This window comes from Ascidiella aspersa, chromosome 7 (genome assembly GCF_963924565.1).
Source record: "Ascidiella aspersa chromosome 7, kaAscAspe10.2, whole genome shotgun sequence".
Lineage (NCBI taxonomy): Eukaryota > Metazoa > Chordata > Ascidiacea > Phlebobranchia > Ascidiidae > Ascidiella > Ascidiella aspersa.
This window is the reverse complement of record NC_139453.1, coordinates 24,297,538-24,369,626: the sequence shown is the minus strand read 5'-3', so window position 1 is coordinate 24,369,626 and position 72,089 is coordinate 24,297,538. Positions and strand designations below refer to the sequence as shown.

Sequence of the window (72,089 nt, the reverse complement as noted above, 5' to 3'; positions counted from 1 at the left end):
TATTTTGCGGGAGTGTGTTGTCTTTTGAGTTTCAACAAAACCTCGAAAGTTTAACAGCGCTATTCGAATTACAATTTTGGTCAACTTAAACTTGATAAACGATAAAATAATTTATTGTTCCAATTGCACATTTCTTTATAACTGAAAGCTAGAGCGCCACTCCATTCTCACCAAAATGTATTTTCTGCCAATTTAGCTTTGTTCGGGGGGTACTGAAACTTTTAAGGCCGCGCCCCTCCTTGACAGAATTTTAAGAAACGCAAAATATGTTTGATACTTGTGTTTTTCTTTAGCCAATTATTTTTGGAATTAAAATTTTTCTACATTTTTTTCCGTTTGCCAAGTCATTTCGTTTCGGTTGGCTGATTGGCAAGTGTACATGAGACACATCACCGATTAGAATAGCGTATTACGCACGCAGATAGAACTTTGCAATGAAACAAGGGTTCATGTACACAGAATAAGGACAGTCCACAATTGACAACGCTAACTAATAATAATGCTTTATTTTTTCTCGCTAAAAACGTCGAGTTAGGCGCATTTGTTGCTCCTGGCTATTCGCTGTCTGCGCTAGTATGAAGTGAAGGGTATTTTTACCTGAAGCAGATTATCTTAAAAAGTGGCCTAACCGTGGCTGTCGTGCGGGTTTTGAAGTCGCTATTTTTGGGTAATGATAGTTACGACAAAAATATTCTCTATAAGCATATGCCACTACAGAAGTGCGTAAAGTTGTGATAATCGTGCCATAATACCACTCGGAGAAAAAATATATTTTGGTATGGGTGGCTAAACGCGTGCTCCTGATTTAGCTTTGGTACATGTATCGTAGGAAACTGCGCTACTGACATTGGAATTATGAATGCAACAAAATCAATCACATTTATCGCGGTCTTGGTTTAGGTTTCCAACCAAAGTTAACAATTGCACACTTTAGGGCTGTAGGCGATTTGCAGCTGGCGCCTGGCAGGAGTGTCGACGACGCACGTGTTCGCTTTCGCAGGACGTTAATTGGGACTCTTGCCGTAAGACCGAGATAAGAACAACACCAACTTCAGAATAAAACACAACTCGGAATAAGGTCAAAATAGGACAAAATTATAAAACCATAGTATTAAGACCAACGACATAATGCATAAGATCAAAATCGTCTAAATAAGACTTAAATCCGTCGAAATAAGACCAAAAAGGGTCAGAATCAAGCCTAAAGAGCACTGTAACTAACCCCAAACCCCACACCTAAGTACATCACTAACACTAACCCATTTTCTAACCCAACCCATTAACCACCAATAACCCCAAGCAGGAACAAAAATCCAGTGCCAAAACAGGGGCGCCCTGACGGCGCCGGTCAGACAAGGAAGTTCAAACGTAGTCACCAAAACGGCTGATGCCAGACCGATGGGCCCGGATCGTCTTATACCCTTTACCCCAGTGGTTCTCAACCTTTTTTCTTTCGTGGCCTATTTACGTTACCAAAAAAATTCTGTGGCCCAATAGTTTTATGAAAGAAAAAAACAAAAAAAAAGGTTTAGAAAAAAACACAGCAGAACATATTTCAAAACAGATCATTTATTCAACCGTGCGTTAATGTGATACTTGAGACTGAACATTAAATTTGCATTCGTTTTTTATTCCTCCCCAAGCCATTTTTATTCCTCCCCAAGCGTAATTAAATATAGTGACACAAATGAAACCAAATCTAGCTTTTTTAAATAGGTCTGTGGCCCACTTTAAATGTTCTTATGGCCCACCAGTGAGCCATGGCCCCTGGTTGAGAACCGCTGCTCTACCCAAACGTTCCGGCGTTATTTTGACCATTTAGGTTTTCTTCCGATGAATTTAAGACTAATTCCGATGAATTTAGACCTTATTCCGACAGATTAGAATTAGATCTTATTTAGACGATTTTGATCTTATGCATTTTGTCGTTGGTTTTAATATATGGTATTAAAATTTTTTCTGCTTTAATTGTTGTTGCTTTTTAGGTCTTATTGTGTTTAACCGTTAATTGGCTGCTACTGATTAGAATTTTTCCTATTTATGAAATTTTTAAAATCACAATTTTATGACGTCATTACTCATTAACTTTAGACGGAAATGGAGTAATTGTCTTACTTTAAAATTCGGAAACCCGCCTTTTTGGATTTCTGGATACGCCCCCCTGTGTAGATCCCGAATTTTTGTTTGGGGGCACAAGAAAGTATCACAAAAATAGGGGAGCACAAAAAGTGTCACAAAGCTACGTAAAAACGTGTTTTTATATTATAAAGACAAAAATACTCGCGTACAGCCTGAAAAAATGCACTTGTATGTATATAGGTTAGTCAGGTAAACTTTTATTTAAAAGAGTGCGATAAGACGCATTCGGGTTAAACTTCGTTCAGCAAAATAGGCCGAGGCACATTTGAAATACAATTTTGATTCGCGCAAAGAGCGAAAAATGTTGAAATTCCGTAGTTAAAGTAGGTAATAATTAGGGCGAATATTTTTTGACCTAATAAATAGAAAATTTTGACCTGAAAAATTAAAATTTTAACCTAAATATAATTTATTTTGACAAAATTTTGACCTGTTAGAAATACATTGATTTGAATGAGCTAGGCGTCGTTATTCACACGTTTTTTTATACCGTATATTGCTCTAATAAAGATATAATACGGTTAAAATGACTTTGAACACAAATCAAAACTAAATTTTTTTTGATAAAATTGAACGCGAATGTCAAAAAGCTGACTATATATTTTTTTAATTTTGTAAACGATTTATGTGCATTTTTATTTGATTTTAACTTTACAAATTTTTGACAAATTTCGACCTAACGTGTAAATTTTGACAAAATTTTGATTTTTTGTCAAAAAACATTCGCCCTATAGTAATAATACATTTAGAGGGAGGGGCAAGGCTACGTGTCCCGTGTGCCCCGTTGTTGTGAATATAGTCATTTAAGTCCTTATTATCGTCGCTATAAAATACAGGAGCTTAGGCTGGTTAGGACCAAAAGGGCCGCCAAACCACAGAAGTAATCAATACACAATTTTTTCGGTGAACCATACTATAGAATACCGGATTAAAACTAAAATGTAATTAACTTTAAAGTCGGAATAAAACACAGTTCGTAATATGACAAAATAGGATTTCTACGAAATGTATGGAATGAGGACTACATCTAATAAGACCTAAGCGTGTTACACTAAGATCTAAACCTTGCGCAAAAAGTTCTATATCTTTTGGAATAACATCTAATTGACCTAAGTCAGGGGTTTCCAACATGCGGTATGCAAGCCTTAATTGTGACCGTTCCGCTCAACCTTAAAGCCTAGTGTAAATGAAGGTGTTTCAGTTAAATGATTGTGCACCCAAAAGCCCGTGAATTCCCAACACATCCATAATCGCCTTGACGTAAATGTATTTAACACTAATACCGCGTGTTATTGCCAATTAACAAATTAAACCTAAATAAATATTATATGTTTGGCGAGTTGTTTATTTAAAATTGAGAACATCGGCCAAAAGTGTATAATATGTTTAACACCCTTTACACTTACACACGCGTGCATACCACATTTCAATGTTGTAATGCTGCATGTTTTAATATTATGGTCCTCACTTATGTTGGTGCGGCTCACTGACGTACTCAAATTTCTAAGATTTCTCGTGCGTTCTCTATATAGGACTTAATTTCGAGAAACCCTTGCCTTAATCTCTTAATATATTTGACTTGTTTTTTCCGCCGGTCGGACGCCGGTCGCGCAACAGGGGACGTAGCTTTATTTTGCACAATGTGCGCAAAAATGTGCACGCCAAAGTGTGCAAAAAATGTACGCACATTTTAAATTGCCTTCAAAATGTGCGCACATTTTTAAGTTAGAGTTAGAGTAAGAGTTTTAGAAGTTAGAGTTAGAGTTAGAGTTAGAGTTAGAGTTAGAGTTAGAGTTAGAGTTAGAGTTAGAGTTAGAGTTAGAGTTAGAGTTAGAGTTAGAGTTAGAGTTAGAGTTAGAGTTAGAGTTAGAGTTAGAGTTAGAGTTAGAGTTAGAGTTAGAGTTAGAGTTAGAGTTAGAGTTAGAGTTAGAGTTAGAGTTAGAGTTAGAGTTAGAGTTAGAGTTAGAGTTAGAGTTAGAGTTAGAGTTAGAGTTAGAGTTAGAGTTAGAGTTAGAGTTAGAGTTAGAGTTAGAGTTAGAGTTAGAGTTAGAGTTAGAGTTAGAGTTAGAGTTAGAGTTAGAGTTAGCTAAACTCTATACTCTAAGTCTAACCATAACTAACATTAACTCTAACTCTAACCTAAAAATGTGCGCACATTGTTGAAAAAGTGCGCACAAGCCGCACATGTTTGAAGTCAGTTAAAAATAAACGCACATTGTTGAAGGAATGTGCTCACTTTTCTAAAGGTAGTTTAAAATGTGCGCACATTGTGAAAAAAAGTGCGCACTTTTTGAAGCTATTTTAAAATGTGCGAACATTTTTTGCACATTTTGGCCTGCACATTTTTTGCGCACATTGTGCAAAATAAAGCCACGACCCCTGTTGCGCGACCGGCGTCCGACCGGCGTTTGCGCACATTGTGCAAAAAATCTTCACATCCCCGTCTCCGGTCGCGGGTTGCCGGACGGTTGTTCGTTGCATTCATTAAATACTCTTAGATAGAAAAACGACATTTTCTTCAAGACAGAAAAAATGGCTGTTTCTATTTCAGTATTGCGCACGCTTAACACGCGACTTTACTCGGCAATAAATTGTAGCGCGCTGTAGTCGTCCAATCAGCATTTTTTAAGAGTATTGACTTCTTACATTGTCACTCGGAAAACGTGCTATACTTCCCCAATGATTGTTTTAAATCGTCGGCTATAAAGGGTTGGTAAAACCGCAGCTCTCGAGTGGCATGCGACTCTTTCAATTAGATTTCATTTTTTAGATTGTTTTCTGTCAATTCTCGTATGCATAGCCCTGTATTGTTAATCACAAATTGTCTAAATGTAGCCTACGCAATATTGTTTGTGTGCAGTTTTTTATAGTAAGTCTGCTGAACAAAGGGATGTGTCTGAGTGCGAAAAAAACATGATATTTATTTCTGTCAATGTATAATGTTTGACTCTTTTGCGGTTAACCAATATGTCTATTGGTCTTTAACTTTTTGGGCACCAATAAATCTACCCTAGTTATAATGACATAAACTAAGGCTGGACACAACGCAAAACACCGCTTACGAAGTTATATAATAACTTTAAATTCTACACTGTTTTGGCAAAACGCAAAATTAACAAAAAATGTTTTAAGACAAAGAAATTAATTTTAATTTTTACAGTCAATTAATTATAGCACGACGGTGGATTAAATGTGGCTTTTCCATAGGCCGTATCCTAATAACGTGTTATCTTATTGTGGGGAGAGGGCGGATCCAGAATTTTAATTTGGCGGCATAAAAAGTTATAGGAATGGCGTTAAAAAGTTACGTCATATCGTGACGTCTCAAAACGAATAATCTCAAAAAACCTGTTGTTCTCAAACGAACAGTGCATAAAATACAACTCTGTAATCGCGTAATGCGCAAAAAAAATTAGCACAACAGTTATTTAAAAAGAGACGTGACGCCTTAGGCACATTAAAAAAACACTCCAATTTTGCTCGAAATAATCATTTATAGTCTAATTTAACAGAAATTGCGCTTTGTAAATCTAAGGCAAACTTCGCATTACCAAAGTATGCATAGCATCTTGGGCTGAATTGTATTCTTAAAACGGACAAATAGATTTTCGCGCAAATGGCAGATTTGTTTTGTATATAGATATGTAAAAGTAGCAAATAACATAGTAGTTTTATTTTTTGCATCATGCAAAAAATTAACTTTTTCGCGAACGCTTTACCACCGCATCCTTTAATGTATTATATACGGAAACACAATAATACCTACATGGCAATAATATTTAAAGCAGAATCATCTATAATACCATAAGATTAAAACCAACGACATAATAAAGCCAAATACATAGTAACATTCAAGACATAATAAGAGTTTAATAGCCTGAATACGACCTAAATCTGATAAAATACGTCACAAATTGATCGGAATAGGGCCTATGGCTAAAATAACGCCTTGAACTGCAAAGCGTATGCGACGCGGAGGCCGTCGGTCTTTCATCAGCCGTTTTGGTGTGGGCATTTTTCGATGTGGATGCCGTCAGGGCGCGCTATTGTTGAAACTAATTTTTCTTGCTTGGGGTTATTGGGGCGAAGGGTAGGGGTTAGAAATTGGTTTAGGGTTCAAATTAGTAGGGAAGATAGTGATGTACTTGGGACTGGGTAAAAGGTTGTATAGGCCTGATTCTGACCATTTAGGTCTTGTTCCGACGGATTTAGAACTTATTGTGATTTAGACGTTATTACCACTATCGTTATTACCACTATTTTGGTCTAATTCCGAATTGTGTTTTATTCCGACATTGATGTTGTTCTTATATACGTTTTATGGCTGAAGTCTTTCCATACTTTTTAGTTAAACAATTGCACAGAACTTCGACGAAAATATATGTTGTTGTGCCAAGATCAGTGCTTTTTCTCAGATCAGTGCTTTTTCTCAGTTATAAACCTTTAACAACTTATTAATAACCTTGTACACCTCGCAAATTAAAATGTACAAAAACCTATATATATAAAATGACGTCTCAAATTTACGTCATGACCTGACGCCATAACACGAGTAACCCTACGAGCTTGATGTTCTCGCAACAAAAGAAGAATGAGTTCAAATACTTTTAAAGAGGAAAAGCATTCGCGCAAAGCACGGACAAGTTTTGCATTTACTAGACCTGAGTTGCCAAACAATTTTTTAGAGGAGTGATGACATATTTATCACAAACAAAAAATTGCTGTTTCACAAAAATCATCGTGTAAGTTTGCATCAAAGGCAATAGTTTATATACCGTAATGCATTTATCTTAAAAAAACATTTTAGAGGTACATGATATGAACAGCGCATTCGCACTTAAAAGGCTTCCTTAATAATTGTGCCAACATATACATATGGATATCAGGTTAACGCGCAAAAAAAAATAAAATATTAAAATAAAAACGAATTGCATTTACGTAGTTAAAATAGGAAACTATTTTGGCTTATAGCCTTCAGGTGCATTCGGTCACTGTTGTGGCATGCATTAATAGTGACCTAATTATCTGGTATACACTTGGTTTACCTGGTTGAAGATCACTGGCTTCGAAAGTCGCTTTGATATTAATATATTGAGCAAAAACTAAATCCCCCAGGCAAGATAAAATATACGGTAGTTAAATGTCACGGAAAATACATTGGCATTCATGTACAGTAAGTAAAATTGGCAAAACAATATCCAGGTCTAACTTTAGACTAGATTAATGCACTTTGTACGCCTAAAAGTTGCAAATTATTTCAAAGAAAGCAGTTAACTTGATCGTATGCCCAAAATAAATAAATTGTTTTGTAAGCTAAATTTGTGAACCGCCCCTTATAATCCTGAAGCACTTTATTCGAGCAAAACCAGAATAAAATCAATTTAAAAGGGATTAGGTTGGCATATAAAATGAATTAAAAAATCCAAGTCGTATGCTCGTACCACAAATAAATGGGAATTCTTCACAAACAGGGAAAGATACACAGACATACATGCACAACAACTGTGATCTAGCCTTTGAATAGCTGCTTTTTGATCAACGATCACGGGCCAGGTATTATAGTAGGCCTACACCGAAGCCATAGTAGACCAAACAGTTTCTTATAAACAATTTGCAATTTAGACGTACCAAGTGAAATAGTTGACGTTAACTGTCTTTTAAGCCAAAGTTTTTGTCGTTTTTTGTCGAAAAAGCCTAACTGCGCCAACTTTTAATGAATTATTATACCGTAAGGTCAACAAGATACACACAAGGCAAATATAGTTTAAGGAAACAACATCTGTTTACAAAGCCACTGTTTTCCGAGCCAAGTGTAGTTAATTATTTAAAGTGACCTGAATTTCGTATTAAATCAGCCTTAAATATAAAAGTCGTAAGTTCAATGTTTGTACGATTCTTTGCATTAAAATAATACAGTAATATTGAATTAAGTTTTAGCTATGAGGTAACAATGGCTTCATAAAGTGCGAAAAATCAATTGATAATGGAAGTTAACAAACCTGTTACCAAATCATTTCAAATAAGATTAGTTAAAACAGTGAATTAATTTCACACAGTTATCTAATGTTTTAGTTAATTTTACATGTAATTATTTCTATTTATTTAAGCAGACCTGTGATATTTTTAATTATTATTTATTATATTCCTAAACCGAAAAATGTTGTGAAAACTAATTTCAGGCATTTGTCAGAGCTTACCTTAGATCGTTGCATTTTTTCAATGAGGTTCGGAATAAAAATAACTCTTAAATATTTCAAAATTTGCTTTAAATTGTAGCAATTTATATTCGTATATATTTTTGCAAATAAAATGCGAATACCATGTCAAAAATATGTACATAGATATCAAATCATCTAGTCTTACATAACAATGCACATTGATGACGAATTTACGTGAACTTAGTTAACAAAATTGTGCGTATAGTTTTCCGTTTAATTTTCTTTCTAGAAATGAATTTGTCACGAAATTTATTCAGATTGTGCAAATTGCAAAACATAAGGTTGGGGATAGATGGAAAATTTTACAAAAACAAAACATAAATTTGAAATTACTTGTTTACAATGCTATCAAACACATAAATAAGTCAGGAATCAGGATAAATAAATACATAGTTTATTTATATTTTTATCTCGTTGGTGACCTGCACTAACACCGACTATAGTTTATATAGGGTATACCCTTCGTGATTATCTGGTCGTTTTATATGCTTGCTTTGGATACATATACACTTGGGTATTCATTTGGCATTTTATTTACTAGTTTTAGCCTTTCTAAAGCTGCTTTTTGATCAACGATCACGGGCCAGGTATTATAGTAGGCCTACGTCGAAACCATCGTAGACCAAACAGTTTCTTTTGAACAATTTGCAATTTAGACGTACCAAGTGAAATAGTTGACGTTAACTGTCTTTTAAGCTAAAGTTTTTTCATCGAAAAAGCGTAACTGCGCCAACATTTAATTATTATACTGTGAGGTCAACAAGATGCACACAAGGCAAATATAGATTAAAGAAACAATTCATCCGTTTACAAAGTTTGCAAAGCAAACCAAGTTTAGTTAAGTACCTAAAATGAATTTCGTGATTAAATCAGCCGTATATATAAAAGTTATAAGTTCCATGCTTGTACGCCTTTTTTCGACAAATATACCGCAATATAATATGTATTCTAAGCATTAAAATATTAATTAATATTCACTTATGTTTTATCTATGAGGTAACAAAGGCTTTATTAACGTGCAAAAAATTAACTGATATAGTAAAAGTTAAAAAAAATCTTATTTCCCTTGAACAGTGAATTAATATCACACAGTTATCTAAGTTTTACTTAATTTTCCGTGTACAGTAATTATTTATATAGAATAAAATATACCATTGATATTTTAGGTTAAGTATTTTTTAACAAACCAAAATTTTCGAAGAAAACTAGTGACAAAGGCATTTGCCAGAGCTTACCTTGGATCGTTGCATTTTTTCGATGATGTTCGGAAAGAAAATAACTCTTGAATGTTTAAAAATTTGTTGAATATTTGAAAAATCGTAGCAATTTATATTCGTATATATTTTTGCAAATAAAGTGCGAATACCATGTCAAAAATGTGTACATAGATATCAAACCATCTATTGTTACATAACAATACACATTGATGACATAATATTTTTTTAACTTGAATTACAGTTAATAAAATTCTGCATATATTTTTCCGTTTAATTGTCTTCCTTGAAATAAATTTGTCACCAAATTTAGTTTAGTCAGATTATGCAAGTTGTAAAACATATGGTTTGGAATAGATTAGAAATTTTAAAATAACAAAACATAAATTCAAAATTACTTTTTTACAATGCTGTTAAACACATAAAATATGTCAGGAATCAAGCTAAATCAGTACATATTTTATTTATATTTTATCACGTTGGTGACCTGAACTAACACGACTAATTCCGTGTAGCCTGCCTCGTTCTATGCGCTTGTTTGGTTCGATATATACTTCGGTATTCACAGCATAGGCCTACCAGGTTGAAGAGCTATTATAAAAGGTTCAAATTGCAATTACTTAACAAATTGCAATATTCCAGATAAAAAAACACGTTTTGATTTGTGACTCTTGTTGTAAACGTTTTGTAACAACAAAAAAAGTGTTTTGAAAAACAAACTACGCGGCAGCATATTACGACGCACCTTGTTAATTGCGCATGCCGCTGCCTTGATTGTTAGCTTAACTGCGCGTAATCACCTTAATCAACGCGCCACGAAATGCTACAATTTTGCCTTTCACGGTTTAATTTTATTTTAGAACAACGTTAGATTTTAACGATGGAAGTTTGTGTGTGAACGATTGTACTGTTTCGAAAAGACTCTTAACCAAAGCCGCACTTGCTTCAAGAAAGTTTGTTTTCAGTGTAGTGTGTTTATTAACATTACAAATAATGCCTCTATTGCATGGCCTATATAAATAGTTTAGCTCTCGTTCTAGTGTTTGCAAAGTAAATATATCAATATATAGACACTGGTACTGGTCTGACCCTGTCCTTTTAAAAAAATATCATCTGAACAATATTTATTCATACTTTACAAGCTATATAGAACTATAGAGTAACGTGCGAATGGAAAAGTTTGCATGCTGAAGCAACTGGTGTTAGAAGAAGAGAAAAGACACAGCAGCTATGCACTTGTTGCTATCGGTCAATTTACACAAGGACAACACAATTTAATGTAAGTACTTATAGTATAATCTAACAACTAATGTTAAGAATAATTTTTTTTTTTTATTTAGACCGCTCTGTTTTTTTGCATTGCAATTCGTTTCTTTAATGAACTTCTCCTCTGACCAGATTTGCTGTAAGGCGGTATGGTAGCTTTTTTATAGTCATTTTGCTGCTGTTTAATTAAGATGGAAGAAACTAAATAATTACGTGAGCAAGATTGTTCCAATCCTCGACTATTTATAATGCGTGCAGTTTTGTTATGCTATATAGGCGTGTTTATCGTTGAGATGTGTATCACACAAATTTAACAAAATGTACAAGCTGATATTTGCTTCTGAAATGTAAATTAAAAACAAAAAAGGAAGGCATATAATCGCGATCATTTTTTAATTTTTGTTGCTGTAACCTAAGTCAGACTTCCGTTAATAAAGGTCTGTTAAAACAAATTGTTGCCATACAAATTAGAACAATAAAATGTTTTACTGGTACTTGACTGATGACCAAAGGGTTTTTAATTGCAACTATATTTTATTTATCTTATGGCGACCTAGATACTAAGTTAAAAAAAACGATCTTAGTACACATACATTTTTCAACAAAAAAACATTATTTTATACCTACAAAAAGTTTTCGGAAATGCCTTTGTATTTATATAATACGTAGTCTATGCGTCAATAATTGTACAAGTCTGGGTAACACAAAAGAAGAGATGTAAAATATTCGATAAATTAAAACAGAACACAAATTTGCATAGTACATACAAAACTAAACATTTATTTATATGATATAGAGAAATTATGCGATACAAGCCTTTTCTTTGGCGAGTTTTTTCTGTATTTCTAAGCCGCTTTCTGGTGAAACTGGCCGTGGATGGAAAACGATATTTGCGACAAAACCTACAAATGAAATAAGTCAGTGTAAAGGCTCTTTAGCGTCCAATAAAGTAAAATATTTCTGTAGAAGGCTGTTTATAGATATGTGTTAAAATCGCAGTCGTACAGTGGTGAAAGTATGCCGGAATGGCTTTCCGATAAAAAATTGTTTTGGAGGTACGCCGTACCGATGTAAAAGTCTTGTTTTTTTATATGTTGTTTTTACTAGACCATCCCACCTTCCCTGAATATATTTAAACTATAGGATGTTAGTTGCATATTTGAACACGGCATCGAACAACAACCCCAGGTCTACTTTTACTCGCGCTTGTGCTTTTACGTGATTTTAATTGTCTCCATTTATATTTTGACCTGATGAACCACGATTATGCGAAAGCTTGTCGATAACTCAATACAATCTGTCTTTCTACAGTGCCAACTGATTCCTCTATTTAGAATTAGACAAATACGGCCATTAACAAAGAGATCTACTTTCGTGCTTGACGTCATGTTATGACGTGAAGTTTTGTTTGTTCCGGTATGAAAATTATTCTACTTTTTACCCCAGCAGTTGTCAATACCTGGGCTCTGGCAATCTCCTTGAAAGACTTTGCGTCTAGAATAAGCAAAAACGCCGGTTTGTTTTTCTGCAGCGCCACGACCGTCGACAAAACGATGCCGTCATCTTCTTCAATCGAATTCGGTCTTGCAACAAAAATTGGTTCCGATGGAACGCAATCCTAAAACATATTGCGTATAGTAGAACCTTTTGGTCACTTAAATATTCAGGGACCTGATGAGCTTACAGAAATATATATTTCGCTATGAATAAGCATCATCAGTTTTTAATTCGAATGAAGCAGGGATATTTCTTTTAGATGTTATTGTCTGCGGGAGATTCCTTACTTCGGAAAGCATTTCACCTTCAGAAGTGTAACTCCTAAAGAATCGAATTTCAAAATGTAAAATTTGGTCATTTAGATATTTACTTCTCACCGAATGTGTATATATCTATATATATATAAAAGATCGTATATACCGGTTCAAACCAAAGCTGGACTTGTTTAGTATCCACATACGTCTTTACCAAGCATTCCAGTTTACTTTTGCGTGATCGGCCGGTCGAATAGATGTATCTAAAGTTATAACAGACATTCTAAAGAGTGCCGTTAAAAAGATAATAATGTATGACTCTTTTTGCATTTGGGCTGAATACTTCAAAAATCAAACCATAGAGGTTCGAGTGGGTGTAATATAGCGTGCCCCTTCATTCGAATTGCGCAAAGATAGGCATAAATAAATCTTAGCTGCAAACTTGTTATCACGGGATCAAATAAAAAATAATTGGAATCACATTTCAAGCTTTTCAATATCGAATATAAGTTTTAGTTGATTTAAAACCTACAATCAAATACCTCAGTAAATTTTCAACTTTTTATAATTTTTAAAACCGGCAAATAGAGTGTATATATCACACATAAACCTGGGTAAAAACAGTCACACAACGAAGTATGAATTAGAAATTTAACTGATGTAATCCACGTGACACGGGTATATGCTGTTTCCAGCCCTGCTTCAAGTATAGTGCCGACCAATACTATACACTTGTAATGATATATCGCGTACCTTCGAAATAATATTACCGAAAATAATCTTAGTCATGCCGTGAGTTGTTATTCTAGGCTGGCTTTGCTTACACTAAGATCCTTATTATAGGCTAAATGATTTCGGTAACAGCATTTCCCCACAGGGACACGGTATGCAGGAAAAGGGTATTGGGTTTCCCCGAGGATTTTGTTTGACCTCATTTTACCTGTGCTTTTTACCGTTGTAGTTGTAATTAATTCGTGGCAGCTCAACTTGCACATCTGACCTCAACTCTTCATCGAATAATTCGTCAGGCGTTAAGAACACTGAGCCGTCTTTTCTAAACACAGCCTTGGCCGAACAGCCTTCTATCCCCACTAGATTGACGCCTATGCAAATACACATCGTAAAATTTTGTACAAAACACATAAAATTTGACAAAGATGACTTTATTTTGGTATGCGTACTATGCTTGGCAATTCGATACATGGCGTAGCAAAATTTGGGTTGGACAGCCGTTGATGACAATTGAATTAAATTCAGTATACGGTAATTAAGAAGAGTGAGATTTCCTACATCCATTTAAACTTAAAATTGACGTTACTGAGATAATGTCTTGGTCATCTCATGGATGGCGAACCTTTTCATCGCACGAGTCACAAACACGACCTCAATCTTTACAAAATGCACAATTGGGTCGAATGTTTAATTATATGCTAATTTCATGCGAACTTTGCTGCTGCGTCGAGTGTAATCGTCTGGGTTGGTAATTCAAGGTTTATGTACGATTTCCAAATTCGAATTCTCACAGATATTAAAACCTAAATAGTTAACAACTGCTAGGGATTGTAGCAGAAAGCTTTTCAGTATGGTTTAACCAGGATTTTCAGAATGCTTTAGTCGGGTCAGTGGTTCGTGATCTCTGGTCTATCTTATTTTATTACAATTGTTCGATTAAAAATGTAATGCCTTTTAACCGACTTCACTTTCATGATTATAAGGGTCAATTAAATAAACTAGATACCTTAGTTTGAATGACGCTTAATTTGCTATTATTTGGATTAAATGTTGTTTTTTTATTGAGAAACTATTTGTTTTCAAGGGTTTTTGCTATAAAAATACGTGAAGCGAAATTTTAGTTAATCAGCCGTTTCGATGGTCAATTATGATCCTATAGCTTGACGTATTGGGGACTTTGTTTAATAGGTTTCAACTCTAGGTTTAATGGGCTTTAACATAACGCGATTTTAATATAACATGCTTAAAATACCCTTTTTGGTCGATTCATCAATGTTTAAAGGCAGAACGAATCGTTTGAAGGCAGCAATGTTGTCGTCGGTCTGCCAACTGTCGTGCTGTTCTAGGAGTCTAAATGCAAAGGCAATAATTGCAGATAATTCTGCTCAGGCAAGGCTGTCGTTTAAATCGACAATCCACTGGCCCTATATAGATAAACATTTATTGATATACAATATTTTAAGTCTATAGCGCCGCAAGATAGACCGCAGCATTCATGACATCACATTACTTAAATATTTTTTCATCGTCAATCAACATTTGCGCAAATTTGGCCTCTCCATGTTTTGCTGATACCCGAATAATCACTAATAAGTTGTAATATACAATGACAAAACGGTCGGCGACCTACGGCACGCCAATGTAATTCATCCGGCCCACCGCCTCTTTGATAAACTAAACACAAGTCCATTTCTTATACTTTTTGTCAATTTTAACTACGAAAGTGTACAAAAAATTTTGGCGTTCTCGCGAATTATCTTTCTACATCCGATTTGTTTACGTTTTGATGCTGTTTTGTGAACTAGATCAGCGTTTTGTAACCGGTTCGCCGTGCAAGGCTGCCAAGCATTGAACAAATATTTGACAGATATTCCTTTTACATTTATTTTTGGCTATGTAATAGGCCCGCCTGATTCACAGTTGTTCTAACAATTTAATAACACAATTCTTAGTTAACCTTCTGTGCGGCCCGCAGATACCTTTCTGAGTTTGGTTTTGGTCCGCTTTGGTTTTACTAGAAAACGTTTACCGACCCATGCATAAGAAGATCATTAAAATTTAAATGCTTAGATCTAACAGGACACGTAACGAAAACTATTTGAGTTTCCTTAAATCTTAACTTAAACAAAATACTTGTGTAAAACGACCGCCTGGACAGAAAATATAATAAAGTACCGTATATCTTGGTAAAGGGCCAAATGCCAACAAAAGTGCAATGTACTTGACTTACAGTTTAGGATCGGCCAGTGACTGAAATTTCGAATGACAGCACATGTCGACCACGAGGTATTTCATGTCGCCAGATGACACCTCGTAACTGTTTATGAAATGGAAGCAGAACTGCGGATCGATGACGTATTTTGTCGGCAGTTGAATGCCGGAAGCCTTGTCAATGACGTGAAACTGAAAAATGTGTATGTTATTTTAGTCGCAATAAAAAATGTAATCTACTGATAGAAAAGAAAATACTGCTGCAACATACAACATATGAATCAAAAATCGTACTGCGACATATTCCATCTGCATTTAAGGTTACCTCGTAACAGGTCAGAATTTTGAGCGGAAATTTTAGTCTTAAAATCTAAAATATAACAGTTGTGCACATTTTACTTGTATAAAAAACATATTTAACGTCTTTGCACTAAGGCTATCAAACGGTAAATAACGGTCCTCGTATTTTAACAATATGAAATCACTCCCTAAGTTTGAATGTGTTTTGCACTAACTTTTATTATTTTTGAATTGGCCATTTGTTATAGGCTGAATATTTAGAAGTAAAGTCATTCCTCTCTCGTATAGTACATCTAGCAAAATATTAAATTTATAAGGATATGGTGGTAAAATATGAAATGCTGGAATTTATAACGTGAATTAAATACACACTTATATAGGCTAAGATTTCAATTGACTATATGCGGTTTAAAAGCAAATTTATAGGGTTCTATAATAATGGCATCCATTTTGTGCTGAGTAAGGCTTTTGTCTAATTTGTTATCCTTAGGTGATGTATATCTATTAAGCTTGCCTATAGTCGCAAAAAGGCTCAAATATGTATTTTTTCGAAAAGGTGCGTATAGTTTCTTACATGTGGTAACACTTTCTTGTTTTCTTCAAATGCACCAGCGATTGGCCCCCAAGTGGCAGTTGCCCACATCAGTTTGGTTAAGTTCATTCTGACCGGCTGATCATAGAATACGATGTAGTTTTCGGTTAGTCCAAAGCTAAATAAATATGTTGGTGGTTTAAACGAAAGCTAATATAACAACAGCTCTTAGATTTTGATTTAAGTAATTTTAACGATAAAATGGAGATTAAACATTTTTTACGTTTATCGAAAATACGTTTTACGTTTATCGAAAACATGTTAGGTAATAATTTTACTTCGACCATTACTATTAAAACAATCTTGCGCATTTGTTGCTGTATAATAGAAACGATTATTATAACTGGACATAAACACCTTAATTGCTTTGGTTAAACTGTTTGAAGAGCAGTGTTTCTCATCTTTACATAGATAAAAATATTAAATAGATTGCGGCAATCGTTTTTTCTGCAGGTAAATTCACTAAAATAACAAACCATAAACTTAGATGGAACAGCACAGATCAACTCTGCACAACGTACGAAGTTATAATTGGATTTATTCCACTTTAATCTTACACAAGGAGGTATAAGAGTTAAGCAAAAATCAGATTAATAAAAATTCCCAAATATCTCTCGGCACCACCTATCGATCTCCTTTTTTCATTAACAAGTTACCTGTGATAATAAGAAGGCGACAATGGTGTGTCGATCTGTATTTTTGAGTGTAGTTGAATATTGGAAAGGGGGTCTTCTCCTTGCATATCGGCAACAGGTATCTTTACCACTTCGTAAAATGACTTGCGACCAAAGCTGATTCCGACGTTGTAATAATCTCCATTCGTATCTAAACGAGTAGCCTTATAATTTTAAAGTTTGCAACAAAATAAAAGCAAATTGCTTCTATGTGAAGTTATCCTGTATTTAACAAAAAATTAAAAGAGAATAAGAAATCTGTTTTAATCCTTTAGTTTATTATCACCATATTCATATGTCGTTTTGGATAAATATGCCATTAAGTCAGGGCTGCGGAGTCGGGACTCGGGACTCGATGGAGTCAATTTGTTTTGCTGGAGTCGGAATCGGTACTCGGGTAGATCGCGTAAAATTACCCGATTTCCGAGTCCGACGTGCGCATGCGCAGTGTCAAATTTCAAAACTGTTAAGGCGACAAAATGTAAGTTGTAAAAGTGTAATAGCAAATGTGAAATATTTTTAAACCATGTCTTGCGGGTGGATCAATTATGACACCAATATGAGTGGATTACAGAATATCCACCTTAATTTAGTTGCGTAAATGGGTAAAATACAGGCTGTAGAGTCATAGCTGGACTCGGGACTCGATAAATTCTTACATTTGGCCGGAGTCGGACTCGGGATTCGGGCGTCGGACTCGGGTGTATTTTTTTGGCCGGAGTCGGACTCGGGTTGTTTTTAACCGACTCCACAGACCTGCTATAAGTTACCAAAAATTTGATTAATATACATTTTCACTACACTTGCAAAAACGGGTTATTCGACTGTTGCAATACGTCCTAGAGTATAGGCTACATAACCTACTGGTAAATCACCCTAAAACCACAAATACTATACTATCATCTCGGCCGACAACCTTGCTTACCGTAATGCGGATGAGCAGTTGCAACAGGTAGATTGAGAATTCGCCCGAATTCTTCAAATTTTATCGTGTCCAGAGTTTCCGGGTTAAATCGATACGCAATGGCAGCATCAGTGATGGCGTAATGTGTGTTGCCCACTTTAATAACGTTCACGTTAATGTTGTCCAAGTCTGGCTTTGTGGTGAGCACTGTGAATATCCTAAAATGTCAAACAATTTTTGAAGGAAGGACAACTTAACACATAGTGTCGCCTCGTAATGCATCTAAAATAGTTCGCTGATAAGATTTTAAGATATTTTATTTTCTCGACTTCATACCTTTCATACCTGCTGCTTTATTGACCGCTATAGAAAAGCTAGCATGCAGTGGGATTCGAACTACTGACCTTGACATTTCTTGAATTTCGATCGACTGAGGTGCGTTACGCAGGACAGGAGGAAACAAAGCCGAGGAACGACATTGCAACGCTGCCTGCTGCATTATAATTTTACCGTGACAATTAAAAACACACATGCCTATTATGCATCTAGGACTATCTCCTTTAAAGTTGTCATAGCTATTGGCTAGTAGACAATGTTAACTGCTAATCTTTAGAACCACAGGTTACATCATTAGGAACCAAAATCAGTCGACCAAAACTTTCTTTAAATCTAAATCATAATCTGCTTTACGTTTAGGGTAACTCAGAGTAGGGGTGGGCAACCTACGGCCCACGGACCAGATTCAGCCCGCAAATCAATAACATCTGGCAGGTTACCTCTTAAAAATAATTTGTTATTAGACAGTTCTCATTTGCAATTGTAAACCACCAAAATATTCTTTAAATTTCTACCGAATATTTAGCTCGTAAAAATTCATTAGTATTTCCACCTTGAAAATATGTTCTTGCACGGATCCACAAAGGAAGCAGTTCCGAAGCTACCATAGAGCAAACGCTGATGTTGGTGGTTGTGTTTAAACTGCTTCGACTTTATGAACTTGCCGGTGTAATGTACTTTTCCCTGTTCAATGCTGAACCTGAAAACGGAAAATTGAACTTGATAAGAATTTTTTCTTTATATTTATATGCGGCGATTTAGGAACCTTTGCTCTTCCAGCAGTATATATAATTAAGTAGATCGACGTTTCGACGTGCTATGAGCAACACTCCGTTATATATTATGCCTGGCAGCAATAGCTTATTTTAGGAACCTTTCTTTAGATTACGTATAGCCGACGTAACATTTCGATTAGGTTGGTAGTAGAAAAGTATCATTAAAAACTGCATTCTTTTTTTTTATTTAACCCTACATCTGTTGTCAATTAAACTACTACGTATAGAAAGAATTTTCAATAACTCTGTAAGAGCGTGACGAAAACTCCATATATCTTGTTACTAATAATTTTCACCATACAAAATAGAGATCGACCGATATCCATTTTTTGGACCGATACTCGATTTTTTAATATACCTGGTAAATGGTCAAAACTGGAATTAATTGAAAATAAAATCATAATAATGTTTTAGTTTATATAACTTTATTCATTATTAAACTATAATTTTGCATATTAACTTGGCGTGATGCTACAACCAAATTTTTTTGGATAATAAAATTTGATAAGTTGTTTGTTGTACAGGAAAAATTATATTATATTTTTGCACTAAAATGTCGCCAAAAGTATCGGCCTGCATTTACCGATACCGATATATCGGTAGAAGCCAAATATCAGCCGATATTATCGGTAAACCGATATATCGGTCTATCTCTCATACAAAATATCCTATAGGTAAAAAACAACTAATGTTTTTCCGTAAAAGTTGTTTTAACCATCGCTTTTAGGTTAAAGGTGCTTCAACTATTGGTTTAGATCAGGGGTCGGAAACCTTTTCACCTAAGGGAGCCATAAAAGCGGAGTACTTTTGGTTGAATTTCGATGAAAGTCATATAACATGTTTTACCATCTAGTTTGAATAGTGCTGTTTGTCCAGCGCGAAAAAGTGCATTGGCTAAGTTTACAAAACTTTACATTACAGAATGCCATGTTACTAAGATAACCTCTGGTGGAACAGTAAGAGATTCCTTCAAAGGGACTAACAGCCACCAATAAACAAATAAGATTCGCTCGAAGCGCTAATAAAATTACTACTCGTCTTGTTTAGAAAACTGAAAAGTACAGTTTGGAAAGGGGTCATGGCCGCGTGCAGTTTTATTCACATCATAGTAGAATGATAGCTTTCATTTATCTGCGGGCGAAATACTCTCATTTAAAGAGCCACTTTATGAAAATGTTTTGGTGACTACTGCGTTGAGCATAGAAAAAGAACAATATACTTGTGAAGAAAGGCGTGACCGTCGAAAAGATGATTGAACTTATCTGGCCCCAACTCAAATTCGCCAGGCCCGTTCCTTATTACTTCTCCTTGCAACCAATCAGGAATTTCACCTGAAAAGAACTCGTCATAAGATTATACACTGTATAAAGTAGGGCTGCTCAACTGGCGGAATAGGGACTTTTTTAGTGTATTATACCTTATCTGTAAAAGCTTTTTTATGTTGAAAAATGGAAAAATGAATTAAGAGTTGTTCACTGGCAATGCGATTTAATGGTTTTTTTCTTGGCAAACAATTGCTGCTGTTCATTGAAAACCCCTTTCTAGTAACGGACATCACAGAATTTTTCTTAGTTGAAGCGAAGGACATATGTAAATTAGACCGTATTACATTTTGTATGACTGTAAATTATTTCATGTGAGGTATAACGGACCTAAGCAAATTCTAAATTTTTCTAACTAGACCTTTGCCAATAATATAGTTGAGTAGCCCTGGTATAAACTATCAAAATGGTCCTAAGTTTGACGTTTAAGTGTACATTATAATGTATTAAAGACAAACTGATAAGTAATATCGGCATAGGCTACTTCTTTGTAGTTTTGACAAGAAATTATAATTTCTATGATTAAACACACCGTTTAACATTGATAACTTACCGATGACGTGGCATTCCTTGTTTTCAGCCTCGTCACAGGTTACAAATAGGCCTTGTTTCTCGGAGGAGTCTGATAGCTCAGTAGTATCCATCAGAAACGATGTGTTTTGTAAAATAAATGTTTAGCACAGACTCGATTGTGATTTAAAAAATCCAAAACTCATTAAAAGGCTAAGAACTACTGAGCCTAAAAACACTTCAACTATGTTGAAACACGACGTGTTCGCGCTCTGCACACATTTTATTTGCCTTTACTTTCCTACTTCATTAAAATAACATCGGGAATACAAAGCCCCGATCTGATAAACTACATTTTTTGTCGACTCAAACGAAATAGAGATAAAATCTATCCTATTTTCCAATGTAGGGGGTTGATCTTTTCTGTGCTACTGTAGAGTGCGTGAATTATTAACGACTAAGAGCTTTTGTATTTACGAGAAGTTTTATGATGTATTTGCTTATGTGAGAGAATTCTTTATGCGAAGCATCGTTAACTCACGCCCAAGTGTTAAATGCTAAATCGCCTGTTCTGCCGTTATCTCTGCAGTCAGCAGTTGGATTGTCTGTAGCTATTTAAGACCGCTATCCACTTGTAAAACTAACTTCTTCTCAGTTATCGACTGTGCTGTTTACAGCTTTGATATTTGCAAGTACCGGTAGCATCTCCTATATGCTAACTTGTTCCGCCGACTATAGTTCTATGGTTGTTTGCTTCTCAACTAATAAAATTATAATCAACAGAAGTATTGTGGTTGGCTAACGAGTTAACGCACGCAACTTAAAATTGGAGTCAGGAGTTCAACAAACCAAACTCGTGCGCCACACTACCATAGCAAGTGCCTTACTGACTCTTTTTTCGACTCTTCAATTTGACAAAATAAATTTCGCCTTGTAGTGAACCTACCGATGTGCATCCACGTTCACCAAAGCGTGCAGATCGCCTTTTTCCAATTTTGCAATTGTACATTTATAAACGAGTGTTTGTGCTTGTGCTAGCTCTTTACCTTAACTTTACCATGTCAAAGCTAAGCAATAAAGCACCAACCGCTTTACTGGTGACCGCACGTCTTCAAAACGTTTTTTGAAGGTCAGAAGAAGAAATTGAACAACTGGAGTCTAAGCAAAGTTAGTTGAATGACTATATCTTCTGTTCTACAGAGCTTCCCACGCTTTGGGAAACACAGCTAGGATTTTGGCTTCTCGGCTCGACACAACGCAATCGAAGATCGCTTGCTTTCGGCATCTGCGCTTTCCTGATAGGAACGCGCAACGCAGCAGCTAATCAGCATGCCATCAATTTGGGACAACCAAGACACAATACTTTCCGCTTTAGCTGTTTATCCCTTCCCGGCAGGAACGGCAGCGCAACTATTCAACTTCAAGAGGCAGCGTTCATTTCTTCAATTTTCTACCAGTTCCCTGTATGAACTTGAAGCCCGACTTTTTGTTTATAAACACGTATTCTCCGGCGAAGAGAAACACCTGTTTCACGAGAGTAGATGCCCGCTCTACTCGAGACGTTTTCTCGTTGGCACACTCGTCCCTGGTGGCTTCAACACATGCCGGAGGATATTCGATTGGCAAGGCCGCTGAAGAAAGCTGCTGCTTTCACGCTCGTCTTGAAAGTCGCACCAATCCACAGGGTTCCGTTCTTACGACCGCTTGTGGAAGCTAGCCTACCTGCGTTTGGGACTAGCTCTTCCTCGCTCGTCTCGAACGTCGCACAAACCCTTCAAAGGATCCGTTCCCAAGACAGCTTATGCAAGCTCGCCAACTATTTTCGCCGTCGATGCAACCCGCATTATTCACTACGTCACCGACGTGGCGTACTTGAGAGCGAATTGAACTTGCCCACATGCAAATAATCGCTTGACCATGGCCACTGTTTCTCAAAAGTGACTAACTTCCCTGCAACCTACGCAACTTCACACATGCCCGCTTCTGGAGGGGGGTTCTGTAGCGATGTGCATCCACGTTCATCGAAGCGTGCAGATCGCCTTTTTTCCTATTTCGCAATTGTACATTTATAAACGAGTGTTTGTGCTTGTGCTAGCTCTTTACCTTAACTTTACCGTGTCGAAGCTAAGCAATAAAGCACCAACCGCTTTAGCCTAATCAATTTCACAGGTTTCTAAACGGTAACTGTTTTATAACGTAAAGCTATAGTGAATTTTTCTCAGGTCAACAAACATATTTTCATCGTTTTGAGACAAACAAAAAGCATGGTCGGCCCCTGCTAACAAATAGCACGAACCTCTCAGTATAAAGTTCCGTTCATACCAAATTAAAAAATAACAGGTTTCAACAATCCTTTGTTGTAAATTGCCACTCTCTGTTGAAATCAACGTGGAACATAATGCTGTGACATATAGTTTCACCACTTAAAGTAGTGGTACCTTTGCAAACCTGTCGACGTTCGAACCCCAATGTTATTCTGCAAGCTTTCGTTAATTGAACACCAAATGTTGACATTAAAATGGCTCGGATCCTTGATTTGTGTTCGGAGGGAGCAAAAGTTTTCGGGGGAGATGTTGCACAGTAATGTTAAACATGACGTCATAAAATAGTTAACCGTAAAAACACCTGTTACTCTCAAGCGAACCTAAAATGCCGGTATAATAAAATTTAAACAAAATTGGTTAAATTGGCAAGATTTTCAATTTAAAAGGATAAATAAAAGCTTCGGCAAATTAAAGAGATTCGAATTTATCTTTAAATAGCGACAATTATATACAATACAGGGTTGGGCTTAAGCACTCGCACGCTCGCTAATGCGAGTGCAAATCGCTTCGGCGAGAAATTTTTAACTTGTGTTAAGCAACACTACAAAGCGAAATGTTAATCAGCGCCAGGGCTGCCACTCTCAAAATTAAAAAAACACTAGATTGGACAATAAAAAACCACTAGATCCAGAAAAAAAAACACTAGATTGTTATCGCGACAACAAATGGCCATTTTTATGTCGGTTTAATATCGCCAGGCGTTTAATCAACGTAAAAAAATAGATTATTTTTAAGTCTGTGTATCATAATTGCATTATTAAAGCAATTATTTTCTAAATATAATATTTTTCTAAATATAGATTGGGTTAATTATAACCTAGCCAGAGATTGCCAGAAATTCCTCCCTAAGAGGCCGACTTTTTGAAAGGTAAGTTTTCATTTTACGGGATAATTCGCCAGCACTATCTATACCCTAGTCCAGTGGTTCTCAACCTTTCGTGCCTCGTGGCCCCCTTTTGAAAGGCTTTTATAAAAAAAAATGACTAAAATTGTGTTTAACGTGTTTTCACTTATTTTATTTCACAACGTTGTTAAAAAACACTTCAATTGGACGAAAGCCAACAAATGAATAAATTAATTAAAATTCAAAATCAGGTGACGTCGCTTCCTGATCAAATCGTACTTTTTTAGCAGAAATAAAATCTTTTTTGGGGGATGCTTTTTATCGCCGTGATTTTCAAGTTTGAAGGGTCGTATTGACGCATTTGACATCACCACCGAGCAGTGCAGACACTGTGCACAATCATGGCTGTCTTGTCTAACTTTTGTGAAGCCAAAAAAACGTAACTCTCGCACCTTATGCAAATTTTCGACATTTTTAAACGTTCCAAAGGGAAACTGAGTAAACTAGAAAAACACAAATGTTGGTTGTATGTGACGTAAAAATGTTTGGCAATTAGGTGAGCATATAAAGAATTACAACCTTGACGTCGACTGTTGCACCTCTCACGAAAAGCAAGTAGTAATGTGTAAGGAAAAATGCGTTACAATTGGTCAAAGAAAGTTTAACTAATACAAATTAAAAATAGTGACACGGGTTTTGCAATACCACAACATTGCTACAGACTTATGCTCGTGGCCCCCCAGGGGGGCCGAGGGCCACGGTTGAGAAACCCTGCCCTAGGCCAAGAACGTGGAGCACGGCAGCTGTAGGAATTTCTAGACAAAGCCTGCTGCCTGACCCTGACAGTAATCAGTATAACAACTTGTTATTAACAAGCATCAAGCCATAGACGATCACAAAACATGATCAGGCTTTTCACATTTGGTTTAAAAAGAGAATTTTTCATTCAGCTATCAATTTTAACAATGGTAGGCGGGAAATAACATAAAGTATATTACTCGATTTCAAGGTGATAAAAAACCACTAGATTCTCCAAGAAAACCACTAGACCACTAGATTGTTTAAAAAAACCACTAGATCTAGTGGAAAACGGGAACACACAATAAGACCTAAAACGCAACAATACATAAAGCCCAAAAAACTATAAAACCATAGTATTAAAACAAACGACATAATAAAGCCAAATACGCAGTAATATCCAGCACAGCATACGATCAAAATCGTCTGACTAAGACCTAAATCTGTCGGAATAAGGCCTAAATTCATCAGAATTAGTTTTAAATTCATCGGAATAAGGCCTAAATTCTACGAAATAAGGCCTAAATTCAGCGGAACAAGGCCTAAATTCTTTGGAATAAGTTCTAAATTCATCGGAATAAGGCCTAAATTCAACGGAATAAGGCCTAAATTCATCGGTAGAAGGCCTAAATGGCCAGAATAACGCCCGAACCTGTAGGTAGAGGGTATGGGACGATCGGGGGCCATCGGTCTGGCATCGGCCGTTTTGGTGACTACGTTTGGACGCCCTAGTCTGACCGGCGCCGTCAGGGCGCCGCTGTTTCGGCACCGGATTTTTTGTCCTGTTTGGGGTTATTGGTGGGTAATGGGTGGGGTTAGAAAATGGGTTAGTGTTGAAACTTTTAGGGGAGTTAGTGATGTACTTAGGGGTGGGGTTTGGGGTTAGTTAAAGTGTTGTTTAGGCCTGATTTTGACCTTTTAGGTCTTATTTCGACGGATTTAGGACTTATTACGATTTAGACGGTACTAATGCCATAGGTATTAGTCCTATTTTGGTCTTATTCCGAATTGTGTTTTATTCTGACGTTGGTGTTGTTCTTATCTTGGTCTTATGGCTGGAGTCCGTGGAAAACCACTAGGAGTGGCAGCCCTGATCAGCGCCAGTTATTTCTTTAAACACTAAGGCGCAAATACATTCAACACTACACAAACAATAAGGTTAATCGAAGTCACGTTCGAAACTCGTAATAAAGATTCTTTGTCCCGTTGTAAATAGCAATAAAGACTCTTTGTCCCGTTTTAAAAAAAACTCGTTTACCGGCAAACAACAAAAGACGTCATTGCTGCAGAAGTTTATTCTGCAGAAGTTTATTCAGAAGTTTATTGTTTACGAAGTTTATTGTTTAACTTAAACGTTGTTAATTTTAAATGTGTAACCCGAGCGTTGACCCCTTTGGAAAAGTTTACTAAACTTGCGAGCCAAATGTCTTATATTATTTGTAAGCAGTGTTTTTTAAGAGACCGAAACGGCCCACTGCACACTACGGTATTTTAAATCTACAGCTGAGAATTAGCAATTAGTTTACGTAAGTATGTTGTTGCGATCTCTAAAGTTCACAGCGTAGCACAAAACCTCTGGTGCATATGGTTGTTAACTGTGCGAAAGAATGGTTTAGTTGTAAATTTACAATTATTTTATGATTATCTGCTGTTCAACCAGTAACTATACTGTTAGGCGAAGTTTTGCGTTTTGTTTCCAGCGCGAAGCAACCTGCGGTGAAACGTCCTTCAAGCACAGAATAACCAAAACACGAAAAAACGCGAGCATTTAAAAATAAATGGAAAACAGACAGGCCGTGGCTACTAAATTGTCAGTGTTATTTTTTTCACTAAATACTGTAAAATATATTTCGGCTAAAAAACATTGTTTTAGGCGTAAACTGCTTTATGGGTCATTAATTTGTTCATCGATGCATGGAAATAAACGACCAGTATTTTGTAAAAACTTATAGAAACAAACCATAAGACAGGTTAACGATAACCCAAGAAATGACCGCGCTATAGGACGGCAATTTGCAGACGACGTGCCATCAACTTTGGCGAGTGTTATTTCGGCCGGGCGATTGCTGATTGATAGCAAATTTTTTTTAGGAACAACCCCGCAATGGAAGTTGCATTTTATAGTGTTTTTAAGTCACAACTCTCAATGTGCTATATGATATGCAAAGCTCTCATAGGATCATTAGATTTTTTGTTTAAACGGATAAAAGCATAGTAATAAGGGATCAAAGTTTGCGCGGACCGCAACATAATTGCATTTTTGCATAGTTAAAGAGGGCAGAAACATAGTTAGATAGGGGCCATGACCCACTTTAAAAAAACAATCGTTGATATAGCTTTAAGTAGGCCGTGTGAAAATGTTTCGGAGGACGTTCTCACCAAACCCCTCAAACATCTTTTTCGAACCCAAGGGTTCGACTTAACCCTGGTTAAGAACCACTTACTTAAAGCCAACCAAGTAAACAAATACAGAATACAGTATCTGTTGGTATTTGCGAGGTCCAAACTACAACTTGTACAAAGGGCTTAATACACTGATAACACTAGCAGAAAGTTCGACATATCGAACACGATCTTTGTCAAGTGAAATAAGAAAACGGTAAAAACTTTGACAAATAAAACACACAACAGTTCTTGAAGGTGGCGAATTGCGCTGCAAACGTTAACAACTATCGTCAAGCAAACACGGATGTTAGTGCCCAAGCTGCGAAGAAGGGTGAAGCACAACTTATACGAGGCGCATTATTAACACGGTACAGTTGCTGTCCGATTGAATACCATTCAAGTAAACACGCAGAGGACACAATATAGAACAGGCGCGTAAAACAAAAGCAGAACATATAAAGGTCTGTAGCCTGCCTATACCACCAGTCAGCAAACGCAATACTGCTGATATGAATTTTATCGCGACAATTGCGCGAAGCGTTAGTTTTAACCCTAAAATATATTGTTTTTTAACAATTACTTCCAGTGTCAACCTAATAAAGGGGCAAAAATATTTCGCGTGTGTCGTTACTAACCAACTGACATAGTTTTCAATTAGAAAAGACGAATAGTTTAACGATGCATTACATTTCGCAATGATAAACCGAGTGGTAGGGTATAGTTTAATGTGCTTTTTAAATTATTGTTTTCTGTAACGTTGAAAGACATGGTATGTAATGACAAAGCTATAAAGACTGTTTTTTAACTCATTTTTATTCTTTCATAAGATAAACCTTGTTCTGCTGTTAGAAAATTTGTTAAAACTGTTTACCAACGCTTCCGTACTTTAACTGAATTGACTTAACACATGACTAGAGTGACTGAATGCACATGTCTGAAACCATATAGGAAACAATAACGTCTCTTGGCGGAAATCCATAAATCATCAATACAAAGCTGACAATGTCGGGAAAAAAAAAAACAGTTAGTTATAGGCGACTAAGTCTATACCTTTAAAAATGCACGTTAGTAAAAAATTGTATTAAAGGCTGATGAATAAACTTGACGCAAAAACAGTTACTCTCTAGCTCTGGCATTTTTACGGTAGAGTATAGAAATTTGCTCAATGACTAAAAAATACTGGTAAAAAATTTATTCCGATCTATTTGAAGTTTCAGTAACGTAAATGCAAATATGGCGTGCATCAAAAACGTGAAACTTTTGCAAGCTGAATATTAATAATAGTGTAAAACGTAGAACGACGTGTGTTTGTAACTCCAGACATGTGTAAGCGGTAATCAGTCAATTTGCACAGTTGAAATATTAACTCGTGTATAGTCGTGACTTAAGGTTATTAAGGCGTTTTCGAACCACCACGTTTTGAACCAATGTTAATAAATAAGTTACGTTGGTCTAGAGCAGTGCTTCCCAACCATGCGAAGCATTTGTAAATGTTACAATTTTCTATTAGATCGGGTAATTATTGCATTACTATGCAAGAATTTAAGAAACACGTAACAATCCAATATACAAGTTTAAGTTTCGCCCTAATAGTAAATTGCATGGATAAGCCTTTTTCTTGAGTTATGAATTTGTTTGTCTTTCGTTTGATCTTATTTCATTGTGGGTCGCACAAAAAAACTTGCTTTAAAAGTGGGTCGCGAATTGAAAAACGTTGGGAAGCACTACTCTAGAGGAGCCTATGTTATGTATGAAATCGCTTAGAGAACTTTAGCCGTTTTTTTTTTAATTGAAAATTGTTTACGTGCTTTGGCCGAACATGGACGATTTAAAAAGTTGGATATCGACCAAAATCAAAAATATGTCTGCTTTTTCCTGACTTTTTTTAATTAATTTCGTTTTCGTTACTTTGCAACATAAAGTTTACACGTGTAAACAAATCAAGAAGAGTAAGTATTAATAGAAACTTTGCTGGCATTTTATCTGTGTTTCTTAGTCGCGCTTCTCGTGGAACTGGCCACGAAAGAAAAAATACATTAGCGATGAAATCTGAAACAAAATATGAAAATCACTATTAAATAGAAACGCGTTGTTATACATGAATGTTAAGCTTGACGTTTTAAACTCATTACCTGGGCTCTGGCTATCTCCTTAAAGCACCTTGCGTCTAGAATAAGCAAAAACGCCGGTTTGTTTTTCTGCAGCGCCACGACCGTCGATAAAACGATGCCGTCATCTTCTTCAGTCGAATTCGGTCTTGCAACAAAAACTGGCTCCGATGGAACGCAATCCTGCAATACATTGTGTATTGCTATAGGACCATAGGTTACTTTAATATTCAGTGATATTTTGAAATAGAATCCACATTCTTACTTCTTTTATGACCATATTTATAAAATAGCTCCATGATAAAGTAAACGTAGAACAACATCGTTTCACCTAAAAGTTTTTATTACGGGATACAAAACTATTTCCTGAAAAAATTGATGTTTAGACTGTTTATAAAAACAGATAAAAAACTTAACATCATTTCTTAAAATTTTTGCAGAAATATATATTTCGCCTTATGAATAGGCATCATCAGTTTCTTAATTCGAATGAAGCAAGGAAATTTCTTTTAGATTTTATTGTCTGCGGAGATTCCTTACATCCGTAAGTGTTAAATCTTAAAAAGTGTTCAAAATGTAAAAATTTGTCATTTAGATTTTTACTTGTAACCGAATGTAGATATATCTCTCTCTATGTATATAAAACAGGGTATATACCGGTTCAATCCAAAGCTGGACTTGTTTAGTATCCGCATTCGTCTTTACCAAGCATTCCAGTTTACGTTTGCGTGATTGACCAGTCGAATAAATGTACCTTAAGTTATAACTGACATGTTAAGAGTGTCGTAAAAAAGTTAATAAAGTACGACTATATCTTTCATTTGGGCCTGAATACTTCAAAAATCAAACAATATAGGTTCGAGTGGGTTTGCCCCCTGCACCCGAATTGCTCAAAGATAGGCATAAACAGGTGTTAGCTGCATACCTGTTTTTCACGGGATTAAATTAAAAATAATTGGAATCACATTTCAAGCTTTTTAACATCGAATGTAAGTTTTTAGTCGATTCAAAACCTGAAATTAAATAACTTTAGTAAATTGTCCAAATGAATAATATTTAGAAAGACATATATAGCGTAAACGTATCATTACACATGTAACTGGATAAACAGTCACACCTACAACAAAGTATGAACTAGAAGAAGATTAACCGATCCATAAGTAATCCACGTGACACGAGTATATACTGTTTCCAGCCCTGCTTCAAGTATAGTGCCGACCATCGATTATGATACACTTGTAATCATATATTCCGTACCTTCGAAATAATATCACCGAAAATAATCTTAGTCATTCAGTGAGTTGTTATTCTAGGCTGGCTTTGCTCACACTAAGATCCTTAGGCTAAATGATTTCGGTAACAGCATTTCCCCACAAGGACACGGTATACAGGAAAAAGGTGATTGGGTTTCACCGAGGATTTTGCTTGGCCTCATTTTGCCTGTACTTTTTACCGTTGTAGTTATAATTGATTCGTGGCAGCTCAACTTGCACATCTGACCTCAACTCTTGATCGAATAATTCGTCAGGCGTTAAGAATACTGAGCCGTCTTTTCTAAACACAGCCTTGGCCGAACAGCCTTCTATCCCCACAAGATTGACGCCTATATGTAAATGTGCATATAGTAATATACTAGAAAACACAAGACGACGTTTCTATCAAAAAATAGATGACTTTATTTTGTTTTGCGTACTATGCTTATAGACATTTCAAAACAGAGCATAGCAAAGCTTCGGTTGCGCATAGAAGAGGGTGGTTTCCTACAGCGCCTTACATTTAAAATTGCCGTTTGTGAGGTAATGTCCTGGTCTATCTTATGTTATTACAATTGATCGATTAAAAATGTATTTCTTTGAACTGACTAGGCGTTCATGATAATTAGGTATAACTAATTCAATTAGTTTTAATGGCTTATGTTTGAATGAAGCACAATTTGCTATATTTGGAAAGGGATCCAATGTTTTTTTATAATTGAGAAACTATTTCTTTTCAAGGGTTTTTGGTATAAAAACATGTGAATTGAATTAATAGTTTTTAAGCCGGTTTTGATGGCAAATTATGATCTTATATCGCTTAACCTGGAAATGACTTGGTTTAATGGGCTTAAACATAAGGCGAATTTAACATAACATGACTTTAAAAATACCCTTTTTGGTCGATTCATCAATGTTTAAGGGCAGAATGAAACGCTTGAAGGCAGCAGTGTCTTCGTCGGTTTGCCAACTGCTGTACTTTTCCAGGAGTCTAAAAGCAAGGCATTAGTTGCAAATAATTCTGCTCAAGCAAGGCTGTCGTTTTTACCGACAAGTTCCTGGCCCTATATGAACTTTTAATAATATAGACAGTAAAGTGTGTTACAGTATTATAAGTCTATAGAGCAGGGTTCGGCAACCATTCGTATGCAGTGCGCCAGTTTATGAATAATGTCAAAATATCAACAACTAGCGTGCCAAACATTTTTCTATGTTTGGTTTTCCACTGGCAGCCAGGGCTGCGGAGTCGGTTGCAAACAACCGAGTCCGACTCCAGTCAAATGTGCGATTTCGTAACTAAAATAAGATGGATATTCATCAATCCCTTCGTGGGGCTTACGGAAAATGTGCCACCATATGCTATTTCACCTTAACAATTTACAGTTTGCTGCCTTATTAGTTGCGAAATTTGGTACTGAGCATGCGCACACATCGGTCTCGGCCAGAAAAAAAACAGTCTTTCCCGAGTCCGACTCCGCAGCCCTGCTGTGGTCTGACATCTAATTTACGTAGCTTGGGAGACGCCAATAAACCTAATTTAAGAAGTTAAATTCTGTATGGATATCCTAACCCTGCTGAAAAAACGAGCTGTCACAAACACAATAATGTGTTCGCTATTTAAAAAAAAATTCTTTGACGCTTTTCAGAACCTATTGTTTCGACTTTTAGCTTGGTTTCTCAGTCGCACAAAAACACCCGTGCTTATTTTTAATGTAGAACGCAGTAAACATCACGCCACTTTGGGGCTTGTGAACGTAATACGAACGGTTAGCCGTAAACAACAAGTTTAACGTCCACAAAAAGTAATGTTAAGTGCAACAGTTAAGACACCAAATTGTAACACAAACACTGCATATCAAACTTGTAATGTGTGCAACCATTTAGTTAGCGCATTTGTTATTGGTGTAATATTAATGTTAATGATATGTTAGTGATGTAATGATTGCAATTTCTTAAGGTGATATAACGAGCGAGTTAAATCATTTGGCGTGCCATGCAAAAACATAAGATTCACAATTTAACGCATCACGTTTCTTTAATATTTGTTTTCATCGTCAATTGACATTTGCGCAGATTTGTCCTCGCATGTTGTTGTTGTTGTTACCCGTATAACCACCGATAAGTTGTAATATACATCATATAAGTTTAAATGATTGCTTGAAAGACATCTAACAATACAACGAAAAGTATTTGAATTTCTTTAAATCGAATTTCACTTGAACATAATACTTGTGTAAAACGCCAGCCTTGATAAAAATATAATAAAGTATAAAATAAATAAGTCTAACAAAGATATTGGCAAAGGGCAAATGCCAACGAAAGTGCATTGTAACCGACTCACAGTCTGGGATCGGTCAGTTTCTGGATTTTTGAATGGCAGCACATGTCGACCACCAGATATTTCATTTCGCCCGATGACACCTCGTAACTGTTGCCAAATGGAAGCAGAGTTGCGGATCGATGACGTATTTTGTCGGTAGTTGAATGCTGGAAGCCTTGTCAATGACGTGAAACTGAGAAATGTGTATGTTATTTTAGTCCCAATAAAAATGTAATCTACTTCTAGAAAAAAAAAAATAGTGCTGCAACAAATGGATTAAAATTCGTACTCCAACATATTCTTTCAGCATTTAAGGTTACCTCGTAACAGGTCAGAATTTTGAGCGGCAATTTTAGTCTTAATTGCACTCTAAAATATAATAGTTGTGCACATTTAACTTGTATAAAACATACATAGCGTCTTTGCAGTACGGCTATCAAACGGCAAATAATAACGGTTCTCGTATTTATTAATATAAAATCACTCTATGTTTGAATGTGGTTTGCGCGAACTTTTAGCGTTATTTTTGAATTGTTCATTTGCTATATGCTCAATAATAAGAAGTATAGTCATTTCTCTCTCATATATAAAAACTTGCAAAATGTTAAGCTTATAAGGATATAGTGGTGAAATATTAAATGAAATACTGGAATATTTATCGAGAATAAAACGCACACTTACTAGATTAGGTATAACAAACGCTAAGTTTCCAATTGACTATATGCGCTTTAAAAGCAAATATGTAGTGTTCTACATTTAATGGCATCAATTTTTTGCTGAGTCAGGCTTTTGTCTAATTTGTTATGCTTATAGATGTTGTGTATTCTATTTAGCTCGCCTATAGCCGCAGATAATATTCATAAAAGAAGGCTCAATGTATCTGTTTTTTTTTCGAAAAGCTGTTTAGTTTCTTACATGTGTTGACAATTTCTTGTTTTCGTCAAATGCACCAGTAATTGGCCCCCAAGTGGCAGTTGCCCACATCAGTTTGGTTAAGTTCATTCTAATAGAAACCGATTTTTAAAACCGGACATAAACACCAAACTTGCCTTGATTCAACTGTTTAAAAGTATCGTTCTCATTGTTTTTTTACAAACAAATTACCTGTGATAAAAAGAAGGCGACAATGGTGAGTCGATCTGTATTTTGGAGTGTAGTTGAATATTGGAAAGGGGGTCTTCTCCTTGCATATCGGCAACAGGTATCTTTACCACTTCGTAGAATGACTTGCGACCAAAACTGATTCCGACGTTGTAATAATCTCCATTCGTATCTAAACGAGCATAGCCTTATGATTTCAGAGTTAACAACGAAATGAAAGCAAATTGCTTCTGTGCATATGTAAAGTTATCATGTATTTAACAAAGATTTTAAACAAGAATAAGAAATATTTTTAAACCTTCAGTTTTATTATCACCATATCCATATGTCGTTTCGAAAAAAATGCCATACTTCAAGTCACCGAAAGAGTGTTTTATACTTTTTCACTAAACATGCAAAATAATTAAAACGGCTTTTTCGACTGTTGCAAAACCTCTTAAAGTATAGGCTACATAACCTACTAGTAACTCACCCTAAAAACACAAATACTATACTATCATCTCGGCCGACAGCCTTACTTACCGTAATGCGGATGAGCAGTTGCAACAGGTAGATTAAGAATTCGCCCGAATTCCTCGAATTTTACCGTGTCCAGAGTTTCCGGGTTAAATCGATACGCAATGGCACTATCAGTGATGGCGTAATGTGCGTTGCCCACTTTAATAACGTTCACGTTAATGTTGTCCAAGTCTGGCTTTGTGGTGAGCACTGTGAATATCCTAAAATGTCAAAAAAATTTGAAGGAAGGACAACTTAACACATAGTGCCGTCTCGTAAGGCACCCAAAATAGTACTCCCACAATTTTCTTTTTTTTAAATAATGATTTTGTGGCATTATTGGCCGCTATGAAAAGGCGAGCGTGCAGTGGGATTCGAACTCACGACCTTGACATTTTTTGGATGTTTGCTCTATTGAGTTACGTAGGACAAGAGAAAAATGAGAAACGGCATTGCAACGCTACCTACTGCATTATAATTTACCGTGACAATTAAAAACTCACATGCCTATTATGTATCTAGGGCTATCCCCTTTAAAGTCGCCATAGCTATTGGCTAGTAGACAATAATAACTGCTAATCTTTAGAACCACAGGTTACATCATTAGGAACCGAAATCAGTCGACTAAAAACTTTCTTTGAAACTAAATCATAATCTGCTTTATGTTTAGGGTAACTTAGAGCAGAGGTGGGCAACCTACGGCCTACGGACCAAATTCAGCCCGCCAATCAATAACATCTGGCCGGCTACCTCTTAAAAATAATTTGTTATTAGACAGTTCTCATTTGTAATTGTAAACCACAAAAATATTCTTTAAATTTCTACCGAATATTTAGCTCGTGAAAATTCATTAGTATTTCCACCTTGAAAATATGTTCTTGCACGGATCCACAAAGGAAGCAGTTCCGAAGCTTCCATAAAGCAAACGCTGGTGTTGGTGGTTGTGTTTAAACTGCTTCGACTTTATGAACTTGCCAGTGTAATGTACTTTTCCTTGTTCAATGCTGAACCTGAAAGCGGAAAATTGAACTTGATAAGAATTTTTTCTTTATATTTATATGCGGCATTTTAGGAACCTTTGTTTAGGTTACGTATAGCCGACGTAACATTTCGATTAGGTTGGTAGTAGAAAAGTATCATTAAACATGGTTCTATCAAAACTGCATTCTTTTTTTATTTAACCTTACATCTGTTGTCAATTAAACTATTACGTATAGAAAGAATTTTCAATAACTCTGTAAGAGCCTGACGAAAACTCCATATATCGGTCCTGTTGTTACTAATAATTTTCACCATACCAAATAGAGATCGACCGATATCTATTTCTTGGACCGATACCGATACTCGATTTTTTAATATACCTGGTAAATGTTCAAAACTTGATTTAATTGAAAATAAAATCCTAGTAATGTTTTAGTTTATATACCTTTATTTATTATTAAACTATTATTTTGCATATTAACTTGGCGTGATGCTAAAACCAAATTTTTGGATAATAAAAATTGATAAGTTGTTTGTTGTACAGGAAAAATTGTATTATATTTTTGAAGTAAAATATCGGCAAAAGTATCGGCCTACATTTACCGATACCGATATATCGGCAGAAGCCAAATATCGGCCGATATTATCGGTAAACCGATCTCTCATACAAAATATCCTATAGGTGAAAAACAACTAATGTTTTTCCGTTAAAGTTGTTTTAACCATCGCTTTTAGGTTAGAGGTGCTTCAACTATTGGTTTAGATCAGGGGTCGGAAACCTTTTCACCTAAGGGAGCCATAAAAGCGGAGTACTTTTGGTTGAATTTCGATGAAAGTCATATAACATGTTTTACCATCTAGTTTGAATAGTGCTGTTTGTCCTGTTCTCATTTAAACGACAGGCCAAATTAAGCGCGAAAAAGTGCATTGGCTAAGTTTACAAAACTTTACATTACAGAATGCCATATGTTACTAACATCACCTCTGGAACAGTAAGAGATTCCTTCAAAGGGACTATCAGCCACCAATAAACAAATCAGATTCGCTCGAAGCGCTATTAAAATTACTACTCGTCTTGTTAAAAAAAAAAATGAAAAATACAGTTTGGAAAGGGGTCATGGCCGCGAGCAGTTTCATTCACATCATAGTAGAATGATAGCTTTCATTTATCTGCGGACGAAATTCTCTCATTAAAAGAGCCACTTTATGAAAATGTTTTGTTGAATACTGCGTTAAGCATCGAAGAAAGAACAATATACTTGTGAAGAAAGGCGTGACCGTCGATAAGATGATTGAACTTATATGGTCCCAACTCAAATTCGCCAGGCCCGTTCCTTATTACTTCTCCTTGCAACCAATCAGGAAATTTTCCTGAAAAAGAACTCGTCATAAGATTATACACTGTATAAAGTAGGGCTGCTCAACTGGCGGAATGGGGACTTTTTTAGTGTTATATACCTTATCCGTCTCAGTATTTACTTGGCAATGCAATTTGATGGGTTTTTTCTTGGCAAACAATTGCTGCTGTTCATTGAAAACCCCTTTCTATGTAACGGACATTACAGAATTCACAGTTGAAGCGATGGATTTTCAGTTGAAGCGATGTAAATGATCCCGTATTAAATTTTGTATGACTGTAAATTACTTTATGAGAGTTATAACGGACAAATATTTTAACCTTTTAAAACTAGACCTTTGCTAAAAATAATTGAGTAGCCCTGGAATAAAGTATCAAAATGGCCCTAAGTTTGACGTTTAGGTGTACATTATCATGTATTAAAGACAAACTGATAAGTAATATCGGCATAGGCTACTTCTGTGTAGTTTTGAAAAAGAAATTGAACTTTCCATGAATAACCACATCAGTTAACAGTCATAACCTACCGATGACATGGCATTCCTTGTTTTCAGCCTCGTCACAGGTTGCAAATTGGCATCGTTTCTCGGAGGAGTCTGACGGCTCAGTAGTATCCATCAAAAACGATGTATTTTCTAAAATAAATGTTTAGCACAGACTCGATCGTCTATTTAAAATATCAAATTTACACTCATTAAAATGTTCGACTTATTAAAAGGTTGAGATCTACTGCGCCTAAACTACACTTTTTCCATCAACAACTATATGTTGAAACACGACGTGTTCGCGTTCTGCACACGTTTTATTTGCCTTTAATTTTCTACTTCATTAAATTAACATCGAGAACACAAACCCCCATCTAATAAACTACATTTTTTGTCGACTTCAACTAAATAGAGATAAAATCTATTCTATTTTCCAAATGTAGGTTTTTATCTTTTCTGATCTACCGTAGCAAGTGTCTTATAGACTCTTTTAAAAACGACTCTTCAGTTGACAAAATGAATTTCGCTTATTCAATTTTACAGGTTTCTAAAGGGTAATTGTTTCATAACGTCAAGTTATAGTGGAATTTTCTGAGGTCGACAAATATATTTTCACCCTTTTGACATAAACAAAATGTTTGATCGGCCTCTGCTAACAAACAGCACGCTTCTCTCCTCATAAAGTTCTGTTCATACCAAAACAACAAAATACTTTGTTGTTAATTGCCACTCTCTGTTGAAATCAACGTGGAACAAAATGCTGTGGCATATAGTTTCACAACTTAAAGCAGTGGTTCTTAACCTTTGCAAACCTGTCGAACCCCAATGTTATTCTGCAAGCATTCGTCGAACCTCAGGTGTTGACATTGAAATGGGGCGGATCAATAAGCCCGTTTATATGCACCTTTTCGCGGGCAGATTAGATTAAGGTTCAATCCGGATTGAAAGTAATCCGTTCCAGCGTCGTAAATTACATGGCGCGAAATTCAAGCCAGCTTGAGTGGACAAACTGCACTGATATGCATTATTACGTAATATTCCAGTAAACCTCTGACGCACAACCGATTTTTCGGCTTAGGCTACTTCTTGCGGTTGCAATCTATTGCTGCTTGTTCGTTTTTATAAACCTAAAATTGAAAAAAAACAAGAATTACATGAGTTTGGTTTGCCGAAGCATGTTTTTGACTGTATAATGCTTCAGTCTACCTGGCACACAGAGTATAAAGTGCAGGAAAGTTAAGCTTATGTGTGCTGGTCAACGCTATATACAAGGCAGAGTGGACAAAAGAAGGTGATAAGATGTACCAAACATGACTAATGAAAACTGTATTTGGCGTTGGCCTAAAATCCTACCACAGCGTTAAGACAATTATTAAAGCAATGTACAATATTTGGGTGAGGGTGGGCCAAGTATTACAATTTAAACCTATCCAAACCCGTATCCTTTGTGGATTCTAGACCAGCCCCTCTGTCACAAATTAGTATCTAACGAGTGTATGTAATATTCTTTCCTTATGCGCTAAACTTGTTGTTTTGTTTACGACTAGCCGTTCGTGTTAAGTCATAATGCCCCAAAAGTGGCGTGATGTTTACTGCGTTGAAGCAGGTCATTCTACATTAAACGATTTCGGCCGTCCGCGAAACGAACAGATTAAGCGGCGAACGGATTGAAAACCACTCCTTTTGACCGATTAAGAAACGAGAGAACTTAATTCATTCCAGCACCAAAACGAGAGAGAATGAATTAACGAAACTCCGGGCAATAAAGCGTGCATATAAACGGGCTTATTGTAAGCTTTTTATTGATGATTTTTGGATTTCCGCCAAGAGAAGTTATTGTTTCCTATGGTTTCAGACATGTGCATTCATTCACTCTATGTGTTAAATCAATTGAGTTCAAGTACGAAAGCGTTGGTAAACAGTTTAAACAAATTTTGTATCAGCAGAACAAGGTTTATCTTATAAAAGAATAAAAAGGGGTTGAGAAAACAGTCTTTATAGCTTTGTAATCAACATATCATGTGTTTCAACGTTACAGAAAACAACAATTTAAAAAGCACATTAAACTATACCCTACCACTCGGTTTGTCATTGCGAAATGTAATGCATCGTTAAACTATTCGTCTTTTCTGATTTAAAACTATGTCAGTTTGTTAGTAACGACACACGCGGAATATTTTGTGCCCCTGTTTTAGGTTGACACTGGAAATAATTGTTAAAAACAATATATTTTAGGGTTAAAATTAACGCTCCGCGCAATTGTCGCGATAAAATTCATATCAGCAGTGTTGCGTTTGCTGACTGATGGTATAGGTAGGCTCCAGACCTTGTATATGTTCTGCTTTTGTTTTACGCGTCTGCCCTATAATGTGTCTCTTGCGTGTTTACTTGAGTGATATTCATTTAGACAGCAACTTTACCGTGTTAATGCGCCTTGTATATGTTGTGCTTCACCCTTCTTCGCAGCTTGAGCACTAACATCCGTGTTTGCTTGACTATAGTTGTTAACGTTTGCAGCGCAATTCGCCACCTTCAAGAACTGTGGTGTATTCTATTTGTCAGTTTTTACCATTATAGATATTGTATTCTGTCTTTGCTTACGTGGTTGCTTTAAGTCAGTGGTTCTTAACAAGGGTTTGGTCAAACCATCAAGGCTTGACGGAGCTGTTTTGAGGGTTCGGCGAGAACGTCCTCCAAAAATTTTCACACCGCCTACTTAAAAGTTATTTCAACGATTGTTTTTTTAAATGTGTCATGGCCTTACCAAACTATGTTTTTCCAACTTTATCTATGAAAAAGTACATTTATTTGCGCTCCGCGCAAACTTTGATGTCTTATTGGGTCTACTATGTTTTTTTTCCGTTGAAACAAGATCTAATTATGCCACAAGCGCTATGCAAACGCCGTTAGTTAAAGGTAAATTCGAATCTCTTTAATCTGCCTAAAGCGACAAGTACCCTTTTAATTGAAAGTTTTGCCAATTTAACCCATTTTTGTTTAAATTTTATTGTACCGACATTTCAGGATGACTTGAGAACAACACGTGTTTTTAAGGTTAAGTGTTTTATGACGTCATTAAAAAACATAACTGTGCGACATATTCCCCGAAAACTTTTATGTTACCTCCAAACACAAATCATTGATCCGCCCCATTTTAATGTCAACACTTGAGGTTCGACGAAAGCTTGCAGAATAACATTGGGGTTCGACAGGTTTGCAAAGGTTAAGAACCACTGCTTTAAGTTGTGAAACTAGATGTCACAGCATTATGTTTCACGTTGATTTCAACAGAGAGTGGCAATTAACAACAAAGGATTTTTGAAACCTGTTGTTTTGGAATGAACAGAACTTTATATGGAGAGAAGCGTGCTATTTGTTAGCAGAGGCCGATCAAACATTTTGTTTATGTCAAATGGGTGAAAATATATTTGTTGCCTCACAAAATTCCACTATAACTTGACGTTATGAAACAATTACCCTTTAGAAAACTGTTAAATTGAATAAGCGAAATTCATTTTGTTAATTGAAGAGTCGTTTTTAAAAGAGTCTATAAGACACTTGCTACGGTAGATCAGAAAAGATAAAAACCTACATTTGGAAAATAGGATAGATTTTATCTCTATTTAGTTGAAGTCGACAAAAAATGTAGTTTATTAGATGGGGGTTTGTGTTCTCGATGTTAATTTAATGAAGTAGAAAATTAAAGGCAAATAAAACGTGTGCAGAGCGCGAACACGTCGTGTTTCAACATATAGTTGTTGTTGGAAAAAGTGTAGTTTAGGCGCAGTAGATCTCAACCTTTTATTCAGTCGAACATTTTAATGAGTGTAAATTTGATATTTTAAATAGACGATCGAGTCTGTGCTAAACATTTATTTTAGAAAATACATCGTTTTTGATGGATTCTACTGAGCCGTCAGACTCCTCCGAGAAACGAGGCCTATTTGTAACCTGTGACGAGGCTGAAAACAAGGAATGCCATGTCATCGGTAGGTTATCAATGTTAACTGATGTGGTTATTAATGGAAAGTTCAATTTCTTTTTCAAAACTACACAGAAGTAGCCTATGCCGATATTACTTATCAGTTTGTCTTTAATACATTATAATGTACACCTAAACGTCAAACTTAGGGCCATTTTGATACTTTATTCCAGGGCTGCTCAATTATTTTCAGCAAAAATCTAGTTTTAAAAGGTTAAAATTTTTGTCCGTTATAACTCCAATAAGGTAATTTACAGTAATACAAAATGTAATACGGGATCATTTACATCGCTTCAACTGAAAATCCATCGCTTCAACTGTGAATTCTGTAATGTCCGTTACATAGAAAGGGGTTTTCAATGAACAGCAGCAATTGTTTGCCAAGAAAAAACCCATCAAATTGCATTGCCAAGTAAATACTGAGACGGATAAGTTATATAACACTAAAAAAGTCCCCATTCCGCCAGTTGAGCAGCCCTACTTTATACAGTGTATAATCTTATGACGAGTTCTTTTTCAGGAAAAATTCCTGATTGGTTGCAAGGAGAAGTAATAAGGAACGGGCCTGGCGAATTTGAGTTGGGACCAGATAAGTTCAACCATCTTTTCGACGGTCACGCCTTTCTTCACAAGTATATTGTTCTTTCTAATATAATTTTTCCTGTACAACAAACAACTTTTTTTTTTAATTTTTATTATCCAAAAAAATTGGTTTTACCATCACGCCAAGTTAATATGCAAAATAATAGTATAATAATAAATAAAGTTATATAAACTAAAACATTTTTAGGATTTTATTTTCAATTAATTCAAGTTTTGAACATTTACCAGGTATATTAAAAAATCGGTATCGGTCCAAAAAATGGATATCGGTCGATCTCTGTTTTGTATGGTGAAAATTATTAGTAACAACAGGACAGATATATGGAGTTTTCGTCAGGCTCTTACAGAGTTATTGAAAATTCTTTCTATACGTAATAGTTTAATTGACAACAGATTTAAGGTTAAATAAAAAAAAAGAATGCAGTTTTGATAGAATCATGTTTAACGATACTTTTCTACCTAATCGAAATTTTACGTCGGCTATACGTAACCTAAACAAAGGTACCTAAAATGCCGCATATAAATATAAAGAAAAAATTCTTATAAGTTCAATTTTCCTTTTTCAGGTTCAGTATAGAGCAGGGAAAAGCACATTACACTGGCAAGTTCATAAAGTCGAAGCAGTTTAAACACAACCACCAACACCAGCGTTTGCTTTATGGAAGCTTCGGAACTGCTTCCTTTGTGGATCCGTGCAAGAACATATTTTCAAGGTGGAAATACTAATGAATTTTCACGAGCTAAATATTCGGTAGAAATTTAAAGAATATTTTGGTTTACAATTACAAATGAGAACTGTCTAATAACAAATTATTTTTAAGAGGTAGCCGGCCAGATGTTATTGATTGGCGGGATGAATTTGGTCCGTGGGCCGTAGGTTGCCCACCTCTGCTCTAAGTTACCCTAAACATAAAGCAGATTATGATTTAGTTTCAAAGAAAGTTTTTAGTCGACTCATTTCGGTTCCTTATGATGTAACCTGTGGTTCTAAAGATTAGCAGTTATTATTGTCTACTAGCCAATAGCTATGACGACTTTAAAGGGGATAGCCCTAGATGCATAATAGGCATGTGTGTTTTTAATTGCCACGGTAAAATTATAATGCAGTAGGTAGCGTTGCAATGCCGTTTCTCAACTGTGTTTTTTCTCTTGTCCTGCGTAACTCAATAGAGCAAACATCCAAGAAATGTCATGGTCGAGAGTTCGAATCCCACTGCACGCTCGCATTTTCATAGCAGCCAATAATGCCACAAAATCATCATTTAAAAAAATGAAAATTGTGGGAGTACTATTTTGGGTGCCTTACGAGGCGGCACTATGTGTTAAGTTGTCCTTCCTTCAAAAACTGTTTGACTTTTTAGGATATTCACAGTGCTCACCACAAAGCCAGGCACAGACAACACTAACGTGAACGTTATTAAAGTGGGTAACGCACATTACGCCATCACTGATAGTGCAATTGCGTATCGATTTAACCCGGAAACTCTGGACACGATAAAATTCGAGGAATTCGGGCGAATTCTTAATCTACCTGTTGCAACTGCTCATCCGCATTACGGTAAGTAAGGCTGTCGGCACTTGCCCCCCCTGGAATTTCAAAATGCGATTATTAGTAATATTTGCAAGTGTGATATGTATTTATTATGAAGGGTAAAAATATTATACTTTATTATCCATTGCCCCCAGCGGCGTATCAGGGGGTTTGGGGCTCTTGCCCCTTGCAGGTGGCGGAAGGCGTCCTTGTAATTTAGCGCTAGTTCCATTTAGGGAACTTAGGAAACTACGCTGCTGATAGTCGAATTATGTATGTTTCTACCACAATTAATCACACATATTTTCGCCTGAAGTTAACGATTGCACACTGTGATTTCGCAGCTGGCGCCTGACAGGATTGTCGACGACGCACGTGTTCGCTTTGCGTCTAAAGGTTCGCTTTTGCTGGTCGTTTTTTGGCTGTTTCTGATTAGTTGTTTATGACGTCTTGCAACCACCATTCTATGACGTCATACTGTCACTGTTTTATGACGCCATTATTCATGAACGTCAGACAGAAAATAGGGGAATTCCCTAAGTTGAAAATTTTGGACCCCCTTTTTGATTTTCTGGTACGACCCTGATAAAAAAACTTAATTCAGATCAACTCAAGAAAATTATACTAGAAGCTCTAGTAGCGGAAAACAATGCTTGTGGTAGTATAATTTCTTGTGTAGGTGATAAATGCAATTCAAATGTTGCAGCTAATGGTAAATTACATGGCCCTGGTACAGTTTTTCGTTTTGACTACGTTTATTCTTTTAAAAATATAAGAATTAACTTGATAACGGTGCATGTTAAGGAACTTTCTTTCACAAAAGATGGAAACACATATATTGCACGATGGAAGGACATAGAAGCACTGTACAATGAAGACCGAAAAAACAGCATCCGTCTTACCAAGATCACATACACAGCTGTATATCCAAATCTTTGCAGAGACAAAGCGTGCCTTTTGTATGCCAGATCTTCAATGATAAGACAGTTGCTGCTCTTTCAACTCTAAAGGATAAACTTGGCATTAACTAGGGCACCATCATTTTTGTCAAATTCATCACTGATTGGTTTCAAATGATGAATGTGAAAGGTCGATATTCCGGTATTAACATGCGTGATGACTGTGGTTAACCATGGACCAAGAACTGCACTAGTTTCAAGAAACTTAATGAAACTTGTGACATTACAGCCTCTCATGCATGGTCAGGTGTTCGATGTCGGACGCAGAAGCTTACCAATCAAACTGCAGAAGCATTTGTACTGTTTACAAGAGCCGTCGAGGCCGCAGAGTTGCTACTGACTCAACACAACTTCATCTACGTTCTACCTGGTGTGTTTGCTGATGAGGCCCTTGAAAAGTTCTTTGGTCAAGCTAGACAACGCAATGGAAGTAATTTCTATGGTGAAATTGTAGATATCAAGACAGCTGCAAAAAACAAAAACCTCCATGCGTTTTTAAAATATGAGTCAACTCCGTGCGAATCTCATAATGTGCCTTGCACCTCTAACATTTGCATTAATGATGAACAATTTGACATCACCATTGCTGACACTGAAGACCTAGTGCAATCTAATGACAGTGTCAAACATAAATGTATTTTTATAGCTGGATATTTGGAACACAAATATCGAGCTAATATCTTGCGTATCGAAGCTGAAAATGACGACGACCATCGGATTAATTCGGAGTTTCTCACAAACCTAAATAGAGGTGGACTAACTGTACCTCTACTCTGAACAGTACATTTCGTACACTCAGCCTATAAACTGTTTAGTAAGTGCAACTTGCATTGCTGCCGAGCTCATCGCCATGCGTTGCTTCGTATCGATATTCCAATGGTTGTAATTCAAGGAGCATGTCTTACTTTATCAAACATTCTTTTGAAAGCATTTGTGCTTGACAACAGTGACAAAGAAAGACAACTCGGCTGTTTGAGAAGAAAAGAAAAACCCTCTACTAAAAACTGAACAAGCATCTTTAGAATGCCAAAAAGTAGTTTAATTACTCATTTCTACAAATTTCATTGTGCTGAGTCCCTTGAAATAACATTGTTCTAGAAATTTTTACCTAAAAATGTTAAATATATATTGTAGAAAAATTAACTTTCAATTTTGTTATTTCATAAATAACTAAGTTGTTCGTCTAAGATATATTTCTGTTGAACTATCCAGGCTAAACTGTCCATGTATAAATTTTAATTCAGTCACACGGTAACATACTGTGTGTTTCAGTTGTTTAAAGGTGTCTATGAATAGTATAGTATTTGTGGTTTTAGGGTGATTTACCAATAGGTTATGTAGCCTATATTCTAGGACGTATTGCAACAGTCGAAAAAGCCGTTTTAATTATTTAGCATGTTTAGTGAAAAAGTATAAAACACTCTTTCGGTGACTTAAAGTATGGCATTTTTTTCGAAACGACATATGGATATGGTGATAATAAAACTGAAGGTTTAAAAAATATTTCTTATTCTTGTTTAAAATCTTTGTTAAATACATGATAACTTTGCATATGCACAGAAGCAATTTGCTTATATTTCGTTGTTAACTCTGAAATCATAAGGCTATGCTCGTTTAGATACGAATGGAGATTATTACAACGTCGGAATCAGCTTTGGTCGCAAGTCATTCTACGAAGTGGTAAAGATACCTGTTGCCGATATGCAAGGAGAAGACCCCCTTTCCAATATTCAACTACACTCAAAAATACAGATCGACACACCATTGTCGCCTTCTTTTTATCACAGGTCATTTGTTTGTAAAAAATACAAAAAAAAACAAGTGTAATCACTACCTCACAAATTTTCGATAAACGTAAAACGTCATTCTTTAACCTTCATTTTACCATGGAAAATACATATCATGCCAAATCAGCACAAAGCATGTTTATCTCAATATAAAAATCAAATATAAGACCTGCTGGTATAGTAGCTTTCGTTTAACCACCAACATATTTATTTAGCTTTGGACTAACCGAAAATTACATCGTATTCTATGATCAGCCGGTCAGAATGAACTTAACCAAACTGATGTGGGCAACTGCCACTTGGGGGCCAATCGCTGGTGCATTTGAAGAAAACAAGAAAGTGTTACCACATGTAAGAAACTAAACAGCTTTTCGAAAAAAAAAACCCAGATACATTGAGCCTTCTTTTATAAATATTATCTGCGGCTATAGCGAGCTAAATAGAATACACAACATCTATAAGCATAACAAATTACACAAAAGCCTTACTCAGCACAAAATTGATGCCATTAAATGTAGAACACTACATATTTGCTTTTAAAGCGCATATAGTCAATTGGAATCTTAGCCTTTGTTATACCTAATCTAGTAAGTGTGCGTTTTATTCTCGATAAATATTCCAGTATTTCATGTAATATTTCACTCCTATATCCTTATAAGCTTAACATTTTGCAAGTTTTTATATAAGAAAGAGAAATGACTATACTTCTTAATATTGAGCCTATAACAAATGAATAATTCAAAAATAACGCTAAAAGTTAGCGCAAACCACCTTCAAGCTTAGAGTGATTTTATATTAATAAATACGAGAACCGTTATTATTTGCCGTTTGATAGCACTGTGGCAAAGACGCTATGTATGTTTTATATACAAGTTAAATGTGCACAACTATTATATTTTGGAGTGCAATTAAGACAAAATTGCCGCTCAAAATTCTGACCTGTTACGAGGTAACCTTAAATGCAGATAGAATATGTTGGAGTACGAATTTTAATCCATTTGTTGCAGCACTATTTTTTTTTCTAGAAGTAGATTACATTTTTATTGCGACTAAAATAACATACACATTTCTCAGTTTCACGTCATTGACAAGGCTACCGGCATTCAACTACCGACAAAATACGTCATCGATCCGCAACTCTGCTTCCATTTCGTCAACAGTTACGAGGTGTCATCGGACGAAATGAAATATCTGGTGGTCGACATGTGCTGTCATTCAAAAATCCAGAAACTGACCGATCCCAAACTGTGAGTCGGTTACAATGCACTTTCGTTGGCATTTGCTCTTTAGCAATATCTTTGTTAGACTTATTTATTTTATACTTTATTATATTTTTATCAACGCGGGCGTTTTACACAAGTTTTATGTTCAAGTGAAATTCGATTTAAGGAAATTCAAATACTTTTCGTTACGTGCACTGTTAGATGTCTTTCAAGCTAATCATTTAAACTTATATGATGTATATTACAACTTATCGGTGGTTATACGGGTAACAACAACAACATGCGAGGACAAATCTGCGCAAATGTCAATTGACGATGAAAACAAATATTAAAGAAACGTGATGCGTTAAATCGTGAATCTTGTGGTCTATCTATAGCAGGGGTCGGAAACCCTGGCACGCGAACCACTTTTGGCACGCGAGATGTTTTTGCATGGCACGCCAAATGATTTACCTCGCTCGTTATATCACCTTAAGAAATTGCAATCATTACATCACTACCATATCATTAACATTAATATTACATCAATAACAAAAGCGCTAACTAAATGGTTGCACACATTACAAGTTCGATATGCAGTGTTTGTGTCACAATTTGGTGTCTTAACTGTTGCACTTAACATTACTTTTTGTGGACGTTAAACTTGATGTTTACCGCTAACCGTTCGTATTACGGCCACAAGCCCCAAAGTGGCGTGATGTTTACTGCGTTCTACATTAAAAGTAAGCACGTGTGTTTTTGTGCGACTGAGAAACCAAGCTAAAAGTCGAAACAATATAGGTTCTGAAAAGAGTCAAATAATTTTTTCAAATAGCGAACACAGTATTGTGTTTGTGACAGTTCGTTTTTTTAGCAGGGTTAGGATATCCATACAGAATTTAACTTCTGAAATTAGGTTTATTGGCGTCTCCCAAGATACGTCAATTAGATGTCAGACCACAGCAGGGCTGCGGAGTCGGACTCGGGTAAGACTGTATTTTTTTTCTGGCCGAGTCCGATGTGTGCGCATGCGCAGTACCAAATTTCGCAACTAATAAGGCAGCAAACTGTATATTGTTAAGGTGAAATAGCATATGGTGGCACATTTTTCGTAAGCCCCACGAAGGGATTGATGAATATCCATCTTATTTTAGTTACGAAATCGCACATTTGACTGGAGTCGGCCCGGTTGTTTTCAACCGACTCCGCAGCCCTGGCTGCCAGTGGAAAACCAAACATAGAAAAATGTTTGGCACGCTAGTTGTTGATATTTTGACATTATTCATAAACTGGCGCACTGCATACGAATGGTTGCCGAACCCTGCTCTATAGACTTATTATACTGTAACACACTTTACTGTCTATATCATTAAAAGTTCATATAGGGCCAGTAACTTGTCGGTAAAAACGACAGCCTTGCTTGAGCAGAATTATTTGCAACTAATGCCTTGCTTTTAGACTCCTGGAAAAGTACAGCAGTTGGCAAACCGACGAAGACACTGCTGCCTTCAAGCGTTTCATTCTGCCCTTAAACATAAATGAATCGACCAAAAAGGGTATTTTTAAAGTCATGTTATGTTAAATTCGCCTTATGTTTAAGCCCATTAAACCAAGTCATTTCCAGGTTAAGCGATATAAGATCATAATTTGCCATCAAAACGGCTTAAAAACTATTAATTCAATTCACATGTTTTTATACCAAAAACCTTGAAAAGAAATAGTTTCTCAATTATAAAAAAACATTGGATCCCTTTTTAAATTTAGCAAATTGTGCTTCATTCAAACACAAGCCATTAAAACTAATTGAATTAGTTAAACCTAATTATCATGAACGTGTAGTCAGTTCAAAGGCAACAAATTTTTAATCGATCAATTGTAATAACATAAGATAGACCAGGACATTGCCTCACAAACGGCAATTTTAAATTTGAATTGTTGTAAGAAACCACCCTCTTCTAGCAATGCGCAACCGAAGCTTTGCTATGCTCTGTTTTGAAATGTCTGTAAGCATAGTACGCAAAACAAAATAAAATCATCTACTTTTTGATAGAAACGTCGTCTTGTGTTTTCTAGCATATTACTATATGCACATTTACATATAGGCGTCAATCTTGTGGGGATAGAAGGCTGTTCGGCCAAGGCTGTGTTTAGAAAAGACGGCTCACTATTCTTAACGCCTGACGAATTATTCGATGAAGAGTTGAGGTCAGATGTGCAAGTTGAGCTGCCACGAATCAATTATAACTACAACGGTAAAAAGTACAGGTAAAATGAGGTCAAACAATATTCACCGGGGAAGCCCAATCACCTATTTCTTGTATACCGAGTCCCTGCGAAAATGTTACTACCGAAATCATTTAGCCTAATAAGGATCTTAGTGCAAACAAGGCCTGGCTAGAATAACAACTCACGGCATGACCATGTTGATTTTTGGTGATATTATTTCGAAGGTACGCGATATATCATTACAAGTGTATCATAATCGATGGTCGGCACTATACTTGAAGCAGGGCTGGAAACAGCATATACCCGTGTCACGTGGATTACTTATGGATCGGTTAATCTATTTCTAAATCATACTTTGTTGTAGGTGTGACTGTTTATCCAGTTACATGTGATTCCAATTATTTTTAATTTAATCCCGTGAAAAGCAGGTATGCAGCTAACACCTGTTTTTGCCTATCTTTGCGCAATTCGGGTGCAGGGGGCAAACCCACTCGAACCTATATTGTTTAATTTTTGAAGTATTCAGGCCCAAATGAAAGAATAGTCGTACTTTATTAACTTTTTTACGGCACTCTTCACAATTAATGTCAGTTATGACTTTAGGTACATCTATTCGACTGGCCAATCACGCAAACGTAAACTGGAATGCTTGGTGAAGACCGATGCGGATACTAAACAAGTCCAGCTTTGGATTGAACCGGTATATACGCTCTTTTATGTACATAGAGAGAAATGTATCTACATTCGGTTACATGTAAAAATCTAAATGACAAATTTTTACATTTTGAACACTTTTTAAGATTTAACACTTACGGGGGTAAGGAATCTCCGCAGACAATAAAATCTAAAAGAAATTTCCTTGCTTCATTCGAATTAAGAAACTGATGATGCCTATTCACAAGGCGAAATATATATTTCTGCAAAAATTTTAAGAAATGATGTTAAGTTTTTTATCTGTTTTCATAAAAGTCTAAACATCAATTTTTTCAGGAAATAGTTTTGTATACCGTAATAAAAACTTTTAGGTGAAACGATGTTATTCTACGTTTACTTTATCATGGTGCTATTTTATCAATATGGTTATAAAAGAAGTAAGAATGTGGAATATATTTCAAAATATCACTGAATATTAAAGTAACCTATGGTCCTATAGCAATACACAATGTATTGCAGGATTGCGTTCCATCGGAACCAGTTTTTGTTGCAAGACCGAATTCGACAGAAGAAGATGACGGCATCGTTTTATCGACGGTCGTGGCGCTGCAGAAAAACAAACCGGCGTTTTTGCTTATTCTGGACGCAAGGTGCTTTAAGGAGGTAGCCAGAGCCCAGGTAATGAAATTAAAACGTCAAGCTTAACATTCATGTATAACAACGCGTTTCTATTTAATGGTAATTTTTATATATTTTTTTTCAGATTTCATCGTTAATGTCGTTTTCCTTTCACGGCCAATTCCACGAGAAGCGGGACTAAGAAACACAACAAAAATTTTCCGCAAAGTTTCTGTTAATACTCACCAATTTTTAAACGTGGCACGCTTTACGTTGCCAGATAACGAAAATAGTTTTATTTATAATCAATTTGAATCAGGAAAAAGCAGACATATGTTTGATTTTGGGCGATATCAAACTTTTTAAATCGTCCATGTTCAGCCAAAGCACGTAAACAATTTTTAATTTAAAAAAACGCCTAGAGTTCTCGAAGCATTTCGGTATATATAACAGAAGCGACTCTAGAATAACATAACTTATTTATTAACATTGGTTCAAAACGTGGTGGTTCGAAAACGCTTTAATAACCTTAAGTCACGACTATACACGCGTTAATATTTCAATTGTGCAAATTGACTGAATACCGCTAACACATGTCTGGAAAAAACTTTCACGTTTTTGATACACGCCATATTTGCATATACGTTACTGAAACTTCAAATAGATCGTAATAATCATTATCAGCTTTTTATTGATGATTTATGGATTTCCGCCAAGAGATGTTATTGTTTCCTATGGTTTCAGACATGTGCATTCAGTCACTCTAGTCATGTGTTAAGTCAATTGAGTTAAAGTACGGAAGCGTTGGTAAACAGTTTTAACGAATTTTCTAACAGCAGAACAAGGTTTATCTTATAAAAGACTAAAAAGGGGTTGAGAAAACAGTCTTTATAGCTTTGTGATCAACATATCATGTGTTTCAACGTTACAGAAAACAATAATTTAAAACGCATATTAAAGGATACCCTACCACTCGGTTTGTCATTGCGAAATGTAATGCATCGTTAAACTATTCGTCTTTTCTGATTTAAAACTATGTCAGTTTGTTAGTAACGACACACGCGGAATATTTTGTGCCCCTGTTTTAGGTTGACACTGGAAATAATTGTTAAAAAACAATATATTTTAGGGTTAAAATTAACGCTCCGCGCAATTGTCGCGATAAAATTCATATCAGCAGTGTTGCGTTTGCTGACTGATGGTATAGGTAGGCTCCAGACCTTGTATATGTTCTGCTTTTGTTTTACGCGTCTGCCCTATATTGTGTCTCTTGCGTGTTTACTTGAGTGGTATTCATTTAGACAGCAACTTTACCGTGTTAATGCGCCTTGTATATGTTGTGCTTCACCCTTCTTCGCAGCTTGAGCAGTAACATCCGTGTTTGCTTGACTATAGTTGTTAACGTTTGCAGCGCAATTCGCCACCTTCAAGAACTGTGGTGTGTTCTATTTGTCTGTTTTTACCATTATAGATATTGTATTCTGTCTTTGCTTACGTGGTTGCTTTAAGTCAGTGGTTCTTAACAAGGGTTTCGTCAAACCTTCAAGGCTTGACGGAGCTGTTTTGGGGGTTCGGCGAGAACGTCCTCCAAAAAATTTCACACGGCCTACTTAAAAGTTATTTCAACGATTGTTTTTTTAAATGTGTCATGGCCCTACCAAACTATGTTTTTCCAACTTTATCTATAAAAAAAGTACATTTATTTGCGCTCCGCGCAAACTTTGATGCCTTATTGGGCCTACTATGTTTTTTTTCCGTTGAAACAAGATCTAATTATGCCACAAGCGCTATGCAAACGCCGTTAGTTCAAGGTAAATTAGAATCTCTTTAATCTGCCTAAAGCGACAAGTACCCTTTTAAATTAAAAGTTTTGCAAATTTAACCCATTTTTGTTTAAATATTATTGTACCGACATTTCAGGATGACTTGAGAACAACACGTGTTTTTAAGGTTAAGTGTTTTATGACGTCATAAAAAAACATAACTGTGCGACATATATAAAAACTTTTATGTTACCTCCAAATACAAATAAATAAGCCCGTTTATATGCACGCTTTATTGCCCGGATTCGAATCTGTTTCGTTAATTCATTCTCTCTCGTTTTGGTGCTGGAATGAATTAAGTTCTCTCGTTTCTTAATCGGTCAAAAGGAGTGGTTTTCAATCCGTTCGCCACTTAATCTGTTCGTTTCGCGGACGGCCGAAATCGTTTAATGAAGAATGACCTGCTTTAACGCAGTAAACATCACGCCACTTTTGGGGCATTATGACGTAACACGAACGGCTAGTCGTAAACAAAACAACAAGTTTAATGCATAAGGAAAGAATATTACATACACTCGTTAGATACTAATTTGTGACAGAGGGGATGGTCTAGAATACACTAAGGATGCGGTTTGGTTAGGTTTAAATTGTAATACTTGGCCCACCCTCACCCAAATATTGTACATTGCTTTAATAATTGTCTTAACGCTGTGGTAGGATTTTAGGCCAGCGCCAAATACAGTTTTCATTAGTCATGTTTGGTACATCTTATCACCTTCTTTTGTCCACTCTGCCTTGTATATAGCGTTGACCAGCACACATAAGCTTAACTTTCCTGCACTTTATATTCTGTGTGCCAGGTAAACTGAAGCACTATACAGTCAGAAACATACTTCGGCAAACCAAACTCAAGTAATTCTTGTTTTTTTTTCAATTTTAGGTTTATAAAAACGAACAAGCAGCAATAGATTGCTACCGCAAGAAGTAGCCTAAGCCGAAAAATCGGTTGTGCGTCAGAGGTTTACTGGAATATTACGTAATAATGCATATCAGTGCAGTTTGTACACTCAAGCTGGCTTGAATTTCGCGCCATGTAATTACGACGCTGGAACGGATTACTTTTTAATCCGGATTGAACCTTAATATTAACTGCCCGCGAAAGGTGCATATAAACGGGCTTAATGATTATTCCGATCTATTTGAAGTTTCAGTAACGTAAATCCAAATATGGCATGTATCGAAAACGTGAAACTTTTGAAAGCTGAATAGAAATCATAGTGTGAAACGTAGAGCGACGTGTGTTTGTAACTCCAGACATGTGTAAGCGGTAATCAGTCAATTTGCTCAGTTGAAATATTAACGCGTGTATAGTCGTGACTTAAGGTTATTAAGGCGTTTTCGCACACCACGTTTTGAACCAATGTTAATAAATAAGTTACGTTAGTCTAGAGCAGTGCATCCCAACCATGCGAAGCATTTCTAAATGTTACAGTTTTCTATTAGATCGGGTAATTATTGCATTACTATTGCGTAACATATAGGCAAGAATTTAAGAAACATGTAACAATCCAATATACAAGCTCAAGTTTCGCCCTAACGGTAAATTGCATGGATAAGCCTTTTATCTTGAGTTATAAATTAATTTGTCTTTCGTTTGATCTTATTTCATTGTGGGTCGCACAATAAAACTTGCTTTAAAAGTGGGTCGCGAACTGACAAACGTTGGGAAGCACTGCTCTAGAGGAGCCTATGTTATGTACGAAATCGCTTAGAGAACTTTAGCCGTTTTTTTAATTAAAAATTGTTTACGTGCTTTGGCCGAACATGGACGATTTAAAAAGTTGGATATCGACCAAAATCAAAAATATGTCTGCTTTTTCCTGACTCAAATTTTTTTAATTAATTTCGTTTTCGTTATTTTGCAACATAAAGTTTACACGTGTAAACAAATCAAAAAGAGTAAGTATTAACAGAAACTTTGCTGGCATTTTTTCTGTGTTTCTTAGTCCCGCTTCTCGTGGAGCTGGCCGTGAATAGAAAACGACATTAGCGATGAAATCTAAAAAAATATATATAAGAATCACCAATAAATAGAAGCGCTTGTTATACATAAAAGTTAAGCTTGAATGTTTGAATTCCATTACCTGTGCCCTGGCTACCTCCTTGAAGGACTTTGCGTCCAGAATAAGCAAAAACGCCGGTTTGGTTTTCTTCAGCGCCACGACCGTCGACAAAACGATGCCGTCATCTTCTTCTGTCGAATTCGGTCTTGCAACAAAAACTGGTTCCGATGGAACAATCCTAAAATACATGCGTTTAGCTAATGAAGTAGGCATCTTGTTTGCAAATTACTCGTATTTTATCGTTTGAGGGCTATCGTTTTTTTAATAGTTTCTTAAAACGAGGTTTGCGAGTAAACGAAATGCGTAAGATTTGGTTAGTTAGCCTTAATAATTTTCAGCCTCTTGACAAGTTACAAATATTTTTCGTTTCTCGGGGTCTTGTGGCGCATGCTTGTCAATAGCAAACGATTTATTGTAAAAATAAATGTTTTTTCAAAAGCCCAGTCGACTGCTAAAATCCTGAATAAACTATTCAAAAGGAAAACAACGATCTTCAGTCGAAAGAGAGTGTCCCAAATAAATGATAAAAGATTCTTATTTTATTCGCATACGTTTCGGCAAGTGCTAATCTCATCCAAATGGTTGATTTCCGATTGAGGCGAATGTAGTACATCAATGTAGTACGGGCGAATGTAGTACATCACATGATCGGCTTGATTGAGATCACAATAATTACATTCGAACTTATTTCTACTGTTTTCCTATGTTTTGTTCGCCTACCCCCTACATAAAGTTCAGTAAAGAGTATTGTTAAGCTTCGCTGCCTAAAAACGAAACCATCCACGGAAAAAGGTTGTGAAAAACACTCCTGTGTATAAAACTAATTTAACACGTGCTAAAGCTGACTGAGTGCTATTAACTATATACAGGGACAGGGACCGAGACAATAAAAATGAATACGTTAATCAGCTGAGCTGTGAGTCACTTATGAAGGGAAACTGTGGGCGTTTTCCAGAAAAACACAGTACAATTGAACGAACGGCATATTTACCAAAATAATCTAAAACGCGAAATATAAAATTTCTAAATTTGATACATCAGGAGCAATTAGCTTCGAATTAAGTAAATATTCACTGTTCAGATATAGACAGGGATTTTAAACGTTACGTCCAAAATAAGTTACCTTAAGAACACCACACATTGTGTTTATTTTAGGTTGAAGAGGTGTTAGTCTACTTACAATATAAAAGTCACTTTATACAATATGTCATCGATTCAGGCTTAGTTTTTTAACTTGATAAATCCGTCGGCTTTGGGCTTAGTTAAAAGTAGAGATATATAATTTCAAAAGCGGGTTAGTTTTTTCATTTATCTAGTATAAGTTTAAAGACAAAAAGTGTAGTTAAAAAATACTGTTTTTTTAATTGTTTGTCAAAATTCCTTTATATGGTTAAAATTACCAAAAGTTGCTATGAGATTCACTGCGCCTTTGAGTTAAAACAATTTTATCAAATGGAGATAAGACTTACAGGAAACACAATGTGGATAAGCGAATAGCAAAAACAGATTTGATTTCACGTATATTTAGGGTAGGAAAAAGGGCAGTTTTAAGGGAGGCTTGTTTTAGTTTTTTAAAAGCGATGGCGATCCTCTACGTTTCTCAAGAAAAAAACTAATTCGTTCAATATGACATTTGCATCGGGACTTATTTATTGAAAGGAGTAACCTTTATAAACTTGTCCTTTAGTTTCAAATAATTATGTCAAGGTAAACAAATTGCGACATGTGTAAATATTATTTGATATAAGAGGTTAAGTATGGCTCATATCAATAGCCTACTTCAGTTTTTAATTTTTTTTACAAAAGCTTTGAAAGCGGTCCATTACCATACCAGTATAATTTTATCAAAACAGTCTATTAAAAACGTCGTTGTCAGTTTATACCTGTTGTAGCTATAAAATTATTTGTAAAGCACTTTTATTGTGGGTACACTATATTTTAGCAAAAATATCAGAAATACAGACGCATTGCTACGTCATAACAATGTACATAAAGTTTTAAAGCGCGTTTCTCGCTTTAACACTCACAATTAACCTCCTAATTGAGCTTTCTACAAAATCGAAAAATACACATACGTTACATATTATTTTATAATGAATTTCTTTCATATATTGTGCTTAACTATAGTAAACAGTACAATTTTTATGAAGTTTTTATCAAGGATGTATACTTTTTAGTCAATAATTTTTATTTGCTTTATTTCAAGTTACAGTCACATTATTCGATATCTTGTATGTTAATACTTGAAACGTTTGCATGCTGAAAACAACAAGTGTACAAAAAGAAGAAAGGCGGTGTTTGCAACACCAGACGTGCGTTAGCTGCATCAAGTAATTTGCACATATCTAGCACGATTTTTACCGTGAGTGATAGCGATGTAACGTTATTGCGTTTTTCTTGTCGAAAACTTTAAAGTTCATAACTTATTAAGGATAGTTTTGGCGGAATTTGGTAGAGACATAATGTTTAGGGTTTAAAAAATGCCTAAATACGAACATAGCCTGTGTGACCTGGCAGCAGAGAAAACGCCATCTATTTCAAAAATCGTTTTTGTGATCCACTTATTAAAGGGCCAGTGGCACATAAACTATTTTTCAAATAAGGCAATTTAGGAGTGAAAAAACACGGACTATATAATTTAGTTGCGTGCTTAGCTTTCGCCTTGAACCTGACAAGATAAGAGTCGGCTTTAATATCTGATCAGTAATATCTAGTTTATTAATCATTCAAAGATAAAGTTACGTTACATTTGCTGGCGCAATATATAAATAGTGTCTGGGCTGAAATACTATAGGTTTGTCAGACTATTCTGCCATTCATGATGTACTATTTCTTCCATCAAAAGATATACACTGCTTTACGCAAAAAAGGGATAGGAGCAAGTAAAAGGATGAGTTGTTTCACATATATGTACTTCATATGAGCTTTTTAATGCAATTACCTGGGCTCTGGCTATCTCCTTGAAGGACTTTGCATCTAGAATAAGCAAAAACTCCGGTTTGTTTTTCTGCAGCGCCACGACCGTCGACAAAACGATGCCGTCATCTTCTTCAATCGAATTCAGTTTCGCAACAAAAATTGGTTCCGATGGAACGCAATCCTAATTAGTTTAAAGTGAAAAAATAACGTTTTTTTATATTTTTTATGCGGATTGTTTCAATCAAGAAACTTCGCAATTTCGTAGTACGTGACGAGCATAAATAATAGTCTAAATCAAAACAATGCGAAAGAATTAATTTCATGATAAAATTGTTCATTTTAATTAATATTTCTGGTTTTGAACAAAGCAAAGTAAAATTGTATATTAACGTGGTGAAAACTTAGCCAAAACACTAAATAACCTTTTTTGTAAATCGAGCATTAGCACGTATTTTGTCAATTTTCATGGATAAGACAATAAGAATGATGCTCATATAAGTTTGGAGTTAGATCTAATTTGAGTAAATGCGGTTAAAAGTTTATGCCAATCGGTGTAGATTTTGAATTTAAATGGACAATTTTTTATTATAATCTTGCCAAGCGTACCTGTTGAGTCCACAGCTTTACTTGTTTCGTCTCAGTATCCGTCTTGACTAGAAACTCTATTTTACGCTTGAACGCTCGACCGATTGAGTAAAGGAATCTTAAAACAGAAAAACATTAGAAGATAGGGTAGGTTAGGGTAACTTAGGGTGACTAACATATACATATTTATATGAAGAACGGTGGAGCAATGCACAGGAATGGCATATTCTTATTAGAGTGCATATTTGGACTGATTTTCTGAGAAATGAAACGTTGTGATGGCCACATAGGTCTACTTAATTGCAATTTTTGCATTACGTCACCCTAAAAATGTTTATCTCGTGTACGCAAACTGACTTGAGGCCTTGTAAGGATCTAGGTAAGTCGGCGACCACATTACCTTGGCAAGCTTGTTGTAACTACTATCTATGAATTAGAAAGTATATGTTATGCACAACACTGAGTGTTAGACACATCTGCTAACTTTCACGCACCACAGAGGTATCAATCTCCGATAGACTGAGTTGTGCCGCCATTTTCACGTTACCGCATTTTACAATCTGCAAAGTTTCTTTATAAAAGCGATTTCGAACAGCCAAATATAAGGTTTTATAAGTAAATTGTGGAAACTCGTAACCCTCATGTAGAAGGAGAAGGTGCGATACTTGACACTTTATTTCGACATGGATGCCCGATATTTTGGACAAAAAGTATCTCGATCCGCATCAATACCAAATGACGTTATTAATATATCAAACAATCAAAATAGGTAAAAATGAAACCATTTTTGCAAGATTATTCGGCTTGGGATGTATTAAGTTATTAACTTACAATGCATAAATTGACAGATTACAGTATCTGAAAAAACCATCATGGCTGTTGTAATTTGTCCTTTAATGAATTTACCTGTATTCTCAATCTCAACTATACATTTGAGCCTGTGCAAGTGGTTATAGTAATGTAAAAGACAGCAGACACGAAATTATATAATTATTTCTAAACACGCTGGGTAAAATACGTTTGGCTATAGGAAGTTAAAATATTTCTCCCATTACTTTTTCTTTAAACCTCTTTAAGGTAAAGCTTTGATATGAGTCAGATGCCAAGACAACAAGTTTATATGGGCTTAATATATATAAACGAACCCTTAATATATATAAACAAAATATTTTTTTTTTTAACTTATGTTAGCTATACACACAACAGTTTACGCCATAAAAACCTTTTGAAGTTGCTTCGCTGACGTTTAAAGGCAAAACAAATCGTTTGAAGGCCATCTTGTTGTTACCCACTTTATACCAAGCCATGTAGTTCTCCGCGTTACTAAAATGAAAAACAAAAACAAGATTCCTTTCACTGAAGAATGTAAGTGACGGCCGTTAAATTTATAAATACACCTGAAGAACAAAAAACATTTTAACGGGAACATACAATAAGACCTAAAAGCAACAATACCTAATGCAGAAATATTTTGGTCCTGTTTGGGGTTATTGGTGGGTAATTAGAAAATGGGTCGGTGGTGAAATTGTTAGGCGAGTTAGTGATGCACTTAGGGGTGGGATTTGGGGTTAGTTAAAGTGTTGTTTAAGCCTTATTTTGACCTTTCAGGTCTTATTCCGATGGATTTAGGACTATTTCCGATTTAGTACTAATACCATTATGTATTAGTCCTATTTTGACCTTATTCCAAATTGTGTTTTATTCTGACGTTGGTGTTGTTTTTATCTCGGTCTTATGGCTGGAGTCCTTTTTAACTGCTTCAACAGTTTACAACTAGTGTGCAAAGTATAGCCTGATTCGCAACTGGTAAACTACAAACACATACAATAAACCAGTGTATAGTTTTGGTGTTTTTCTAAATCATTTTCACAATTAATGTCCGAACAATATACGTAATTAACCTACAGTTGGTGGTCGTCAAGCCTTTGCATTTCGGAGTGGCAGCACATATCAATGACGAGATAATTCATTTTCTTCGTTGACACCTCGTAACTGTTGATGAAATGAAAGCAGAACTGTGGCGCAATGACATATTTCGTCGCTAGTTCGGTGCCGGAAGCCTTGTCAATGACGTGGAACTGAATTTTTTTTCAAATTTGTAAAGTGTTAGAAGATAATAAAATCCGCTTTTTATGAAAAATTCTGTGTACCAGGGTCGAAAATACAGCAATATAGTTAAGCACAAATGCGAAAAGTTTTTCCGGTTTAAAATTCTCAGCTATCTCAACGCTAAGCGTGCAATATAGTTCGTTGTTTTTTTCCATTTATTTTGACTCATTTGGATGTTGAAAGATTTGTTTTTTTAACTAGAAAATAGTCTTCTTATAGCTGTTTTGTTCGTGACAGGGAAACACAACCAAAGAATTCGTTAAACATGAATGCAATATTGTTTTCAGTTTTCCCGCGCTGTTACTGTTCCTGCTTTCCAATGAATATAACCCAAACACTAATTCAGTGGTTCTCAACCGGGGTGCCGCGGCACTCTATAGAGTATTATTTTATCGCTCAAGGGTGCCGAGAGATAATTCAAATTCTTTAGGATTCCAATTTTTGCTCTATTAGTAAGCTTATTGATATAACTATTTTTGTGTACCGGTGCGATAAAAGTACTAAAGGTTTTTTCAACCTTGTTGCACAGTTAATGTGCCGTTTCAATATCGTTTATTGCACTGTTACAGTTAACCACTCAGCAAAAATACGCGCAACCGTGCCCGCGAACTATTTATAATTTCTGTAGGGTGCCGCAAGCCAAAACAGGTTGCGAAAAACTGTAGCTTACTAATCAGATAACAAGTTAACAACTACAACCATTCGGACAATTAGACAACTGACCAGTCTAAGGCCACAAAATGGTGACGTTGTCCACTTACTTGGGAGTGTTTGTTGTCCACGTCAAACACACCGGATATCGGTCCCCAAGACGCCCACATGATTTTGGCGATGTTTATTCTGGTCGGTTGGTCATAGAAGGCAATGCAATTCTCCGATAAAGCGAAGCTTGTTGTATATGTGAGAAATACGGTTGTTAGTACAGTTGCGTTTGGTTTGTTTTCCTAAAGACTCTCAAAAATAACCTTACAATTTGACTAAAAAAGTTCTGTTTTGTAATTTGGTGTTTAACTTCATTACAACAAAGATTTTCACCTGTGATAATAAGTTGGCGAGAATGGAGTGTCGATAGGTATTTTTGAGTGCACTTGAATTTTGAAAGAGGGTCATCGTCTTGCATGTCGGCGGCAGGTATCTTTATCACTTCATAGAACGACTTGCGACCGTAGCTATAGTTCCGATGTTGTAATAATCTCCATTTGTGTCTGCAAAAGTATACTACTGAACTGCGAAGTCTTTACACTTGATTAATAGGCAACTATTGTTGCGAGCATGCAGTATGAATTACTTGATTATCGTAAAATACGTTGGACAAAATTATACAACATATATTTTATTTGGAAATCGTGCACCCACCACATGTGAAATAATGCCAGGTATAATACATCATAGGAATTGAAAAGTTCAGTCATAATGCTCCAAGTCAGTGGTTCTCAACCTTTTATGGCTTACGGCACCCCTCAAAAATAATTTTTGGAAAGCAGGAACAGTAACAGCGCGGGAAAACTGAAAACAATATTGCATTCATGTTTAACGAATTCTTTGGTTGTGTTTCCCTATCACGAACAAAACAGCTATAAGAAGACTATTTTCTATTTGAAAAAAACAAATCTTTCAACATCCAAATGAGTCAAAATAAATGGAAAAAACAACCAACTATATTGCACGCTTAGCGTTGAGATAGCTGAGAATTTTAAATCGGAAAAACTTTTCGCATTTGTGCTTAACTATATTGCTGTATTTTCGACCCTGGTACACAGAATTTTCCATAAAAAGCGGATTTTATTATCTTCTAACACTTTACAAATTTGAAAAAAAATTCATCCCACATCATTGACAAGGCTTCCGGCACCGAACTAGCGACGAAATATGTCATTGCGCCACAGTTCTGCTTTCATTTCATCAACAGTTACGAGGTGTCAACGAAGAAAATGAAGTATCTCGTCATTGATATGTGCTGCCACTCCGAAATGCAAAGGCTTGACGACCACCAACTGTAGGTTAATTGCGTATAGTGTTTGGACATTAATTGTGAAAATGATTTAGAAAAACACCAAAACTATACACTGGTTTATTGTATGTGTTTGTAGTTTACCAGTTGCGAACCAGGCTATACTTTGCACACTATAGTTGTAAACTGTTGAAGCAGTTACAAAGGACTCCAGCCATAAGACCGAGATAAAAACAACACCAACGTCAGAATAAAACACAATTTGGAATAAGGTCAAAATAGGACGAATACCTAATGGTATTAGTACCGTCTAAATCGGAATAACTCCTAAATCCATCGGAATAAGACCTGAAAGGTCAAAGTAAGGCTTAAACAACACTATAACTAATCACAAATCCCACCCCTAAATACACCACTAACTCCCCTAACAATTTCACCACCAACCCATTTTCTAACCCCACGCATTATTGTATGTTCCCGTTAAAAAAAGTGTTTTTTGTTCTTCAGGTGTATTTATAAATTTAACGGCCGTCACTTACATTCTACAGTGAATGGAATCTTGTTTTTGTTTTTCATTTTAGTAACGCGGAGAACTACATGGCTTGGTATAAAGTGGGTAACAACAAGATGGCCTTCAAACGATTTGTTTTGCCTTTGAACCTCAGTGAAGCAACTCCAAAAGGTTTTTATGGCGTAAACTGTAGTGTGTATAGCTAACATAAGTTAAAAAAAAAACTATTTTGTTTATATATATTAAGGGTTTGTTGATATATATTAAGCCCATATAAACTTGTTGTCTTGGCATCTGACTCATATCAAAGCTTTACCTTAAAGAGGTGTAAAGAAAAAGTAATGGGAGAAATATTTTAACTTCCTATAGCCAAACGTATTTTACCCAGCGTGTTTAAAAATAATTATATAATTTCGTGTCTGCTGTCTTTTACATTACTATAACCACTTGCACAGGCTCAAATGTATAGTTGAGATTGAGGGCTGTACGGTAACGGCCGTGGTAAGATAAGAAGGCTCAATTTTTTTGACGCCCTACGATTTAATTGAGGAAGAGTCTAGACAAGATATGGAGGTAGACATGCCACAAGTCAACCACAAATACAATTGCAAAAAATACAGGTAAATTTATTAAAGGACAAATTACAACAGCCATGATGCTTTTTTCAGATACTGTAATCTGTCAATTTATGCATTGTAAGTTAATAACTTAAGAAATCCCAAATTTAGCCGAATAATCTTGCAAAAATGGTTTCATTTTTACCTATTTTGATTGTTTGATATATTAATAACGTCATTTGGTATTGATGTGGATCGAGATACTTTTTGTCCAAAATATCGGGTATCCATGTCGTAATAAAGTGTCAAGTATCGCACCTTCTCCTTCTACAGGAGGGTTACGAGTTTCCACAATTTACTTATAAAACCTTATATTTGGCTGTTCGAAATCGCTTTTATAAAGAAACTTTGCAGATTGTAAAATGCGGTAACGTGAAAATGGCAGCACAACTCAGTCTATCGGAATCAAGATTGATACCTCTGTGGTGCGTGAAACAAACTTGCAACTTTTTGGTATTTAAATGAAACACTTGCGGTCTCTGAAAACTACTTAGCGGTCACCTAAACCAAACCTTTAAAAAAACTGGTTGTGCGTAACATATACTTTCTAATTCATAGATAGTAGTTACAACAAGCTTGCCAAGGTAATGTGGTCGCCGACTTACCTAGATCCTTACAAGGCCTCAAGTCAGTTTGCGTACACGAGATAAACATTTTTAGGGTGACGTAATGCAAAAATTGCAATTAAGTAGACCTATGTGGCCATCACAACGTTTCATTTCTCAGAAAATCAGTCCAGATATGCACTCTAATAAGAATATGCCATTCCTGTGCATTGCTCCACCGTTATACATATAAATATGTATATGTTAGTCACCCTAAGTTACCCTAACCTACCCTATCTTCTATTGTTTTTCTGTTTTAAGATACATTTACTCAATTGGTCGAGCGTTCAAGCGTAAAATAGAGTTTCTAGTCAAGACGGTTACTGAGACGAAACAAGTAAAGCTGTGGACTCAACAGGTACGCTTTGCAAGATTATAATAAAAAATTGTTCATTTAAATTCAAAATCTACACCGATTGGCATAAACTTTTAACCGCATTTACTCAAATTAGATCTAACTCCAAACTTATATGAGCATCATTCTTATTGTCTCATCCATGAAAATTGACAAAATACGTGCTAATGCTCGATTTACAAAAAAGGTTATTTAATGTTTTGGCTAAGTTTTCACCACGTTAATATACAATTTTACTTTGCTTTGTTCAAAACCAGAAATATTATTTAAAATGAACAATTTTATCATGAAATTAAGTCTTTCGCATTGTTTTGATTTAGACTATTATTTATGCTCGTCACGTACTACAAAATTGCGAAGTTTCTTGATTGAAACAATCCGTATAAAAAATATAAAAAAACGTTATTTTTTTCACTTTAAACTAATTAGGATTGCGTTCCATCGGAACCAATTTTTGTTGCGAAACCGAATTCGACAGAAGAAGATGACGGCATCGTTTTGTCGACGGTCGTGGCGCTGCAGAAAAACAAACCGGCGTTTTTGCTTATTCTAGATGTAAAGTCCTTCAAGGAGATTGCCAGAGCACAGGTAATTGCATTAAAAAGCTCATATGAAGTACATATATGTGAAACAACGCATCCTTTTACTTTTTTTCAGATTTCTTCGCTAATGTCGCTTTCCTTCCACGGCCAGTTTTACCACAAAAGGCGGATTAACAGATGCTATAAAAGTCTGCAAAGTTTCCCTGAACCTTAGCTGATACTTTTATCGAATACTTTCACGTTTGTATGGAATTATCTGTCATCTTTTGATGTTACATCATATAGCTATCTTGCCATAATACCTATTTTGCTCGTATCCGTTTTTTGCGTAAAGCAGTGTATATCTTTTGATGGAACAAATAGAATATCATCAATGGCAGAATAGTCTGGCAAACCTATAGTATTTCAGCCCAGACACTATTTATATATTTCGCCAGCAAATGCAACGTCAATGTATCTTTGAATGATTTATAAACTACTATAGTTTTGCTAGACTATATTTTGATGTTACTGATCAGATATTAAAGCCGACTCTTATCTTGTCAGGTTCAAGGTGATTTCCAAAAAAACATATTCAGTACAAAAAACATCATGAATTGTATGAATGTTACCGAAAGCTAAGCACGCAACTAAATTATATAGTCCGTGTTTTTTCACTCCTAAATTGCATTATTTTAACAAGAGTTTATGTGCCACTGGCCCTTTAATAAGTGGATCACAAAAACGATTTTTGAAATAGATGGCGTTTTCTCTGCTGCCAGGTCACACAGGCTAGGTTCGTATTTAGTCATTTTTTAAACCCTAAACATTATGGCTCTACCAAATTCCGCCAAAACTATCCTTAATAAGTTATGAACTTTAACGTTTTCGACAAGAAAAACGCAATAACGTTACATCGCTATCACTCACGGTAAAAATCGTGCTAGATATGTGCAAATTGCTTGATGCAGCTAACGCACGTCTGGTGTTGCAAACACCGCCTTTCTTCTTTTTGTACCCTTGTTGTTTTCAGCATGCAAACGTTTCAAGTATTAACATACAAGATATCGAATAAATGTGACTGTAACTTGAAATAAAACAAATAAAAATTATTGACTAAAAAGTATACATCCTTGATAAAAACTTCATAAAAGTTGTATTGTTTACTATAGTTAAGCACAGTATATGAAATAATAAGGGCATTTTATAAAATATTTCACAAATCTGTTAACTAAATTGTTACCAAACAATTTTTTGACCAATATGTTTGTAGAGGTGTGTAAATCATGTGTTAAAATGTTGAAGTTCAAGTCTTGTGCCAAACCCAGAAAAAAAATGTTAAATTTCGAGAATTAAAAAAAATAAAAATTAAATAAAAAAAATAAAAATTAATCGTCCTTAATTAACTTTGGAGGGGTTAAATAATGATTTATTATGATTCTCAGTTAATTGTTAACATTTATATTGTACTACAGGAACCAGGACTGCGGAGTCGGGTAAAAACAACCCGAGTCCAGGCAAATCTGCGATTTCGTCGAATCCCTAATCTGGGTCCGACTCTACAGCTTGTATTTCATCCATTTACGTACCTAAATTAAGATGGATATTCAGCAAACCACTTTATAGGTCACAGTATGCTGTCACAAACACAATACTGAGCCCGCAATTTTCGAATATATACTTCGACCTTTTTCAGCCGTTACCTAGAAGTGTTAACTATCAATTTCGCTTTAAGCTGGGTTTTTCAGTCGCACAAAAACACACGTGCTTACTTTTAATGTAATGTAGAGTAGAATACAAACGGTTAGTCGTAAACAACAAGTTTAACGCCCACAGAAGCCTTGAGAAACGTAGAGGATCGCCATCGCTTTTAAAAAACTAAAACAAGCCTCCCTTAAAACTGCCCTTTTTCCTACACTAAATATACGTGAACACAAATCTGTTTTTGCTATGCGCTTATCCACATTGTGTTTCCTGTAAGTCTTATCTCCATTTGATAAAATTGTTTTAACTCAAAGGCGCAGTGCATCTCATAGCAACTTTTGGCAATTTTAACCATATAAAGGAATTTTGACAAACAATTAAAAAAACTGTATTTTTTAACTACACTTTTTGTCTTTAAACTTAAACTAGATAAATGAAAAAACTAACCCGCTTTTAAAATTATATATCTCTACTTTTAACTAAGCCCAAAGCCGACGGATTTATCAAGTTAAAAAACTAAGCCTGAATCGATGACATATTGTATAAAGTAACTTTTATATTGTAAGTAGACTAACACCTCTTCAACCTAAAATAAACACAATGTGTGGTGTTCTTAAGGTAACTTATTTTGGACGTAATGTTTAAAATCCCTGTCTATATCTGAACAGTGAATATTTACTTAATTCGAAGCTAATTTCTCCTGATGTATCAAATTTAGAAATTTTATATTTCGCGTTTTAGATTATTTTGGTTAAAATGCCGTTCGTTCAATTGTACTGTGTTTTTCTGGAAAACGCCCACAGTTTCCCTCCATAAGTGACTCACAGCTCAGCTGATCAACGTATTCATTTTTATTGTCTCGGTCCCTGTCCCTGTATATAGTTAATAGCACTCAGTCAGCTTTAGCACGTGTTAAATTAGTTTATACACTCAACCTTTTCTTCGAGGATGATTCTTTTTTTAGGTAGCGAAGCTTTGGTAAACAATGCTCTTTACTGAACTTTATGTAGGCGAACAAAACATAAGAAAACAGCAGAAATAAAAATGTAATTATTGTGATCTCAATCAAGCCGATCATGTGATGTACTACATTCGCCCGTTCTACATTGATGTACTACATTCGCCTCAATCGGAAAACAACCATTTGGGTGAGATTAGCACTTGCCGAAACGTATGCAAATAAAATAATGAATCTTTTATCATTTATTTGGGACACTCTCTTTCTACTGAAGATCGTTGTTTTCCTTTTGGATAGTTTATTCAGGATTTTAGCAGTCGACTGGGCTTTTAAAAAAACATTTATTTTTACAATAAATCGTTTGCTATTGATAAGCATGCGCCACAAGCCCCCGAGAAACGAGAAATATTTGTAACTTGTCAAGAGGCTGAAAATGATTTAGGCTAACTAACCACATCTTACGCATTTCGTTTACTCGCAAACCTCGTTTTAAGAAACTATAAAAAAACGATAGCCCTCAAACGATAAAATACGAGTAATTTGCAAACAAGATGCCTACTTCATTTGCTAAACGCATGTATTTTAGGATTGTTCCATCGGAACCAGTTTTTGTTGCGAAACCGAATTCGATTGAAGAAGATGACGGCATCGTTTTGTCGACGGTCGTGGCGCTGAAGAAAACCAAACCGGCGTTTTTGCTTATTCTGGACGCAAAGTCCTTCAAGGAGGAGCCAGGGCACAGGTAATGGAATTCAAACATTCAAGCTTAATGTTTATGTATAACTACGCGCTTCTATTTAATGGTGATTTTTATATATATTTTAGATTTCATCGCTAATGTCGTTTTCTATTCACGGCCAGCTCCACGAGAAGCGGGACTAAGAAACACAGAAAAAATGCCAGCAAAGTTTCTATTAATACTTACTCTTCTTGATTTGTTTACACGTGTAAACTTTATGTTGCAAAATAACGAAAACGAAATTAATTAAACAAATTTGAGTCAGGAAAAAAGAAGACATCATTTTGATTTTGGTCGATATCCAACTTTTTAAATCGTCCATGTTCGGCCAAAGCACGTAAACAATTTTTAATTAAAAAAAAAGGCTAAAGTGCTCTAAGCGATTTCGTACATAACATAGGCTCCTCTAGATCAGTGCTTCCCAACGGTTTTCAGTTCGCGACCCACTTTTAAAGCAAGTTTTATTGTGCGACCATAACTCACGAAAAAAGGCTTATCCATGCAATTTACTATTAGGTCGAAACTTGAGCTTAGATATTGGATTGTTACATGTTTCTTAAATTCTTGCCTAAATTCTTGCCTATAACCGGATTACATGCGTTAATATTTCAACTGTGCAAATTGACTGATTACCGCTAACACATGTCTGGAGTTACAAACACACGTCGCTCTACGTTTTACACTCTATGATTTCTATTCAGCTTGCAAAAGTTTCACGTTTTTGATACACGCCATATTTGCATTTACGTTACTGAAACTTCAAATAGATCGGAATAATCATTAAGCCCGTTTATATGCACCTTTCGCGGCCAGATAAGATTAAGGTTCAATCCGGATTAAAAACTAATCCGTTCCAGCGTCGTAATTACATGCTTGAGTGTACAAACTGCACTGATATGCATTATCACGTATAATTCCAGTAAACCTCTGACGCAGAACCGATTTTTCGGCTTAGGCTACTTCTTGCGGTAGCAATCTATTGCGGCTTGTTCGTTTTTAAATACCTAAAATTGAAAAAAAACAAGAATTACTTGAGTTTGGTTTGCCGAAGTATGTTTCTGACTGTATAGTGCTTCAGTTTACCTGGCACACAGAATATAAAGTGCAGGAAAGTTAAGCTTATGTGTGCTGGTCAACGCTATATACAAGGCAGAGTGGACAAAATAAGGTGATAAGATGTACCAAACATGACTAATGAAAACTGTATTTGGCGCTGGCCTAAATTCCTACCACAGCGTTAAGACAATTATTAAAGCAATGTACAATATTTGGGTGAGGGTGGGCCAAGTATTACAATTTAAACCTACCCAAACCGCATCCTTTGTGGATTCTAGACCATCCCCTCGGTCACAAATTAATATCTAACGAGTGTATGTAATATTCTTTCCTTATGCATTAAACTTGTTGTTTTGTTTACGACTAGCCGTTCGTGTTACGTCATAATGCCCCAAAAGTGGCGTGATGTTTACTGCGTTAAAGTAGGTCATTCTACATTAAACGATTTCGGCCGTTCGCGAAACGAACAGATTAAGCGGCGAACGGATTGAAAACCACTCCTTTTGACCGATTAAGAAACGAGAGAACTTAATTCATTCCAGCACCAAAACGAGAGAGAATGAATTAACGAAACAGATTCGAATCCGTGCAATAAAGCGTGCATATAAACGGGCTTATTGTCAGCTTTTTATTGGAGATTTATGAATTTCCGCCAAGAGAAGTTATTGTTTTGTATGGTTTCAGACATGTGCATTCAATCAATCACTCTAGTCATGTGTTAAGTACGGAAGCGTTGGTAAACAGTTTAAACAAATTTTGTATCAGCAGAACAAGGTTTATCTTATGAAAGAATAAAAAGGGGTTGAGAAAACAATCTTTATAGCTTAGTGATCAACATATCATGTGTTTCAACGTTACAGAAAACAACAATTTAAAAAGCACATTAAAGTATACCCTACCACTCGGTTTGTCATTGCGAAATGTAATGCATCGTTAAACTATTCGAAAATGTAATGCATCGTTAAACTATTTCTTTGATTCCTTATTGGGCCTACTATGTTTTTTCCGTTGAATATCTAATTTTGCCACAAGCGCTATGCAAACGCCGTTAGTTAAAGGTAAATTCGAATCTCTTTAATCTGCCTTAAGCGACAAGTACCCTTTTAAATTGAAAGTTTTGCCAATTTAACCCATTTTTTTTTAAATTTTATTGTACCGACATTTCAGGATGACTTGAGAACAACACGTGTTTTTAAGGTGAAGTGTTTTATGACGTCATTAAAAAACATAACTGTGCGACATATATAAAAACTTTTATGTTACCTCCAAACACAAATCAATGATCCGCCCCATTTTAATGTCAACACTTGAGGTTCGACGAAAGCTTGCAGAATAACATTGGGGTTCGACAGGTTTGCAAAGGTTCAGAACCACTGCTTTAAGTTGTGAAACTATATGTCACAGCATTATGTTCCACGTTGATTTCAACAGAGAGTGGCAATTAACAACAAAGGATTTTTGAAACCTGTTGTTTTGGTATGAACAGAACTTTATGAGAAGAGAAGCGTGCTGTTTGTTAGCAGAGGCCGATCAAACATTTTGTTTATGTCAAAAGGGTGAAAATATATTTGTCGACCTCAGAAAATTCCACTATAACTTGACGTTATGAAACAATTACCCTTTAGAAACCTGTAAAATTGAATAAGCGAAATTAATTTTGTCAATTGAAGAGTCGTTTTTAAAAGAGTCTATAAGACACTTGCTACGGTAGATCAGAAAAAATAAAAACCTACATTTGGAAAATAGGATAGATTTTATCTCTATTTAGTTGAAGTCGACAAAAACTGTAGTTTATTAGATGGGGGTTTGTGTTCTCGATGTTAATTTAATGAAGTAGAAAAGTAAAGGCAAATAAAACGTGTGCAGAGCGCGAACACGTCGTGTTTCAACATATAGTTGTTGTTGGAAAAAGTGTAGTTTAGGCGCAGTAGATCTCAACCTTTTAATAAGTCGAACATTTTAATGAGTGTAAATTTGATATTTTAAATAGACGATCGAGTCTATGCTAAACATTTATTTTATAAAATACATCGTTTTTGATGGATATTTCTGAGCCGTCAGACTCCTCCGAGAAACGAGGCCTATTTGTAACCTGTGACGAGGCTGAAAACAAGGAATGCCATGTCATCGGTAGGTTATCAATGTTAACTGATGTGGTTATTAATGGAAAGTTCAATTTCTTTTTCAAAACTACAAAGAAGTAGCCTATGCCGATATTACTTATCAGTTTGTCTTTAATACATTATAATGTACACCTAAACGTCAAACTTAGGGCCATTTTGATACTTTATTCCAGGGCTACTCAATTATTTTTAGCAAAGGTTTAGTTATAAAAGGGTGAAATTTTTGTCCGTTATAACTCTCATAAAGTAATTTACAGTTATACAAAATGTAATACGGTATCATTTACATCGCTTCAACTGAAAATCCATCGCTTCAACTGTGAATTCTGTAATGTCCGTTACATAGAAAGGGGTTTTCAATGAACAGCAGCAATTCTTTGCCAAGAAAAAAACCATCAAATTACACTGCCAAGTAAATACTGAGACGGATAAGGTATATAACACTAAAAAAGTCCCCATTTCGCCAGTTGAGCAGCCCTACTTTATACA

At 35.7% G+C, this 72,089-nt stretch overlaps 3 protein-coding genes and 2 pseudogenes across 3 annotated transcripts in view; 3 read left to right on the top strand and 2 right to left on the bottom strand.

Annotated features, from left to right (window-relative positions):
- Positions 1 to 29,288: 29,288 nt before the first annotated feature.
- Positions 29,289 to 37,532, bottom strand: LOC146138588 (retinoid isomerohydrolase-like; annotated as a pseudogene).
- Positions 37,533 to 41,297: 3,765 nt separating this feature from the next.
- On the top strand, positions 41,298 to 51,476 carry LOC146138586 (retinoid isomerohydrolase-like). Its single transcript, XM_083394613.1, has 12 exons — positions 41,298 to 41,388; positions 41,902 to 42,013; positions 42,551 to 42,697; positions 43,346 to 43,542; positions 46,093 to 46,261; positions 46,477 to 46,612; positions 47,336 to 47,508; positions 48,922 to 49,019; positions 49,566 to 49,728; positions 50,293 to 50,389; positions 50,863 to 51,021; positions 51,107 to 51,476. Exons 1-12 carry the CDS (start codon positions 41,298 to 41,300, stop codon positions 51,161 to 51,163), a joined length of 1,599 nt encoding a protein of 532 aa, XP_083250739.1. The 3' UTR covers positions 51,164 to 51,476.
- On the top strand, positions 44,589 to 45,482 carry LOC146138587 (uncharacterized; annotated as a pseudogene).
- Positions 51,477 to 54,726: 3,250 nt separating the features above from the next.
- Positions 54,727 to 61,281, bottom strand: LOC146138585 (carotenoid-cleaving dioxygenase, mitochondrial-like). The gene is made up of 6 exons (XM_083394612.1): positions 61,222 to 61,281; positions 60,257 to 60,429; positions 58,373 to 58,469; positions 57,789 to 57,947; positions 54,869 to 55,060; positions 54,727 to 54,783 (listed from the first exon to the last, which is right to left on the bottom strand). Exons 1-6 carry the CDS (start codon positions 61,279 to 61,281, stop codon positions 54,727 to 54,729), a joined length of 738 nt encoding a protein of 245 aa, XP_083250738.1.
- A 10,235-nt stretch (positions 61,282 to 71,516) lies between these two features.
- Positions 71,517 to 72,089, top strand: part of LOC146138584 (beta,beta-carotene 15,15'-dioxygenase-like) — an 8,807-nt gene continuing 8,234 nt past the window's right edge. Inside the window, exon 1 of the mRNA XM_083394611.1 lies at positions 71,517 to 71,607. Coding sequence (XP_083250737.1) covers positions 71,517 to 71,607 — 91 coding nt within the window. The remainder of the gene's footprint in view (positions 71,608 to 72,089) is intronic.

Excerpts from the sequence above, each read along its gene's own strand:
- LOC146138586 (XM_083394613.1), top strand. The coding sequence starts at position 41,298 with ATGGATTCTACTGAGCCGTCAGACTCCTCCGAGAAACGAGGCCTATTT. Across the intron at positions 42,698-43,345 it reads TGCAAGAACATATTTTCAAG|GATATTCACAGTGCTCACCA; the intron begins GTGGAAATACTA and ends TTGACTTTTTAG. Across the intron at positions 49,729-50,292 it reads TACAACGGTAAAAAGTACAG|GTACATCTATTCGACTGGCC; the intron begins GTAAAATGAGGT and ends TTATGACTTTAG.
- LOC146138585 (XM_083394612.1), bottom strand. The coding sequence starts at position 61,281 with ATGTGGGCGTCTTGGGGACCGATATCCGGTGTGTTTGACGTGGACAAC. Across the intron at positions 55,061-57,788 it reads AGGAGATAGCCAGAGCCCAG|ATGCCTACTTCATTAGCTAA; the intron begins GTAATTGCATTA and ends TTTGCAAACAAG. Across the intron at positions 54,784-54,868 it reads AGGAGGTAGCCAGGGCACAG|ATTTCATCGCTAATGTCGTT; the intron begins GTAATGGAATTC and ends ATATTTTTTTAG.